The sequence below is a fragment of the Amaranthus tricolor genome, chromosome 17 (assembly GCF_026212465.1).
Source record: "Amaranthus tricolor cultivar Red isolate AtriRed21 chromosome 17, ASM2621246v1, whole genome shotgun sequence".
NCBI lineage: Eukaryota > Viridiplantae > Streptophyta > Magnoliopsida > Caryophyllales > Amaranthaceae > Amaranthus > Amaranthus tricolor.
In genome coordinates, this window is record NC_080063.1 from 16,808,076 (window position 1) to 16,870,154 (window position 62,079).

The 62,079-nt window shown below is 30.5% G+C and overlaps 6 protein-coding genes across 8 annotated transcripts; 4 read left to right on the plus strand and 2 right to left on the minus strand.

The window, feature by feature from the left end:
* Window positions 1-400: 400 nt before the first annotated feature.
* Window positions 401-3,651, plus strand: LOC130804034 (probable leucine-rich repeat receptor-like protein kinase IMK3). Its single transcript, XM_057668328.1, has 2 exons — window positions 401-2,274; window positions 2,899-3,651. Exons 1-2 carry the CDS (start codon window positions 531-533, stop codon window positions 3,513-3,515), a joined length of 2,361 nt encoding a protein of 786 aa, XP_057524311.1. The 5' UTR covers window positions 401-530; the 3' UTR covers window positions 3,516-3,651.
* A 372-nt stretch (window positions 3,652-4,023) lies between these two features.
* LOC130804035 (sorting nexin 2B-like) lies at window positions 4,024-11,206 on the minus strand. The gene is made up of 5 exons (XM_057668329.1): window positions 10,092-11,206; window positions 9,406-9,615; window positions 6,356-6,616; window positions 5,623-5,709; window positions 4,024-4,303 (listed from the first exon to the last, which is right to left on the minus strand). The coding sequence occupies exons 1-5, from the start codon at window positions 11,085-11,087 to the stop codon at window positions 4,223-4,225; spliced, it is 1,635 nt and encodes a 544-aa protein (XP_057524312.1). The 5' UTR covers window positions 11,088-11,206; the 3' UTR covers window positions 4,024-4,222.
* Window positions 11,207-24,962: 13,756 nt separating this feature from the next.
* LOC130804541 (laccase-12-like) lies at window positions 24,963-28,582 on the plus strand. The gene is made up of 6 exons (XM_057669009.1): window positions 24,963-25,260; window positions 25,737-25,888; window positions 25,989-26,233; window positions 26,332-26,460; window positions 26,660-27,628; window positions 28,073-28,582. Exons 1-6 carry the CDS (start codon window positions 25,150-25,152, stop codon window positions 28,201-28,203), a joined length of 1,737 nt encoding a protein of 578 aa, XP_057524992.1. The 5' UTR covers window positions 24,963-25,149; the 3' UTR covers window positions 28,204-28,582.
* A 3,585-nt stretch (window positions 28,583-32,167) lies between these two features.
* LOC130803505 (dehydration-responsive element-binding protein 2C-like) lies at window positions 32,168-34,243 on the plus strand. Of its 3 annotated transcripts, none has more exons than XM_057667624.1 (2): window positions 32,168-32,359; window positions 32,906-34,243. In XM_057667624.1, exon 2 carries the CDS (start codon window positions 32,927-32,929, stop codon window positions 34,034-34,036), a length of 1,110 nt encoding a protein of 369 aa, XP_057523607.1. In that variant the 5' UTR covers window positions 32,168-32,359; window positions 32,906-32,926; the 3' UTR covers window positions 34,037-34,243. The 3 variants fall into 3 exon arrangements, with proteins under 3 accessions (XP_057523607.1, XP_057523606.1, XP_057523608.1); XM_057667623.1 differs by having other exon boundaries at window positions 32,926-34,243; XM_057667625.1 differs by having other exon boundaries at window positions 33,001-34,243.
* A 1,017-nt stretch (window positions 34,244-35,260) lies between these two features.
* LOC130803506 (26S proteasome non-ATPase regulatory subunit 1 homolog A-like) lies at window positions 35,261-42,928 on the minus strand. Its single transcript, XM_057667626.1, has 13 exons — window positions 42,667-42,928; window positions 41,714-41,765; window positions 41,416-41,521; window positions 41,181-41,292; window positions 40,930-41,098; window positions 39,600-40,018; window positions 39,357-39,492; window positions 39,015-39,263; window positions 38,696-38,916; window positions 38,359-38,617; window positions 36,616-36,848; window positions 36,041-36,548; window positions 35,261-35,934 (listed from the first exon to the last, which is right to left on the minus strand). Exons 1-13 carry the CDS (start codon window positions 42,807-42,809, stop codon window positions 35,605-35,607), a joined length of 2,937 nt encoding a protein of 978 aa, XP_057523609.1. The 5' UTR covers window positions 42,810-42,928; the 3' UTR covers window positions 35,261-35,604.
* Window positions 42,929-52,612: 9,684 nt separating this feature from the next.
* LOC130804660 (abscisic acid receptor PYL4-like) lies at window positions 52,613-53,787 on the plus strand. Its single transcript, XM_057669185.1, has one exon. It carries the CDS (start codon window positions 52,887-52,889, stop codon window positions 53,637-53,639), a length of 753 nt encoding a protein of 250 aa, XP_057525168.1. The 5' UTR covers window positions 52,613-52,886; the 3' UTR covers window positions 53,640-53,787.
* The last annotated feature ends 8,292 nt before the right edge of the window (window positions 53,788-62,079 follow it).

Genomic DNA, 62,079 nt, shown 5'->3' on the forward strand with positions numbered 1-62,079 from the left:
CCACTTATACTAGCAGCTATTTTAGTTCGTCTTACTCATTTTGCGTCATTATTATTTTTGGAGAATACCCAACTATTTTCTTTTAATCACGTCCTTACATTTTAACCCGTTTTAATTTCATCCGCAAAATTTACTCTCTCCATCTATTTTTAAATATTCATATTTTTTCTTAAAAAACACTTAATTTCTTTTTGCTGTAATTTAAAGAATCAAATGGTATGTTTTGTAAAGGAGAGCAAGAAAAAACTAGCCGTTAAGAGGCGCCTCTGAACCATTTACAACCTGACAGTTTGTCCCGGGTTTTTTAAACTTTCACGAGATTTTCTCTCTCCCTCTCATCACGTGCTTTGCCACAGAAATTCATAGCCTCTTACTACAAAACCCTCTCAAGTCTCATCTCTGTTTTATCCTCTGTTTTATCTTCATTTTGTTCAAACCCCACCTTCAAAAATCCATAAACCCACTAAAAAATTAAAATATAATAAAACCCATTTCCTAACTTCATTTTATCAAATAACCCATTTGTTCAAATGTTGAAAGAATCACAAAAAAAGAAGGAAAAATGGAAGAATCAATTAAAAAACAAAAAACCATTTGGTGGTTTTGGGTTTAAGTACAAAAAGTGTCTATTTTTAGTTATATTGTTGATGATTCTTTGTCATCAAGGTTTAGGTCAAGAAGGTTGGGATGGTGTATTTATAACTGAAGCTGATTATCAAGGTTTACAAGCCTTTAAAAATGAACTAATTGATCCAAAAGGGTACTTAAAAAGTTGGAATGATAGTGGTTTTGGTGCTTGTTCTGGTGGTTGGGTAGGAATTAAATGTGCCCAAGGTCAAGTTATTGTAATCCAACTTCCTTGGAAAACTTTAGGAGGAAGAATTACTGAAAAAATTAACCAATTTCAAGCACTTAGAAAACTTAGTCTTCATGATAATCTTATTGAAGGTTCAATCCCATCTTCTTTAGGTTTTCTTCCAAATCTTAGAGGTCTTCAACTTTTTAATAACCGATTTTCGGGTTTGATTCCACCTTCTTTAGGCCTATGTCATTTACTTCAAACCCTTGATCTTAGCCATAATTTTCTTATTGGAACAATCCCTCCTAGCCTTGCTAACTCTACCAAGCTTTATTGGGTTAATTTGAGCTATAACTCTTTGGAAGGTCCTATACCAAACGAGCTAACTAGGTCTATTGGACTTAATGTTCTTGCACTTCAATACAATAATCTATCTGGGGTTTTGCCTATAAATTTGGGAAAACTTTCTAGTCTTAAGATATTGGATCTATCACATAATGTCATCAAGGGTAGTTTTCCTAGTAGTATTTCAAGTTTTTCTTCTTTAAGCACATTGAACTTAGAAAATAACAATCTTGTAGGAGTTTTGCCTGAAAATATAGGTAATCTTCAAAATTTGTCTATGCTTAACCTTAGGAAGAATCGAATCGAAGGCCGAATTCCTCCATCAATTGGAAATCTTTCTACCCTTAAAGAGCTTGATTTGTCCTTCAATCACTTCAATGGAGAAATCCCACATACAATTTCTGATTTGCCTAGCCTTAGTTTCTTGAATGTGTCATATAACCATCTTTCCGGTTCTGTTCCAATTGAGCTTACCCACAAGTTCAATTCAAGCTCTTTTATAGGAAATCTCCAATTGTGTGGATTTAGTTCTTCAAATCCATGCCCTACACAAGCACCATCTGCTTCTAGTGGCATTCAAGAACAAGCCAAAAAAGGAAGGAAATTGAGTATAAAAGATGCAATTCTTATAGCAGCTGGTATACTCATTTTGGTAATGCTTATACTTTGTTGCATACTAATGTTCTGCTTGATCAGGAAAAGAGGTAGATCAAGACGTGATAGGGAAGGTGTAGCAGCCACAGGGCGGGCCCCACAAGTCGAAAAAGGGAGCCCGTCAGGTGCACCGGAGGTCAAAGCGGGCGAAACGGGTGGGAAATTAGTCCATTTTGATGGCCCAATGGTGTTTACTGCAGATGATCTTTTGTGTGCAACAGCTGAAATTATGGGGAAAAGCACTTATGGAACTGCTTATAAGGTTACTTTGGAGGATGGAAGTCAAGTAGTTGTAAAGAGACTTAGAGAAAAGATTACAAAAGGGCAAAAGGAATTTGAAGCTGAAGTTAATGTGCTTGGCAAAATTAGACACCCAAATCTTTTGGCATTGAGGGCTTATTATATGGGACCTAAAGGAGAGAAGCTTCTTGTCTTAGATTATATTCCTAAAGGAAGCCTTGCAACTTTCTTACATGGTAAGCAAAATCAAAAAAAAAAAATTATTAATTCTAGAAATTGTTTTTAGTTTTTTACATTAGAATTTGAATATTAGAATCAAGGGTTAATCGGAAATATTTTTTTACGATGGGAAGGTTGCGTTCATCGACCTTGACCTTAACAACTTTATATCATAACTTTTGAGATTAAGGGTTAGCCGAAAAACAATATTTTTAACAATGGTAAGGTTGCGTTCATTTGAGCCTGAAAACCCGTTTAGGTTAATGACATGATGTGTCATCTCTTGTGGAAAGTTGAATTCTTTTGCAGTTGTTCATTTAATAAGTGAATTCAAGGAGGTTTTGGATTGAGTTTTTAGAGATCTAATCCACTCAAAATTTAGTTTATCATGAAACTAAGAACATACTTAACCAATCTATTATAAAACTAAACTAAATCTTCTTTTATATTGGTTGGAATTTGTTGAGATAAATTTTGTTGCTCCCGTCAGACATGAATGATCTACATTAATATGATATTATTTGCTTTGGACTAAACTCACCAGGGTTTATTTTTGGATACCTTTCTAGCCTCTTATATTTTATCTATTTTTTCTTATTTTTTGAGTAATATTAACATGAAAGTTAATTCTATTATTACAGCTCGAGCACCAGACACACATGTAGGCTGGCCAACAAGAATGAGAATAATACAAGGAATGGCAAGAGGACTCTTCCAACTTCACAACAATGAGAATATAATCCATGGCAACCTTACATCAAGCAATGTTCTGATCGACCAGAACAACGCCGCCAAGATCGCAGATTACGGCCTGTCGAGACTAATGACAGCATCAGCTGCAGCAAATGTGATTGCTACTGCAGGTGCACTAGGGTATCGAGCTCCCGAGCTGTCGAAGCTCAAGAAAGCGAACACGAAAACTGATGTGTATAGTTTAGGGGTGATCATCTTAGAGTTACTCACCGGGAAATCACCCGGGGAGGCGATGAACGGTGTGGATTTGCCACAATGGGTGGCCTCAATTGTGAAAGAAGAGTGGACTAATGAGGTTTTTGACTTAGAGTTGATGAAGGATGCTTCAACTATTGGTGATGAGTTGCTCAACACTTTGAAGTTGGGCTTGCATTGTGTTGACCCGACACCCGCTTCAAGGCCCGAGGTTCAGCAGGTATTACAACAGTTAGAGGATATTAGAACGGGCGATTCAGCTCCAACTTCGGGTGATGATGGAGGTGGCTATCCATTGGCGAGTGATTGAGAAAGATTTTGTAGGAAGTTGGAAGATCTAGAAAAGATTAGTTGTCTTAGATAATCCAAAGCTAATTATCTTTTTTGTAAATAGAATTGGATTTTGTAATTGTTCTTAAATAATCTTTGATAAAGATTTGTTATCATCTCTTGTTCCCATTCACTTGGAACCAGATAATTTTTTTTTGTTCGAAACAAATAATAAAAAGATTTCACAATTTCAACAATCTTTTTCATAAAAATGGAGAAAATACTAAATGGACTAAAAAAGTAATGGTACAATTACAAAATGGAGAAAGTGTAATAATACTTCTTTCGCTCATTGTCATTAACATTTGTTTCTTTTTAATTGCATCATTTTCCACAAAAAACATTCGTATCTTTTTTATTACATTGTTTCTCTCCAAGCTCTAATGGTTTCAGGAGAACAATGCAACTAAAAAGAGTGAAATATATATGTTAATCATCGGAAAAATTTGAAGTACACAACAGCTACAGATCACAAAGAAAGTAACAGATTTTGGTCTAAACTCTCGACACATTCATATCTCAGAAACCTTCGTATTATCGTATATGTACAACTTAAGCTAATTGAAGAGGAATATTTATTGTACTTGTGCCCAAAAATTGTACATAAAATCAAACAACGAGAACAGACCGAAAATAGTTACAGTAAATAAAAAGAAAATGAAGGAAAAACTTGTACAATTATATACATCAACTAACACAATTTTCGTAGCCTTTAGTTTCATCTGCAACCTTTTCCCAAACACTAGCCACCTTTTCTGCATATCCTGCCTGCGTAAGTAAGAAATATTCAGTCAATCCTGGGTTAATCATAAAACTTCTGCTAAGTGCTAACATACGATAATCACAATCTGCGGGAATTAGGACACGAGAGTTCTCGTGTCTAGTAATAACAGAACGTAGGATGTTTGTATCTTAAAAACAAATATAATAGCACATTATATTAAAATCCCATGTATCATTAAAACTTATAAGTACTAGAATTATAACTATAATTAGGAAGTAGAAACGTTACACAACTTGTCCCCTTGAGTTTGTCCCAAAGATGTTTAAGGGGCTCTCACATGGGGAAGCTAAATGGAGCAACCTCAATAAAACGGAGGGAGTCTACCTCGTGATTGCAATTTACAGTACATAGGTAAGAAAAGTTCAATGTTTGTAGGTTCATATTTCACATCATATTGAAAAATTTCTGCAATTCATCCCATAGACGAGCCGTCCTAGACTATAAATATGTGGGCGAGCAATCTATGTATTTAAAGAAAGCAACTTCAACATAACAAATTCGGGTTACAACAAAAACGATAATACCAAGTACCAAGAAACAAAAATCCTAGTAACCTCAAGCTAGTTCATACAGTGGTGGATTTTGGGGTTGTAAGTTAAAGGGGCCAATGTTATTATTCAAACAAAAAAGTTAGGGGGGCCAAGATTCGAACTTTCAACTTCTTGTTTAAAAAGCACACTCCTAACCACTAAATTACATATTTTAATGTACAAATTATATAATATTTTTCTTTTATAAATGACCAGAACTTTTCAGGGGATCAAGCCCCTTTCAGCCCTAATGAAGATCCGTCATCAAGAAAATATATGGGTAGCAATTTTATCCTAACAAGTTGGACTTGAGGCACAACAAAATTTCAAAAATATAGGGGCCGCCCAAATCGCTATCATGAACCAAATAAAGTTTCCCCAGACTCCTTATTCCATATACCGACACAGAAGCATCTAACATCCTTTAAAAATCCCCTTGGTGATTTTAGTTGTTTCAAAAGCTTCTAGTGAAATCAAGAGTGTCCAAAGTATTTTATATGCATGCAAATTGGCAAAATTAAGTATCGACACTAAAAAATTCGTATATGCCAAAAGAGCAATAATATGAGACACTATCTTTTAAACAGAATGCATCATATAAATGCCAGTAACCTACTAGACAGAGAAATCTATCATTTGTATCAAATTATAGCAGAAGCAAGATATACTACACCCATGGGGAAGATAGGCAAGCTAAATAATTACTTGAAGATTTATATATTTCAAGATTAACTACTACCAATAACTCCATCTTTGAGGGGCTAGACATTTACCTGATTCACAACAAACCCCTTCAGCATGCTCAAAAAGTCTGCACGTCTTTCTCTGTCTAATCTAGCAAGCTCACTTCGATTATTTTCCTGCGAGAATTTAGAAAAGTAACACATGAACTATATTTAAGAAGTGCAGCTTAAAAATACTCCAGTTCTAGTGAAAGATCACAAAGTATACGAATCAAAAAAGACAAAGTATCTTCATTCTTCACTTAAATCCAAGACAATCAACGCATAATGTCCTGTCAACGATAAAGATCACCTCATGTATAGTTTACAGCAGAACACAAATCACAAATGAGATGACAAAGAACAGAGTAAAAAGAATCCTTGATCAAAGAGAGATATGATATCATCACTTCAATAAATACTACGGCTCTAATGGTATTGGCTTTGAAAATAATTTAAGGTTAATAAATGCAGCACTTACTTTGTATCCCAACAGTTCAAATGTAGATGCACATGAACACAAAAAGGAAAGTAGCGAGAACAATAGTTCACACAAATCAGGTTTATGCCGTGACAGCCACACACGGATATGAGCATTACAAAATATATTGGCATCAAAATGCATTCGCAACATCAGAACTTGTATCTTATGTCATTAGCGGGGTATGCTAACATTGTTCGTTTAGACTTGAAAAGGAAAAAATATCGACAAACTTGCATGAGACAGAAACATTGTCCTTACATCAGATTTGTTTACTTGAAAGCTTCAAAGCACCAAACATACCTTGATTCTTTCGTACTCCTTAGTTGCGCAACATTTAGCATCCTCAGTTGCTTTTATTGTTTCTTTTAATTCTTCAATTTTGCGCATTCTTGACCTGTCACCACCAAAAATTTTGGACGAAGCAACCTCCAATTTTTCAACTCTTGACTCTAAAGAAGAAAGCTCCGATACAAGAGTTTGGACAGTTAACAATGCATTTGAGCGGTCAGTAAAAGCATTGTCAACAGCCAGCATCATTCCTAGATAGTCATGAAGTTTATCCTGAAATAAGCAAAACACCAATCATAACTGGATTCCTGCTGAAATCACCACAAAAGATCGCTAGTAGACTCCGTTTTATAGTGAAAAGTTATAATAACAAATGAAAATCCATTCAAAGTGTAGCGCTACATTATTCAAGCAAAATCCATAAAAAACATGGGAAAATGATGTGAATCCAAAGGTCTTAATTATACACATCAATGTAATAAATGGTAGAAAATGAAACATGACGAACCTCACACCATTGCAAGTATGCCATTCATAAAAATTAGACATTCTAATGCGAAAGTTGAGCAAATTTATACTACAATCAACACATTTGCAGCTACTGTCAAGAAGCCACTATATTACTAAAAATCCGCACCACCCACATTGGTTTATCTTATGCATATAACTGCAACTTAAAACACTAGAAGTGTTTCCAATTACATATAATGAGTAATGACAATGACCTATATGTGCCCTGTTCATTGTAGATAAAAAGACCCACATTATTCACAGTTCCTCATAGAATAAGAAACCTCACTCATTAAAGCAGCACTTGTTACATGAACAAAACTCAAAGCACAAACTTAAAGATATCCATCATACACAGAAACATAGATATATTTCCAACTGAGTTCCTATCTTGATAGATACTTACCAAACTTCTAAGGGAAGTTGCAAATTCCTAGAAGTCCAACCAAATGTATGTAAGCAAAATCCTAAAACTTCACACCTAAGTGGAAAGTTGTTGATATTTAACATAAGCGACGATTTCAATTTATGTCCTCAAGTACCCTAGGAAAGTTTTAGAACTCGACTCATACTCCATAAAGTTCACTTCACCTCAAAAATCAAAACGCGCAAATAAAGTTGCTAAAGCCAAATAAATATTTAAAACATATGAAGACTTTAATACGGTTCTAATGAACCATAAGCGCAGGTAAAATTTACAAAAAAATGGAAGTAGAAAAATTAGACATCTTTTGCAAGTTGTCAAGCACAAGAAAACATAACATCATAAGCAACACAAATAAGTCAGCAACTCAAACTTCATGAAAAGACTTGGAAGCATGACTTTTGATAGTCAACTGAAAACATATGATCAAGTCAGTATACCAAAATGAATTTCTAAACAATCCTGGTAACTGATTTCAGCAACCCCCTTCAGACAGAGAAAAAAACTTTATATTCATGATGAAAAATTCTTGTTAGAGCACCAATGCCAAAGCCTCATAATTGTACGAAGAATTTTCTGACGAGATGAAAGCTTTTTCATCATCTAGGGGAAGGGGATTCACTAACTATGGATCAAAATATTAGTTGGCGCTTAAGATATTTACCAAACAAATAGTTAATGAATTACTAATATGTTGGCCAAAACAATCAATACCAAGCCAATACTACAAGGCTTATAATGTTGAAATGCCGAATTCAAGTACTATAAAAGATAAAAAAATCACGTCTCGGTCATTACAACTCTTTATATGGCACCTCAATGAAGTAGGCATTGAACTGTGTGACTTCCACCTCAAATGGAATCATTTGCACTGTTTAAATCTAGCTTTAAGCTCACAATTTCATTTGTCATTTACACTATGTTTAGATTAAAGAATTGAAGTGAAATAAAAGGGGAGGGATGTAATTTCCCTTGTTTGGATAACAATTTTCGAGGAGAAGGATTTAAAAGAAAGGAATTGAAAGGAATTTTGGTTCCTTAATTGCATTGATGGTCTAATCTCTCCAAAAGTGCAAAAATTTAGAAGGAAAATGGTTTTTTTCTTCCTCGTAAACAAACAAGGGAAGCTTTCCTATTCTCCCCCCTTCCTTTCCCTCCTAAAAAGCATAATTTCTTATGAGCCTATTAACTAATGAAGATGTCTACAACTCAACTTCTAAAGCCATGAAACTAGTATACAAATATAAATTAGATCATAAAGGCATGTGCATTAAGCAACATGGATTGCTTCATTCCAAAATTAAAGCTAACTTGCTCAGACTCTTCGTTTTACTAGAAGTACCCGTGTCCGATTCTTGATACATGGGCAGAATATTTGGAAAATTCAATTCGGTCCAAAAACTTGAAATGTTTTCATAAAATAACAAAGTCAGACATTTAGACAAGTATTCAAGTCCAAAATGGATATATGAGTTGTATAGGAATATGTAATAAATAAGTTAGATTTCCGATGAGTTCATAGAAATAGGGTGATAAAAAAATCAGTTACGGCACCTATTATAATAGACAACCAAATTTGCTAATAAAATGCAAAACAACCTGAAAATTTTAGGATGAAAAGTGGAATTTAATGTCAGTATAGTTGGAAGCAGATACCAAATCTATTATTCGGAATAAGAAGTCCATTAAGTTGCTCACCTATTTTTTTATAATAAACTAATAACATCCTGTAAATCAATGAAAATTTTTACAAAAAACCATCTCCTTTTGCCAGACATGTGACAAGTAAGCAGCAATCCTATAACAAATCAGGTAACACTAACGCACTATATCTTCGTGTGACCTAGCAATCCATATGTAATCCCACGAAAGACCATCAACAAAGCTATAAGTTTTACGTAGCCTGCTAAACTACCATAGCTTGAACAAAAAGGATTAATGGCATGAGGTTTCAACCATACAATAGCTAAGTTAGCTGCATAAATGATATCATATAATTATCCACTTATGTCTACGATTACAATGTAGCTTAACAAAAAATTCCTCTGATTTTTTCAGTAATCCTGGTAAATCAACAAGAAGATTCCATCACAATTAAAAAATGTCATAATAATAAGGAAATCTTTACCAAATGCTTAACAGTCTGCGAATTCAATTCTCGATATAGTCTACTTGCTTTAACAGCAGCCGTCGCCATACTCTTCATATCAACTGCTCGCGTTCTTTGGCACTCGTACTTTGCATCCTCAAACTCAAACTTTGTCAACTTAACAAATGCCAAACCCAACGCCCCCATTGTCTCACCGATATCTTGCTGTGCTTTCACTAATGTTTCAGCCTAACACAACCATCACAAATCAATAGTCAAAATACACCTACATAACACGCTAAACAACTAAGATATTATTCAGTTATAACAGGCACACTCACATTTTTGTATATAATTAAAGTTCCTTCATTTTGTAATTAAAAGCTACAACCTCTATCCTTGTGATTTTGCTACAATATTTACCTTAAATATCTTTTATTTTGATACATTTTGTTTTTGGCAGTGGTCTTATATCATCTATTGTCAATCTAAGGACATTCACAAAATCTCAAGTTCACCTCATCCATATATTTCATCAATCTAATTTTGTTCTCATCCTCCACTAATCTATACCAATAGTTTAAACATAGCAAATACGTTACAACATCAAAGGGAAAAAGGGAGCAATGCTTTATATTAGATGTTTCCTCAACCGAATAAATTCATTGATTGACAAATAAAAACACTAATGACTTCCATAACCAGAAAGCTAAACAAATTACTACCTCTTGAGACACACTGCTAAGTTGCATTTCAAGATCATTAAGTTTCTGCTTCTTCTCCAAAAACTCCTTATCTTCCTCAACAACAGCTGGTTTCGTACCGGCCCAATCATTCGCCACTGCCTGTCTCAACTCCTTAAACAGCCTAAACAAATCCCTCCCACTTTTCGCCGGCTGAACAACTTCCTCCGGCGTAATGGCTGACTCCCCAATCAGCTGGCCTGGCAACTTAACTATACCATCAAGCATCCTCGATGCAACATCCGTTGTCTTAACAAGCGGAAGCTTCCCTTCCACCTGCAAAAACACCTTAAACTCGTCGCTTTTTCGAATCACAGGATGATTAGCCAATTTTTTTAAATATTTTTCTATAGCAACTCTCCTTTGCTCAACAAATTCATTCTTTTGCATCATTTGACTATCCATTATACTCTTATCCGGCCTTAAGGGAATGAAATAACCTCGAAAAGCATCAGATAATCGCTCGGCAAGTGTAACCACCTCTCGAAATCTTCTTCTAACACTGAATTCAGTAACTTCGAATTCCGGCAAATTCGTTCTAGTTGTAATCAGGTAAGTATAGTAAGAACCGCTACCTGGAACAAGTGAATTCGAAGGTTCTGGAACTTTCTGGGGATCCGAAACCGAAATGTAGATATACTCCGACTCCAAACCCGACGAATCACTCCGATCAAAACCATTAATTTCTCCAGAAAATTCCACATCTGCGTCGAAAGATCGAAACATTGCGTCGGCATAAGATGGAGGATCAAGAAATGAATTTATTGAAGAACTAGGGCTTTGGTGATTGTGGTTCAACTGAGCTAGGGTTTCGACAGATGCTTCATCAATAGCTGTGGTTGAGATTTCCGGCGGTGATTGAAAAGCGCCATTTAAGGTAGAGGATTGAGTAGGAGAAGGAATATGATCGTGTAGATTTAAGTTCTCCATTTGTGAATGAGATTCTTCGTCAGTTGAATATTGATCGTGTCCCATCATTTTGAAACCCTAATGTTTTCGATAAATTTGGGGATTTTTTTTTTTGACAAAGATGAAGATAAATTGAATTTTGAAGATTTTATGGCCTGGTTCTATGATAGTAAAAGGACAGTGAGAAACACGAGGACCTTGAGACGAGTACACGACTGTGTACTTATATTGTCGACGTGGGAACTGAATTTTGATTGGTACACGTTGGCATATTTTTTCCACGTGGAAAATTAATATTTACCTTTATTTTAATAGAAGATCAATCCAATAAAAATAGTTATGACTATGGTTCTGTCTCATTTAAGAATGTTTGAAAAAAATTATAGTCATGGAACCTTCAAACTATTTTAACGATTATTTTATGGTCTAAACCAGTATGCATTAATCTTTAAATTTAATAATATGAATTATTGAAGTGGAAGGTGAAATATTAGGCTAGTGAAGAAACAATTGAAAAGTAGTGTACAATAAATATGGTGCACTAAGTTTATGAAGTATATACCAATTCATTTATTCTCGTTTGGAGAGAGAAAAGAAAAAATATAGTTGTTTCTTTTTTTTTAACTATATACTTCTACTAATTTAGTTAGAGCAACTAATTAATTTATATATTTTATGAAGTTAACAACTTATTATATGCAATAATAAATCTAATTTATATATATTTCATGAAGTTAACTATATACTCCTTACAAATCTAATTTTTATATAAAAAATCTAACAACTTATTATATGCTATAACAATATACATGTTTTGAGAATATACATGTTTTGAGAAGATAATGTTGATGTGTATATGTATTAGTTGTATGAACTTTTTATGTACATATATTAATCATAAAAGCTATTTATTTGGAAGCATAGAGTCAGAGTTTTTAACTAAGTGTTCCACACAAGTTAGGGTTCGGTGGAGAAGGAGGGTAACAGAAAGATAATAGATGTGTCCCCTCCAAGGAGAAGACAAGTAGAAATACGCGTCAATATTGGTTAAGACCGTTATTTTTATCATCATGTGTTGGTGCTATTGATATTTGCTGGATCCTGGATATGTTCCGTATGCAACCATGTTGAAGCTACTTAGCACCAATTAAGGCTCTTAAAATAGATGATTAATCAAATTTAAAGTGGTGGAATCTGATCCAACAAACTAAAAGTTTATTGTTATATTATTCTTATCACTAGAAAAATATATAAAAACACAACAACGACAATAATAGGGATAAGAGTTTTTTTAATTAGATTTATTAATTATATATCAAAATTTTAAAAATTTACAGAAATATAATTTATACACATGAAAATATTAAAGTTGAACCAAAAAAATTATTGAATTTTAAACAAATCTAAAACATCAATTTTAATTATTGGATCAAAAATCAGTGAAGTATTTACTAATTTTCTATTGTGGTCGTCTCACTTGAGAAGACTCCAACTTGGTCCGCCCAAACTATTAAAAAAAATTGCTTCCCGTATAAGTGGGGACTCAATTTTTATTGTTTCTTATTATATTTTTTATTAATAGACCTTTTCTATGACCCGTCTCATGATGAGACGGTCTCATACAAGATGGTCGGTAAAGTATTTCATACAAGATGGAGAGCGATTTTGGACCATCGACGTATCTTAATTTTTCAATCATTCAGCCCAAGACAGTACAAATGGGCTCAAAGTGGCCATAAATCATGCCTCCAACTAACCAAACAAAGCCCAAAATTCTTATAGCAGCATCCAAGATCATCAAGTGTGTCAAAATTCAAAAGTACGTAAATAATAAATCAGTTATTTTTTTGAGAGGTCGTTATCGGTGAAACGATTTTATAACAAAGAGTCCATATTATATGGGCTATACAATCTACATAAAAGGCTTATTTCATGAAGAGACCGTCTAATACAAGAATTTGTATAGATAATACACACTCATTGTTTAAATTAGGAAAAAAAGTTAATTTTAGATTCAATATAAAAAAATATTATATGTCCCAATAAATTTGTATCATCATGTAAAAGAGGATATGTTTAGAGAAAAGTAGGAATTTAGTTTCAAATAGAGAGAGATAAAAGTGTATTAATATTAATAATATTAAAAAATAATTAATATATATAAATGAGATTAAAGAGATAATATAATTTAATTTTAAATAAAAACTTAATACAACAAATTAAAATCCAAAGTAATACAAATAAAGACAGATCCACATATTAATTATAAAATCTCTTAAAAGTTAAAACGATGGGAAAGAGTCGTTAACCGCTATGGCACTATCAAACAAAATCAAATGGAAAAAGTGTAGACAAGTGATTGAGTTGAGAGCACTTTGACGGGCAACTTAATTTTTGACAAATTTTCAAACATTATGATTTCAATGTTCTTAAACTATTCAACAACCAAATTGATTACAACAATATACTTCGTCCCAAAGAAATAAGCTCAAGTATAATTCGATGAAAATACGAAAAATGAGTAAAAATAAATATTTTTTCTTATGGTAATTAAAATTTTCTTTTTTGATATATTTACATCAAATATATTATTTTTTTAATTTGATAACTTTTTTTCGTTATTTATATCTTTATATACGATATTCAACCGTTTAGATAATTGCTATATAATTACTATTTTTCCTTTTTTTCTGAAATCACTCATTCCATATGGTCCCATTTAATCCTTTTAATTTTTCTTAAATTTGAATTCAAATTAACTCAAATTTTTTATTAGAATATGATGTACTCCTATTATATTATATATTTCATAGAAAAGTGGAAGAAATCTATAAATAATGATAATATAAATTAAATATATAGATGATAATTTAAGAAAGAGTGTGAAGTATGATCAAATAAAAATTAAATAAAAAAAAAGATAAATAAAAAGAAAAATAAGAAAAATGAGATTACTTCTTCTATGTCATATGTGATGTTTATTTCCATCAAAAAAGATTCTTAAAAGTCAGTAACGAACTCACCAACTTTTGGGTTGATTAATTAGATTTTGCTAACTAGTTTTTGGTTCACCTATCTTAATCTTTTCCCTTCTTTTTTTTCTTCAACCAACCATAGTCTATAAGAATGGGTAACTAATTACATATAGGTTAGTTTCAACGAGCTCAATAGTAATTAATCATTGCACTTTAAACATGTTTAATAAGCATTAATCATTATTTTATTTCTTCTACATGAAGCTTTTGATGATAATAATGCTATATTGCTATGTTATTTGTTTCTTCACTTCACATCATAACTAATCCTCCATTACACTCGGTCTGTTCTATTTTTCATTTTAATCTGTTTCAATAAATTTATTATTGTTTAACATAAGTTTACTAATTTTACTTTCTGTATTCTCCTTTTTTTCAAAATATCTCACCACTTTAACTCATTATATCTAATTTTTTTCGAATTAACTCAAGGAGTACTAGTCAATTTTTGCCTCACTTTGGGAGATGAGATGTTAATGACGTATGGTACTCTATATGACTATGTGAGATGCCGGAATTAAGGGTTGGCTATAGAGGTGTTTATTTGAGTCATCAAGTGAATTTCGAATTAGATGCTTTGTGGGTCGGTTTAAAATTGAATTTTGTGTTCATGCTGTTTTTTATATAATTATTAATCTATTTTCAATGTCATGTCAAATTAAATTCAATTATAAAAGATTGGATCTGTTTTGTAATCCTCCAAATGTAAGGATGGGTAAATCTCATTAAAAAAATGCAACAAATACTCATCAACTTACATTTATTGCAACGTTATTAAATACGTTTTCATTCATCTAAATTTAAAAAAAACGTTTTCATTAGTTTTTACCTAAGCATATAAGAATTTTGATTTTTACCGTAACATTGCACCATTTACAAGTTACTACTATATAATATGAATAATTTTACTATGCCATTATACATGGCTCATTCCAGCAGGTAATGAGGTAATTTCTAAGAACTTGCACATGTTTCTTAATTACATTATTCCAGCTAGCTAATGCGTAGTTGTGTACTAAAGACTAGGTTTTGTCCACCATTATTATTGTAGGGAATTTTTTTTTTCTTTATTTTCAGAAAACTAAGCTTTGTAGGGTGAGGGTATGCATATTTTTCTCACCTACTTATATATAATGGCAAAAGTTGTCTATATTATAGGTATAGGTGTTCAAAATAGATTTCCGATAATTATCGACTTTGTATAACTACCCTGACTTTGACCTAACTTAAAAATAAATTTTCAATATGAAAAAATCAATATGCACACAAGACTTGATTTTGAAATGATCCGAAATCGCTCTGATGAACCGAATGAAAATTACCGCTGATTATTCGGTAATTATTTTATATCTCATGCAAGTATGCGAATTTGAGATACTACTTAAATTAGTGAAAGATAAGTCATAACCCATTTTAATGAAATTTGGTGAACATTCAAGTTTAATATAAAATTTTTGGCTTATAACCTATTATTTTTCCTTCCATTTATATTATTTGAGTCGATTTTTTACAATCCACAACTAGGTTTTGAAAACTTGTTTTTCGCCCAAGTAGAATACGAAAACTAAATTCAAAATTCCAGAGAAAAAATTACATGGTTTTTTTAGGTATTCTATAGCAATAAGAATAAATACTAATAAATCTATAATTATTGGATTAAATCTATTCGACCAACTAATTTGACAAGTTTTCGGGTTGTTAAATAAAAAACAAACAACAATCCAATGAACTAAGCACTTACTATTTAATTGCGTGAGCTAAGCATTTCGGATGATCCACCATGCTACACAAACAAAAACAATTAACCCAAAAAATCAAAGGACGTAAAACTAAAACGTGTGACATATAATTGGTCATTGGAAACAATGTAATGCCAAAACCTATTCAAGGTTGTTAAGTAGATCAAGTAAATATGTACTTAGTTTATTGGATTTACTCATTTTATCCTATTTATAAATATCACGAAGATTAAAGAATTGTGTATAATTTATTAAATAAGTATGAAATATTATAAAATAAAAGAAAGTTTATTTAAAGTAAAATTGTTTGGACCATTAAAAGAAACTAAAATACTAAATGTTATTACAATTATTATTATTATTATTATTGTTTGTTCATTATAATCGCACTGACTGTAAACTGAATATCAGATACAAAAATTTGTTGTAGTTCATTGATTTCAAGTTAACATAATAACTTAGTTATTTACATTTTATTTCTACATGTTTTCAAAACAGATCAGATGGTTTGTCATTCACTTAACCTATCGAATCTGACTTGGTCTACACTTCAAATTAAATTTCAAAACATATAAAAACCAATGTGGATACAACACCCAATTTCAAATCGGCCGAAACCAAAAGTCAATCAATAAGTTACTCATAGTAGCCTTATGATTTCGACCTTAAGTCATTTATCAAAACAATTTTTTGATTGTTTGACTAACTAAAAACACAAAAATCAAAAGTCAACTAAAAATTCATTTGCCAAACATACTGTTGTTTAATTTGCGATGTTTGATTTGCATTAGTGTCATATTGTTGTATTGCACCTATACAAAAATTCTATATTTCTAGAAGATTAAGATACCTGCAATAATATATGATCAAAAAATTACAAGGCTAAATTTATTTAAAAAAAAAAAAAAAGAAAAAAAAAGAAAAAAAAAGGGTAGCAAAATATATAGACTTAAAAGTTGACTGTAGGGTCGAGCTGATGCCAGCCATAATATGACTTCACTCTGTTTCTATTTCTTTGAATTTATAACAACGAATTACATTTTGTACAACAATTGCAAATTTTAATAGATAGATCATAGATGGAGTTTTGAGCACACAACATAGCTTACAAGGAGTATGCATATCTTACAAGATGATCAATTTTTTTAGCAAGATGTGGTCCAAATATAGGGTTCTTACTTCTCAAGCATTATGTTGACTCTTATTGAAATCTATGAACACACGCATACATCAACTACATTATCTCGAATCCAATTGCATGTACGGAATTCACTCTAGTTATTTTAGTCTGTTTCATTAAATTTACACAATTTTTATTTTTGACAATATCTTATATTTTATCTTTAATTCTTATCCGTATATTAAAATTACCTTTTCATCTTATCCATGCAATTTTCAAAATATTTTTTTTATGATTTTCCCAACAATACCTATAATGCAAATTTAACAGGAGAATTACATTCAACAATATCCATTTTTTCTATAATCAACTCCTTAGCAAAGTTTTGATGATAGTTCCATGTGAAATGTACTTATAATACATAATTGGGGATGAGGTACTACTTGCACGCAAATGTTGGTAACCGATTTTGTGAATTTCAATTACTAAAATAATTATTCTTTGCAAAATGGTTCCATTCATCAATAATGCATTATACATGATAGGGACTTCGAGATAATGTTAGTATAAAGTTAATATTTGGATTATATATATATATATATATATATATATATATATATATATATATATATATATATATATATATATATATATATAGGGAAGAGATCCATTGAAAAGGAGTTGAAAATGAGAAGGGTAAGAAGGACTTTACACCCTTGATTTCACTAAAATAAAAAAAAATTATAGTCACGATTGAGCTAAAAACTTATAATTGTAAAAGTAACTATGTTACACAGAAAGATAACTATGAAATAATTTTTAAAATGTTCTTAATTTATAACATAGTATCCTTTTTTATATATATAGTAACCAAATAAAATCGAACAAAAATCCTTCTCACCCTTCTCATTTTAAAATCCTTCTTATTTGATCCTATATATATATATATATATATATATATATATATATATATATATATATATATATATATATATATATATATATATATATATATATATATATATATATATATATATATATATATATATATATATATATGAGAATTAGAAGTCAAATTAAGTCACTAGTGGAAAAAATTGTATTTGCTGCTCATTATTTGCTGCGGTTTTAGCCCATGACCGCAGCAAATAACACCCTTATTTGCTGCGGTTTTGAACCGCAGCATTTAAAGTAGGACATTTGCTGCTATCACTATTGCTGGGGGCCAAAACCGCAGCAAATAATGGCAAAAAAAACCGCAGCAAACAAGGTTTTTTCCACTAGTAAGTGTTGCTTTGAAATATTATATTTGATTTTTTTAAGAGAACAAAAGTAATATTTTTTAACAACATAATAAAAAAGAAGGATATTTGAGTCATCTGATGATCATTTTAAATTATTGAGTATACTAATTGATTTTATATTTACATAGAATCTATATTATATACTAATAAATAAGCACTTGAAACAATTGTCATTCTACAATTTAAATAATTTCAGCCCATTTTGATGTTGATGTGGTTGTTGTTGTGCTTTCGCATACGTATTGGTTGCAGTTTATATACTCAATATAATTTATTGATTGATGATTGGTTAGTTGGTAAAAATATTAATATAAATTATATAAATATTTATCTAAATTTATTTAATATATAAAATCTTCCTAAATATTAATAAAGAAATTATAAAATATTATCATTTTGCTAAGTGATGATAATCATAATATACTATATTAATACATTTAATCATATTAATGTCATTTTTATTGTTCATGTTAGAATAGCCAAATAAAAAAATTGCGTCTAGAAAAGATACTACACGTAATATATCAAAGTAATAATTAATCATCTTCATACGACGAAGTCATATATTTGTTCACATATATAGCTTTATGTGATCATTTTATAATAAATTTATTCATTTTTACTATAATTATTTTTATTTTTTAGAAAAAAATTTGTTTGTAGTTTACATAATGATCAATTAAAATGATTAATCAACTTTCACTAAAATGATAAATTTAAAATAAAATTTTAATAAAAATAATTTGTTCATTACAAAAGCCCTATCATTTGGTTTAAGTATTTAACCTAATTATCTACATCTTTTAAAATATCATGTATTTTTAATTTCAAACATAGAATTGCTTAGACCAATTATATTCAAAATATGTAAAAATAGAAGATAAATCTATGAACTACTCCACCATAGTATTGAAAGACTTTAGTATTGTTCAACAATCTAGAAACTTTGTGATTTGGTGATTACTTATCCTTGCCTTTCCTTTCTCTTTCGCACCCCAAAATCTACGCCAACGAATTTTAATGGTCATAGTCATTAGCTATTCCGTGTATTAGGTTTACATGCTTGACAATTGACATACTTAAGTCGTACATCAATATACAATGGTAATTATATTATGGTCAATATTCATTAATAACCGTGAAAAATCTAGATCTTAGCCTGATCAGAACTGTTAAGGTCATGGTTTGAGTCATTTAATTAAAAACATATTAATATTAATTTGCAAAACATATAATATTGAAAATGATAATAAAAATGATTCAGTATATATACAAATATGAGTGTTTGACTCACCTTATATTAGTAATCTGGATTCATTCATAATAATTAAGATTAATTAAGGTGCTATTATGTTGAATAATCCACTTTGTGGTAATATTAAATTTTTATGTTTATTTTATTATTTATTTTTAAGTCTAAAATATTTTAAAATAATATAAAATAAGGCACACCAATTATAATTTTATATGGTGTAATTGTCAAGGTCGCAAAGTTACTCGTACAACTTTAATTTAACTTTGATGTCATCATGTGTTAGTCGTAGTTTGTTGCCTTGAAAAATATTCGTTTTATATGGAAATCATAAGTTAAATCTTATAGTTAAATATACAATAAGCTTTAAATTACTTAATATATGGTCTTACGTTTTATGAATTTTTACTAATATCTTAAAATATGGAGTACTATAAATTGTGTTTTTGGCTATTGTAATGATTAAAATTCTGAGAGTTATTAACCTAAATAATTAAAAACAAATGGATTATAATATATGTGTTAATAAAATTGGACTAACAACATAAATATTAAAAGTCTATAATTTTTATGGAAAAGATAGTTTTGTGTATATCCTTGAGTGAGGAAAAGATAGAATTGTGTGCCCGAATGTTTAAAATCTATTTATATTAAATTACATATTCTCTTTATTTTCTAATGTTCTTCTCATTTTGATTATTTTATTTCGGAGAGAGAAATTTAATTAAGATTTTTAAGACATGTATAGATGATTAAATTTATTCATGTGAGATCTTGTTAGATTCGTCTTAAAATATCCTTTTTTATAATTTTTATAATGCGTATTTAGAATGTAAGACTTAAAGTTTATCTTGAAAACTGTGCAAAAAGTAAATGAAAAGAATATTTAGAAAATAGAGAGTATTATGAAGAAAATCACAATTTAATTAATTTAGTGCATACGCACATATTATTGTTCGGATTATACTATTATGTTGGATTCACAAACACACTGCAATTTCCAACAAATATAAAAATGAATTAAATACTCCTATCATTTTTACTAATATAAGTTGACAATGTGTTAGTGGATGAAGCTAAGGTTCAACCAATAATTTGTGCTTTAAAAGTATCGTATTCCTTATCTCTCAATGCGATTTGTTGGGGGTAAGTACTCACAAAATAAATAAAATTAGGTTATAGGAATTAATATTAATTATAAGGACCACAATTTAATTCTCTTTAATTCTACTTCATATGATTATTGTACGCATTTTCACTAAAATGTTTGCAAATGTGGAAATATAATATATATATATATATATATATATATATATATATATATATATATATATATATATATATATATATATATATATATATATATATATATATATATATATATATATATATATATATATATATATATATGAGAGAATATATTTAGGCAAAAAATGATTGTTGTCCTAAATATAATGATCACTTGTTCTTAGTGGCGGACTCAGGATTCAACCTTAGTGAGAGTACAATCGATAAATTAATAATTTACTAAAAATAATCCTTGATACAAAAAAAAATATTTTCAATTTAATTCTGTAAAAAAATATTTTATATTCTATTTTGACGAGTTTTCATATCTTGAAACCGACGAATAATAAGATTACTAATCAACAGTTATTAATTTAAATTTCTATTAAAAATAATTCACTTTTAAAATTTGATATTTAAATAAACATTTACAAGAATCAATTTTAATCAAGAACATACTTAAATAAATAACCAAACAATTAATCGAGATTATATATACAAGTTACAACTTATTTTAAAAAAATTGATAATAATTGAAATTAATCAAGAACAATAGTCAATCAATCAAGAATATATATACAATTTAATTTATTCAAATAATTGATAGTAATTGCAATTAATCAAGATTATATTATAATAGTTTACTATGGTTTAAAAATTAAATAGATTTGCAAAATTGGTTTAAAATAAATAAATCACGCATTTGATTGAATTGACGTCAATAATTTGCGAATTGGATGCAATAATAATAGGTTGGACAATTAGACTGGATTTAACGATGGTAGACTGTTGGTAGCAAGCCCACAGCTGACGGCACATTGGTGGTTGACGATTGGATTATGCTCTAATATTTAATTGGTGATGGTGCAATTCGTTAATAGTGCAGTAATATGGTGAATGATGCTGAAGTGTTAATATTTATAGTTTTGGTATTAAAGAGACATATATATAGCTGCGTTTATAATATATATCACTAAGGGATTGTTTCTAAGTTGGCAGTGAATGCAATAGTGCATGGAGGCGCACAGTTTGCCTTTTTTTTTTTTTTTTTTAATGTCAGGGAGGTCACTTACAAGCGCGAAAACCTACTAAGTTCGCCCTTGCTTATTATTTTATTTCTATGTTTTGTATGGTTCGTTACGGAAATGGTGCTGTATTTGTCCAAGACAACGAGACTTTAAATATCATTTTAAAAGACAGTATATTAGCTTTTTATTTGCAACAATTGCCTTATCAATTAAATGCACTGCAGACGTAATTTATAGTAGTAAAGCAAAAATATATTTGAAAAAAGTAAAAGATATATATAGATAAATTCTAAAGAATGAGTTCCAATAAATTTAAGTAAAAGGTCAATAAAGAGAATGCTTTTATGCATTTCACTTATTTAAAAAAACCACTAATTATCATTGTCGTATTTAGTGTATTCCGCTCATAAACGACTATGGTCAGGGTCTGGGGAGGGAAGATAGACGGCAGCTCATACGCATATAGGAGAGTGCGGTCAAAAAGTCCCTCGACTCAAAAAGATTCTTTAAAGAGAGAGGAACCTGCAACTATCCGAAAGCCTGCAACTTACACCCACGTTAACCATGAATAGTAATCAACTAACTAAATATACACAACAAATAGAATACGTACAAATAACTAAAAAAACGATAATGGTAAGAGAGGTGGTAAAGAGCGATAAGTAGAGGCAAAGAACAGTAACAAACAGTGGTCAAGAGGGACATGTCTAGTAATCTAAGACGTGGATAAGGCGCCGCCAACTGGCCCTATCCCTGTTCAGATCCTTAGAGAGAGGTGAAGTTCGTGCAGGTCACTTTTAAGTTGCTCCTCCCACGTCCTCCTAGGTCTTCCTTGGCTCCTCCACTATGATGCATTCAATCTTTCTTACTGGGGCGTCATGGGTCTTTCTCTGCACATGCCCAAACCATCTCAATCTGTTCTCCCACATCTTTGCAGAGAGAAGTGCAACCCCTAACTTCTCCCTGAACTCACGGTTTCTTATCCTGTCCATCATAGTTTTACCATGCATTCACCTCAGCATACGCATTTTTGTTACATCCATCGTCTATTCGAAAACCTTCTTTACGGGCCAACATTCTGTCCCATACAACAAAGTTGGCCTAATTGCAACGCGATAAAATTTACCCTTTAGTCTACTAGGGAATTTTTTATCACAAAGCACCCCGGTCGCTGCTCTCCACTTAAGTCATCCCGCCTGTATACGATTAGAAATGTCTCCATCACTCTCCCCATTACTCTCAATCACCGATCCTAAATATTTGAACTTAGACGTACATGCTTCAACTTCTCCCCCTATAGTCATATTTGGCTCCCCTATCGATTCTGTCCCACTAAAATTGCATCGTAAGTATTCTTTCTTCGTACGACTTATGCGCAGTGCAACCCCTTATCCTCCAAGACTTTCCTCCACTCTTCTAATTTACTGTTAGCCTCCTTCTTAGTTTCTGCAGCCAAAACAATGTTGTCAGCAAAAAACATGCACCATTATGACAAACAATTTCCACTAAATTTAATTTTTTTAAAATAAAGTCAAATAAGAGTTAATAAAATTTAAAAAGGGAACCTAAAACATAATGTACCAAATTATTTGTCCTTTCATTTTCCTATATGAGAAAGTATACAAAGGAAAAAAATGAAAAGAATAATTGTAGAAAGACTTTGTTGCACATTTCTTGTACAATATAGTACTCTCATTGTCAAATATTAGGCCAATGCATTTAAATTATACTTAAATATGTCAAAACAGTCTCATTTTCACTAAACCATAAGTATATCATTGCGAGTAATACTAATACTAATATGTGATTTTAAATTTAAGACGTTTCAATGTAACAATGTAAGTAGTTGTTAGTAGTTTAATAAAATTATAAAATGTTATTTTTGAAAATTTATTGTTATTTGGTAAAATAGCAACATTTAATAGTGCATGTTAATTAAGCTAATTTTTTTCAACAATTTTTCTTAACACATTATTTTAAATAGCTTTCATATAACCACTCTTGCCGAACAATATTAATATACACACCTATATACATCTAAATATCTAACTACTACAATTGATAACTACGTCTATCCACAGCTATAATTGCGCGCTTTAAATAACTACCCACACAACTACTTTACAGCTTACGCTGAACAAGCCCTTAATAAAAATAGATTCAAAGGGTTAGAGAGAGTAAACATACTATTAATGTGTTTTGTAAGATTTAATTGAATTTATTTTTTATCAAATTAACATAAACTTTATTTTATAGAATTTAATATATACTGAAAAAAAAGAGAATATATATTTTTCTCAAAATAAAAACAAAAATAGAAACGTGGCCTATTATTAAGAGACTAGTGAATAAAACATTTTCTTTAATTATTCAAACATTCTTCCAGCTAACCTAAGTCATCTTTTTTACTAGTGAACATCAAAATTGAAGAAAAACAAAGAAGAAAGATGTAAGCCTAAAAGCAAAACCACTACCTAAATGAGGAAAATTCCTCAAACAACTAATTAATGTAGCTAAACCATATTATTCAATATTCAAATCCAAAACACAATGAATATGATTATTAAAAGAATTATAGCAAAGACAAAACATACAACAACAAACTAGTAGGAAACTTGTAAAGCTAAAATTGCTAAAAATCAACTTTATTTTCCACATCAATATTTATTTTCATTTGTAGTGTTTGTTAAAGCCGAAAATTTACTGGCCGCAACCTTCTTATCAACTTCAATAATGATATGATATGTTGTCTCCAAGCCACTCTATTTTTCAAAGTCGAGAATATCATTGACCGCAACCTTCATATCAATTTCAACAAAGGTATGATATATATGTTGTCTTCCAACTCTCCCTATTTGTCAAATCCGAGAATATTACTAACCGCAACCTTCTTATCAATTTTGATAAGAGTATGATATGTACGTTGTCTTTCAACTCTTTCCAGAATTTAGTCATAGTTATATTATGAATATGAAGATAATGATTTTCCACATCAATATTTATTTTATTTTAAAAAAAAAAATTACTTTTTTTGCACCCTCGATAAGCTAAGCTTAGTGGGTGCACCAAACTATATCTTTACATAGTTGAACATTTGAAATAGTAAAAAGTGATATCTTAATTAAGCTGACCTTCTAGTTTTGTAGCACATTTACACTCAACCTAATCTACCAACCTCTAAACAACCTTCTTCTCTATCGCGTCCTTCACTATAAATTCATCAACATTTCTTCCTTTCCTTCACGCTTCCATTATCTTCTCAACCTACGTACATTCTTATTGGTAAGAAGAAAAACCGAGTCGATTACGACGTACGAGTAATAAGCTTAATTAGCTAGTTGGAGTTCCCTGGCTAATACAAGTAGCATGAACAAGATGTGCCAAACAATGGTTTCTTGTTATGTGCTAGGAATTTTGTTGTTTTTGAGTTCAATAGTTTCCTTCGCCTCCGCGAAAGTTCAATACCATGATTTTGTTGTAAGTTCGATTTATAATTTTTGTATTTTTTAGGTAGATCAAGTAGAGTTATTTCAGTGTCGTTCTTAATTATTTATAGGTCTTAAAAGAGATTTTCATATTTAAAACTAAAATAAAATTTATTTATAATAATAACTTGGGCATCTATTATTCACATGCCCCTTTTTTCGTATTTCTAACTATGTTCATCAAAACCAGCCTAGAATCATATGGCCATTAGAATTTAGAATGTCAACTTGTTAGAGTGTTACAACACATGTTTTGTGTATTAATCATCAGTTTAAACTTTTAATTGAGTTAGTATCTTGATATGGTATTAAAGTCAACGTGACAAAAGGTCACATGTTCGAAACTTATCCATCTTTCATTATTTTAAGAAGAGATAAAAGTTGTTACGAGGAAAAAATATAAATAAATTTAATGGTTGAAAATGAAATTAACTTATATAATTTGTGTTTTAATGATATATATTATAGGTTCAAGCAGTACCAGTGAAGAGGCTGTGCAAAACAGTAAAAGCAATAACGGTAAACGGTCAATTTCCTGGACCTACATTGGAAGTTTATGAGGGTGACACTCTTGTTGTCAATGTTGTTAATAGAGCAAAATACAATGTCACAATTCATTGGTAAACCAAAACATACATGCAAAAACTTAAATACATCCTCCTTTTCTTGTTAAATATTTTTAGAAAATCTCATATTTTTATTTTTGTTTATTTGTCCTAGGCATGGTGTTCGACAAATGAGAACAGGATGGGCAGACGGACCAGAGTTTGTAACTCAATGTCCTATTAGACCCGGAGGTAGTTACACATACAAATTTACAATCACTGGTCAAGAAGGGACTCTGTGGTGGCATGCTCATAGCTCATGGCTAAGAGCCACTGTCTATGGAGCTTTAGTTATTCATCCTAGAAAAGGAACGCCCTACCCTTTTCCTAAGCCTAATCGTGAAACACCTATTATTCTTGGTAAATTATTGTAAATTCTTAAATAAATTTCGTGATTAATTTTTACAAAAATGTATCAATATAGTTACTTTTGTTATTAATACGCCATTGGAAAATAGGTGAATGGTGGAATCGTGATCCAGTTAAAGTCATTAGACAAGCCACTAGAACTGGAGCTGCACCAAATGTATCCAATGCATATACCATTAATGGCCAACCGGGAGATCTTTACAATTGCTCCAAACAAGGTTAGTGATAAGTCTAGGCTCAGACTGGCTCAAATCATTTAAAATACTGAATTTTGTAATATATATAACAGAAAATAACAATTAATCAGTTGGTTAAGTACACATGTAAAGATGATTGTTTGGCTCACAGAAGTCTACGTTTGTCTAATTTCATATGCCTGAATGCAATATAGCTAATAAACTTTTTAACTCTATGCAGATACAACTATTGTCCCCATCGACATAGGCGAGACACGCCTCCTACGAGTGATCAATGCCGCCCTCAACCAAGAACTCTTCTTCTCGATCGCCAACCATCCTTTTACGGTGGTTGGTGCAGACGCGGGATATCTAAAACCTTTTACGACCAACATACTAATGCTCGGTCCCGGTCAAACCACCGATGTCTTAATCTCTGGCAACCAAGCCCCAGGGAGGTACTATATCGCAGCCAAGCCTTACCAAAGCGCGCAAGGTGTTGCGTTTGACAACACCACCACCACCGCCATCCTCGAGTACAAGTCCGTTGCATGTCCCGCTAAGGGAATTCCTAAGGCCACCCCTATATTTCCACCTCTACCCGCCTTTAACGACACTGCAACTGTTACCACATTCACAACAAAACTCCGGAGCCCAAAAAAAGTCCCAGAGCTTCCGGTCCCACTAGAAATTGATGAAAATCTTTTCTTTACAGTGGGCCTTGGGCTTAACCAATGCCCACCAAACTTTAGTAAGAGCCAATGTCAAGGTCCAAATGGGACTAGATTTACTGCTAGTATGAATAATGTTTCTTTTGTTCTTCCTTCAAATTGGTCACTTCTTCAAGCCCATAAATTCGGTATTCCGGGAGTATTTTCAGTTGACTTTCCGAGCCAACCTCCGGTCCAATTTGATTACACAGGGAATGTTAGTCGGGCACTTTGGCAACCCCAAACAGGTACTAGGTTGTACAAGCTAAAGTATGGTTCTAGAGTACAAATTGTTATCCAAGGTACAAGTATTGTTACAGGGGAAAATCATCCTATGCATCTACATGGTTATGACTTTTATATTATTGCTCAAGGATTTGGAAACTTTAACCCTAGCACTGATACAAAGAAATTTAATCTTGTGAACCCTCCTATGAGAAATACTGTTCCTGTGCCTGTCAATGGGTGGGCTGTCATTCGATTCGTCGCAGACAATCCAGGTACATTTTACAATAAACGAGTCCCAGAGTCTAATCGGTAAATGACTATTGGCTGATTTGAGAGCCGAAAGTTTTTGTTGATATGTTAGTTGTTTAAGCAACTGTTATAAAAAATGTTCTGTAAAAGTTAGTTATTGGTCGGTAAAAATCCAAAAGCTAACAGGAAAACTATGTGTCCTAGGTTTTTTATTTTGGGTTAAAATCAGTTTTTCTGCTGGCGTAAAAGTCAACTTTTTAGTTAGTCTAACAATTATTTACCAAACACTTCTTAGTATAGTTGTTTCACCAATTAAAAAGTCATTTGTCAAATATACATCAAATCTTATGTCCAATTATTTTGATCACGTTCACTTTTAAAGTAGCGTCCGGTTTCTCTAAGTATGCTACATATCATGTCCGCGACGAATTGATCAAAGAAATTGGTTGTTTGATTGTTGATTGCAGGAGTATGGTTGATGCATTGTCACTTGGATGTGCATATCACTTGGGGACTAGCTATGGCCTTCCTAGTCGAAGACGGAGTCGGAGAGTTGGAGAGTCTACAACCACCGCCAGCAGATCTACCAATATGCTAATCAAGAATCAACCACAAGTATACAAAGGAATATAATGACCCAAGTACATAGAAGATAAAAGAATTTATTCAATTGATTGATTGAAAAAATAATTTACTATTCTTCATTATTTGGGAAAACTTATTCATAATTGTATTTTTTTAAAAAAAAACAGTTATATTTTGTTGTATTTTGTTACTTTTTTAGGAAAGTCAGGAGTGAAAGATGAGAAAGATTTGGATAGATTTAGTGTATGTTGTTTGTAAAAACAAACAGACACTTACCATATCCAAGAATAGTATAGAAGTTAGCCTGACATATATATTTTGGTGATTTATTATTTGATCAGTTGTACTACATATTTGTATTGATTCTGGTATAAAAATTCAATTTTTGGACATTTATATTCTTGCTATCTATGTGCTATCTTCATCACTGGTGGTGTTGTGTTTTGAACAAGATAGTACAACATGTAATAAGTAGTGTATATTTGGTATCATGGGCCTATGGCTATCAGGCTATGTAACTTGGATAGAGTATAAGAAATGCAAGTTAAATAAGATGGATAATTAATTCCCTCCGTTTAGGCACATCAATTTGATTAGAATTTAAAGTAATTTCACCTATATTCTTAGTCCCTTTTAATTTGTATTATGTCACTTTTAAAGTTTTTTAAGATATGGGAGAAATAAATAAAAAACAAATTACAATATCTATATCTTTTTGAGGACCTGATCAGGGTAGCTGTAGGCGTTATATCTATGTCTTAGACTACTGAGACTCTTTTGCTAATCAGTTGGTATTCTTGTTTTTACCTTTGCATTTTTACATAATATTCTTTTATTCGTTTTTACCTAGTTATTTTTATTAATTTATATGTATTTAGACTATTGAGGTTTTATCAAAGAATTCATTTGTGGATCTCAAGCTACAGGTTTTTTGGCCGCACTTTCCTTTTTGGGTATGAGTTCCCGCCTTTCTTTCCTTCCCAGATCCTAATTATAGTTTTTTATGAGCAGAATACACCAGGTATGATAATAATGACTCTAAAAATAATGTCAAATAATGCAATTTTAATAGGTCAGAGAAGGTATGAATAAAGAAAGAATGAGTTGTACACGTGATTGATGAGGTAATGGGCAAGTTTAATTGAGGGGTTAGAAATGAAGCACGACATATAGTGTGATGACACTTGGTAAACATGCACCAAACTTGGACTAGTTGACCGTCCATTACCAACGGTGTCAGTTGGGCCAACGAGCTGCATTGGGTGTCCACTTGCAAATATTTACATTAATTTTTGTATTGACAGTCTTATTATGAGATATGTGTTCTGTATTTGATTTAATAGTCCAACTAATATAACTAATTAATATATAAACTTGTTTCAGTAACTCTTGAAAGACGGCTCAGCCCACAAAAATTAATTAATTAAAAAAGCGCTAATCAGTTATCTTTTAAACATCACTATGATTGGGATTTAGTTATACCAAATAGAGATTTAAAATATATCAAGTAGGGATCTGATGTATACTAAGTAGATATTTAGGGTGTATCAAATAGGAATTTGAGGTATACCAAGTACAGGTTTGAGATGTACCAATTTGATACCAGGGGTATACCAAGTAGGTATTTGGGACACATCAATTAGATAATTAGGGTATGCTCAGTAGGTGTTTGAGGTATATAAGGTAGGGATTTAAGATACACCAATTAGATATGAGGTATATCAAGCAAATATTTAGAGTTGTTAAGTAGGTGTTTGGGGTATATTGTATGGGTTTGGATATGTAAAGTAGGTATTTGAGGTATGTAAAGTAGTTATTTGAGGTACGTCAAATAGGTGTTTTGTGGTTTACCAACCAGGTGTTTGAGATTTACAAGAATCAGGCGATTAAAAATATTTACTTGACATACTGTGAACCTTATTTGACGTATACTAAGTGCCTACTTGAAGTGTACTGAAACCCTATTAAATAAACATATAGTTATACTATATTTTTAAATTTTTATATGGACCCATCCAATTAAAGAAGAAATTATCTTTCACAATAATTTACGAACTTTTTATAAGAAGTCTAAAGACGAACTCTTGCGAATTAAACTTGATACTATAGGGTCAAATAGAAGCGGCCCAACGCATGCTACACTTTATGATCAATCTATAGTGGGCATGCCGCATGTGTGTCACAAATAGTATGGATGTTGTCCATTGGTTTTTTTTTTTTTTTTATCAATCAAAAGTATTGATTAGATAAGTTAGTATTTTAAAGCGATAGTACTTGGTAATATATAGTGAATTGTTTGTTGAGCAATTATAGTAAATTAGCTTTTTCATTTTAGTTTTAAATTCATGTTTTTAGTTAGGCTTAAAGACTGAAACGTCATTTATTATACTTTTTATTTTTTATTTATTTACCAATTAACAAACTAAAAAGTCAAAAGTCGACAAAATGAAACCATGTGAATGAAAATATATAAGAAACCTTTGGATCATTTTTTTACTATTATTTTTGAAAAAAAAAACATTGTAACAAAAATTATCTAAAAAGATGTAGCAAATTATAAGAAAATAAAATAACATTTGAACAACATTCTAAAATAAAACTTCCTTATCCTAATAAATTGCAAAAATGAGAATTTAAATTAAAAAAATGTGAGAAAATATAAATTATGTGGATGATATTAAAAAATAATAAAAATATGTGGATGAAAACAAAATAAGTAGTAGAAATTAGAAAGAAGGCATAAAAAAGAAAAAGTGTAGCAGTCTCTCAAAGATCAGAGAATATATTTATACAAAGAAAATAAAAATGTAAACTATCAAGTTTAAATTAATTAATGATAATATTCGTAACATCACTAAACCATAATTTCTCACAAAAATTGCAACTTTCTTTTTTTTTTTTTTGAATTGCAACTTAATACTTACACTCTTATGTTTTTGTGATTTATTTTGAAATATAAGATAAAATATTTAAAATAATTAACCATAATGAAAAAAATCAAATAGTATATGAAAATTGATGAAAAAAGTGGAGAAGCATTGTTGCAAATTGAGTAATAATATTTTGAAAGTTTTATTTTTATTAATATCAACAATTTTTCATGATGCGTGAACCAATAAAGAATTCACAAATTTTCATATGAGACGGTCTCATGATGAGACCATTTTAATTGGGTTGGTCCAATATACATTTATTTTTAAAGTGATGACTTTTTAGTCTTAAGATTATCACTTATATCTTAAAGTGATCACTTATAATTTCAAAGTGAACACTTAGAGAAATAGGCTTACTTGCATGGACTTGTCTCATGGTGAGACAGTCTTATAAAAAACGGGCCGAAAAGAATTAGTGTAACAAAAATCTCATCTATTATTAATTTGTATTTTTTTTAGATGTAAAAGGTGGTCTCTTAAATTAATTACAAAATTAATCTGTATCAATAAAACTATTTAATTATATGTTAAACGGGTGGCACGACAAGTGTTGAGACTATTTAATATTTCCTCCATTTCAAAATACTTACACCAAACACATTTCTACGTAATTCAATGTTTTGTCAGATCGTTTATATCTAATTATATAACTAAAAATTACAAAAAATTGATATTATAAAAATATGTGACGGAATGAAAGAAACAAAGTTCCACATAATTATGTTTTTTCTTATATAATAATTAAAATATATAAATTAAAATAATATAATTAATATAATAAAAATTAGTTTGACGTAAGTATTATCTAACGAGAAAAATTATTACAATGTACGAATACACAGGACTAGATAAAGCGGAAGCCGCAGAAAAATCTAGTGGGTCGGGAACATTCGAGGCCCACGTGTCAAATCCTTAACCGTTAAGAACTTTGATAAACGCTTCAAACACGCCACGTAATCACATTAATAATTACATCAATTACAAAAAAATCCGGTTTTTAGGCGAAAATATCTAGTCGAAAAGGCTATAAATATGTTGGCATACGTTATTCTCGAAGCTTTCTGAAAACTCGATTTTCTGTGTGCTCTTAAATTTTCAAAGTTCTTCAACACTCTTTCAGAAAAAGCGAATTTACATTAGGAAATTGAAGAAATCTTATTGACCAAGATTTACTGCCAATTGAAGAAGGATATTTTTGGAATTCTGTAGTCGTATGGTATCGGAAATCTTCGAAAGGTTAGTTGATTTTTGTTGATTTACTTGTATTAATCAGGGTTTTGCAAGAGTTGAAATTTTTGAGGATTTCTTTGGTTGAGAATTGTTGTTTAATTAGGGTTTTTGAGTTGATCGAAAACTTAAAATTTATGGTTCATTGTGTTTGAATCCAGATTATGTGCGTATTTAAGTGCAGTTTGAAGATTTTGGGTGAATTGGGATTTGTGTTTTGCTTTGAATTTTCACAATCACTTTATAATTCATGTTAATTAGACTATTTAGTTGCCCTTTCAACTTCTTTTTCGACCACTGGAATGTTCAACGATGCTTTTTGGGTGAAACTGTGGCGTGAAATTGGCAGTTTAAAGAAAATTTGTCAACTTTTTTTATCAGCTGGTTTTGAAATTGCTGAAGTAAGGCCAAGTTTGACGCAGAAATTTGTGATTCAAAGTAATTTGTGTTGGTTTCTACGGAAACGATTTCTGAATTTATGTTGCATCACCCTTTTTTTGAATAGTTCTTCTCAGAGGTTTTGATTTGCTGTGATAAAACATTGTTTTATAACAGGCTTTTGTTAAATTTCCCAGGATGGGCACTTTCGATTACAACAAAGCATCTAACCCACCTTCTCCTTCTTCTTCTCTATCATTTGATTACACCAGGAAGAGGAAAACTCGAAGAAGACGAGACGAATCCCTTGTAGAAACTCTTGCCAAGTGGAAAGAAATCAATAGTAAACTCAATGATGGAGTTAAGCCTGTTAGAAAAGCTCCAGCAAAGGGGTCAAAGAAAGGATGTATGCGAGGTAAAGGAGGTCCCGAAAATTGGTTATGCAAATTCCGGGGAGTTAGACAGAGGACTTGGGGGAAATGGGTTGCAGAGATTCGTGAGCCTAATAGGGGTAAAAGGCTTTGGCTAGGTACTTTCCCTACTGCTGTTGAAGCTGCATTGGCTTATGATGAGGCTGCTCGTATCATGTATGGTTCAAATGCTCGGTTGAACCTCCCGGATTCATTCATTGTATCAATGGAGGACTATAGAGAGAATTCGACCACCACTACTACTGCATCATGTACAACAGGCTCTACATCGTCTTCTGATACGCGTTCTAATGATGATCGGTTTGGTAAAATTGGTGGTGTTGCTGTGAAGAAGGAAGATGGCGAAGGCGACTCGCATACTGATGGGAAGAATGAGCCCTTCTTAAGTCCTGTCAAGAAAGAAATGAAGCAGGAACTTGAGATTGGTGAAGGTGGGATTGATATAAATGACTACTTACTGAACTTAACAGTGGATGAAATGTTTGATGTTGATGAATTGCATGGTGCTATAAATGCCGGTCCTGTTTCGCCTGCAGACGGCTTAATGAATTTAGGGTATGATACTTTCAAAACCCAAGTTGAAAACAACTCTATTCAGCTAGAGAAACCAGAAGAATGGTCATATCTGAATCACAATTCAGATTTCTTGCAACAACTCCATAATCAGGATTATGCCAATCTTTTTGAAAGCTTGCATTACAATGATCAAGACCATAAAAGACTCGATTATGGACTCGATTTGATGTCTGATCATCAAGAGAACGATCATGGCAGGAAGTTAAAACTCATTAAGTCGGGTCGACAAGAATCTGGTCCAGCTGCTGATGAACTTCACTTTGTGAATCTTGCAGATCTGGGGATGTCTATAGATTTTTGATTCTTCATTAATGTCATGAAAGCTTAATCTCTGTTTTTAATACTGGAGAATTAAGCTGATTTTCTTGATTTTGAGTAACTTTGGGCCTGGGGGTAGAGTTGTTAAGGTTGAATAACTTGATCTGTTAATTCTTTATTGTATATATAGCTTTTAAGCTTGATAATCACTGAAGATTGTATAAAGTATTTACTAATTTTGGTTCGTCTCCATTGTTGTCTGCATTCTTTCTTTGTTCTAGTTGAAGTGCGTATAACTGATTTTTTGCAACAATCAGCATTTTCTTTTAAACCGGGTAAGAGTTTTGATTTGGGGCATGGGATGGATCGTGGTTAAAGAGTGTAGAACACACATTTCAACTTTGAAGTCCTTGGACTTTGAATTTGGCAAATAATAATATTAGCTAAAAATAGTTCATTAGAATTATTGACAAGATTTAATCGACTAATTTGATATTTATTTAAACAAATTTTTAATTTAGTAGTTATAGAAATGTTTAATGGTATGTTAAAAGTTAGAAGTCAAAAAAAAAAATATAGACATAAAATAAATATTAAGCATATTTTATTTTTGTTAGCTACTGCACTAATAAAACACTAAAATTTCAAGGTTAATAATTTGTTTGTTATTGATTTTATCGGTTAACAAATTTAACTCTACTTTGATTCTAGAGAACATATATCATATGATTTCAAAAAATTAATAAATCGACAAGCCATTTAAAAATCAAACTAGAAAGACAATTTTTAAGCACATCAATAAAGCAAGAAGGCCACAATCTATTCCCACAACTTTAAAGCTAGGCAATTGGCTATTGGTGATCACTCATCATCCAGCACCACAGTCCACAATCTCCATGAAAGTGATACAACTTTTGGATTCTAGACTTTTGGCCACTTGAATGACTTCTGTAATAACTCTTGGCTCTAGTCTTGACATAAGATGATCACCAAATTGTATGGGATATAACTATATTTTTCGGTTTTCCCCATAAATAATTTAAAAAATAAGCTTCTTTTTAATCAAAAAAATTCAGCATTTGAATATTTCCCAAAATACGCTTTTTACCCTGAGCCTAAAGAATGTCCTTTTTCGTTGTTGATAAAAGCATCGTTATTAAACTAAGTCAAAAAATCAGACCAATAATAATCCGTGCCGATTATTAGACCAACTTTTTAACACAAGTTAAAGATCATCCATTATTACTAACAGCGAACAATTGCCGGCTACAGTTAATAATGTCCATAAAATAATAAATCATCGGCTCAAAGGGGTGGAGAGACTATTCACTTCCACACTAGACGTATCGTGCTCATAACAGATTAATTAACAAATGCACTAATGTAAACCGTTAAATACTAGGGACTCTAAGAGTGCTATATTTTCGACACAGCAAAAAAAGAAAGTATACAGGAGAATATTTTTCTCATAGGCTTGATCACATCATGCTGAAAAAAGCTTAGCAAATGAATTCACGAATCTCAGAACATGTAGTACAGTTAATCCCCGAGAACCAAGGTACAGCCATGCACTAAGAACCACAAAGATGGTCCTTCAACTGAACAAAATCATCAGGATGTGAATTCAAAAGGCTGAGGGGGTTCAGGTTCCTCATCAACGGCCATGGCATCAGTATTCCCCTGTTGTGCGGGTGCTGCAGTTCCAGCAGCAGAATTTGTCGCGGCAGAAGCGGGTGTGTCAGAAAGAGACAATACTTCTGCTTCCTCAGGGCGTAAGTCCTTCAGAAGAATAAAACCAGAGGAGGCCGACTTCACTGGCATGTATCTGCTTCCGTCAAAAAAATGGATGAATTTTTCTTGAGCGGGAACTACCCTAGCAGGATTTGTTAAGATTTCAAATGAAGGTTCCGGTTCCACCTTGTTTTCGGGTACATTCTCGACCTGCAAAATGCAAAGAACCAAAAGAAATAAGATAAACCTCATCTCCGTTCCAAAAAAAAAAGCAATTAGGAAATCAAAACAAGTGGAGTATTAAATGGTAATGTACCAGCATGTCGTCTTTCTCTTTCTCGGTAGAAGATTTTGCCTTCCCGGAGGCAGAAACAGAAGGTGAAGTCTCAGACCCAACAGACTTCTCCTTCTGCTCGTCCTTTTTTGCCCTAGATTTGGCCTTTGCCGTAGTTGATAATACAGCAGTAGGGAGTTTTACAGCCGATGTAGTGGTGGCCACAGTGGTTGGCTTTGGATACTCGAACAAGGAAGGTTTTGCATGAGACAAAAACTCAAACTTTGGAACTTTCAAGTCATAGTTCAGCCCAATAAAAGCAGTGGGTGAGAATGACAAGCTTATGAAGTATGTAAGAGGATACCAATACCAAAACTGGCTAAAAACAGCCAGACCCACAATAGCTGTCATTCTATCATGCTTCGACTTGGAAAGCAGTCTAATTGTCACATTCCTACCACCAGCATCAAGAATTCCAGATGCTAATATGGCTCCCATCTTGCTCACGGTTTCTTCATGTTTGTCGAGAATTATCTTCTCCAATTGCCGCCTATAAATGTTTTTTACAATGAGACACGGAACTACCAAGGAAAAAAGGGGCTAATAGTAACAATTACCTGAATGCTCCAACTCGAGGATCCATCGCTTCAGTAATTTGAACCATAACCATGGCCATTGCAATCAGTGCTCCTTGTCGAACAAAATCAACCACATCTGATGTCAAGGGCTCCAACAAAGATATAGCTTCGCTCAGACCAGTGCCAGCACATGAAATGCCAACTGCTAAGGCCGCACCATATCGAACGTGTGGGTTGTAGGACTTAGATAGCAGGGACACAATACGGGGCATCTGTTAAGAAAAGCTCTCAAAGAGAATCAGATCATTGAAGAAACAAAACAGTTCCCAGTACTGTACAGAACAACAGTTTAATCATTCAGAATGTCCAGACTGAATTTCCCTTGAATTCCCAAGAAAATTACACAGGAGTACTATAGGCATTTAACGGGGCAGGTAAGTGGCACAGGGCCAATTGAACTTCATGATAATTAATTTTCATGGTATATGCCTTTATCTTCAATTTTCATATAATTTTGGAAAATTTGTATGAATCTCAATCTACTGATTGATCTTAATATATTTTCAAAATTAGATTCAATAATTAGTACCTGAATCTTGACATAATAATTAAAAAAATTTTGTTTAAAGCAGCAGTTTTGCAATCTGTTCCGTGATATTTATGTAACAAGGAAACAATTTCCTTGTGATATTCATCAATATTCCTACACTTCATCCACTTTTTATATAGCTTATATGAACATGATATACTTGGTATGATGATGGTGGTGGTGATGACGAATTAACTTCATCCACTATTGAATTATTGTTCGTATTACATCAATTACAGAGGTTTACAACAAAAATAAATGAAAAGGAGAATTATGAGACACGTATTTCAGTCTATGACAGCACGGATGCTTTGTTCTCACATCAATGGCTTGGAAGCCATAAATTCATGTGATGTAAATTCTATATTTCTATGTCCATGTCACAGGCCTTAAACGAGCCCCACCTCGTTGCACACTTTTACTTAGGAGCACCTCAACTTAGTGAGGAAGAGGTAGATATATAGTGGTAAACCTTTTTTCTAGGTTTCCATGATTATACTGGACCATGCAATTTAAACCTTGACATAAAAATCCAAGGTACCAATAGAGTCTTCGCATTTTTTGATTTACAGAAGTTAACAAATAGAAGCTTACAAATATAACTTATAAGCATATCTTCAAGCAATAAGTAGCTATTCTAAATCATATATTGCATTAAGCACCCAGTCTTGCCACTTCTGTAAGTTGTTTATGTTAGTTTAAGGATTGGTATTAAGATGGCCCTCTTAATACTACTCTGTCCATATAAACTTGCTACTTCAACATTATTCTCATTCAAATTTTTGGTTTAGTTTAAAAAAGAATAAACTAAAATTTAGAAATATGGATGGCATGAAAGAGAGATTAAATGTGCAGATAATAAGTGATCGTAAGAAGTTGGGTAATCTCCAAAAAAAGTAGCAAATTTAGTGGTACAAACTAATAACAAATTCGAACCGCAAATGGAATATTCACAGAAGGGCTGGTACTTCTTAGATTACTCATAAATAAGAGTTAGCGTAGAGAAAAAGAGTTAATAGAATAGAAGTCTATGCACTTCCCTTTGGTGCTACCCCATTTGGATAAATTCCTGGTTGTCTTTTAACCAATGATAAACATATGAATCGTTATTTGTCTTTATTAATTTTTTCCTAGTTTAGCTTGTAATCACTTTATTCACTGAAAACAAAAATCTAAAGGAAAGATGAACCAACCTGTTCTGGATCAGAATACATGACGAACCCAAGAGCCAAAACTGCAGTTCGCCTAACGTCGTCACTGACATCTGAGACTGCAAAGTGAAGCAGCTGCCGGATGGCTTTGTTATTTGATGTTCCTCGGTAAGCCAAACCCAATGCATACATACCACCATAACGCAAGATAGGATCTTGATCCCCAGTCATTTGCAGTATAAGTGTGTCAGCTTCCTCCTCTCTTCCATAAACCGTAAGAGCTACACCTAAAGCTAATCCCCTGGACAAGTTCAATAGCCACATTAGCAAGACATGATAAACAATATTATTTTACATCAGATCAGATAGCTAGCTTTACCTGATGATCTTCTCATGTTGGGTTTCATGTGCATAAGCAAGCATCTCTCCAGCCTTCTCAGTTGCCGTACCGACCATTAGCAATCCCATACCAATGCCAGCAGCTTCACCGGCAACAGCATTATCTGTGTACAGGACATTTTTCAAATCCTCAAATATATCCTCATCAGCAGTTCCCAAAGCTGCTAACCCAAGCCCTAAACATGCACCATGTTGAATGACCTGCAAAAGGCAAATCACACACATGTCGAAAAATTAAATGAAATATCTCAAACTTAAAGAATAAAGACAGGAACATTTATTCAGAACAATAACCATACCTCTACATTAGTATTGCGTAGGCTATCAGAAAGAAACTGTTTAATACCCCCGCCATGGTTAGCATGGATCAAACCAAGTGCATAAAGAGCTCCACCTTCGGAATATGGACCACCACCACCACCAGCCCCACCCTGTGGCAAGTAAGGTGTCAACAGTGATCGGCCCTGATGCAAATGGCCTCTATGAATTACTCCCAATCCAGCTGTTGCACTAAACTTGGCCCAGTTGGTGGCTCTGCTTAACCAGTCCTAGCAGATGAATTCAAAAACAATCGGTTAACAACATCATTCCCTTTTAATTGTCTCCCAAAAGCTATCTTAATGCAGAGATAAATATAGTACCAAATTCTCCCTTAGAAATGTATCCACTGTGGTACCAGCATGCATAATTGCATTCGCATAAATTGTTGCACTATGACAAACACTATTTTTTGTTTCAACAGCTTGCTTTATATTCTTCAGGATAAGAAGGTCCGACCTAAGTCCAAAACAAGTAAAGTTTAAGCAGAAAATTTCAAGCAGGATAACTCAAAAACTCCACATTCAACGAATAGATACTAAAACAAAAAAAATCAAAATAATTACCTGTTGTGACTGTATAGAAACTGCAATATCAGCTGTATTGAAGTCTCTCCGGACAATATTCCTTTAAGTTTAGTCAATCTCTCAGCATACACAGGTAAGGTAGATCCATGAGTTCCATCAATCATTTCCACATTCTCCGAAGCAGCAGTATTTTCAGACTGTGAGGACTCTCGAGATTCAGGAATGGGTTTTGAAAGGCTGTCAATCACTTTTAATAGAAAAGCCTGATGTTCATTTTCCACTAGATCGAAAGATGTTTGAAATGCAAGCAAAGCATCGTCTTTGTTCTCTGAAGAAATAAGCTTCTCTAGAATGTTAGCAACACCATCAGGTTGATCCAAAAACATGAGACACTGGCATATGCTCAAATAATCTGGAGATGGCAACTTTTGGAACAGTCTGGCAAGCAGCTGAAGCACCTAGATATATAAAAGAAAGGTTCATAAACAATCTGACATTTTCAATCTTCTCCCTGTTCTTACTTTTTATTTCAGCGTGAGAAAGTAGATATGTGAATATTGCTAAAGGCCGGAAACAAATCATCAAATTCAGAGAAGAAATAAAGATGAGAATATAAGACTGAAAATCAATAAAAGATTCAAGATAAAGCCTCAAGAGTCAAGTAGAAAACATTTGGCACATCAATAATACCATCATAACTCAATTACTCGTGAGATTCACATTCATATGACAAGGAAAACATGAGTAACAATACGTAACGTAGCAATAAGCACAGGAAGACCCTGTACGGCTTCCACTTAGCGGTTGTTTGGTAAATGGCATTTGGGTTGGCTTTATGTTTGGCTTTTGGCTTTTTTGTTGGTCAAAAATCCCAAAAAGTGCTTGGTAAATGGCTTTTCATCCATATAAAAAGCTACCTTTTAAGCCAAAATGAAAAGGCTAATATAGTTAGCTTTCTCAATGACTCTTGATTTGTTGGCCTATTTTATCACAACTAAACAACCATTAGCCCGTACCTTATTCACCAAACATCTTCCTCGCTAGCTTAAAAGCCAACACTTTCTGCTAGACAAACAAGTCTAACTGAAAAAGCCAACAATTTGCCAAACAACACCTTAAATAGAAATTCAATCAACAGCAGAAAAAAGTGAACACAACAAAATGTAAGAGCTAAATTTCAATGTTCAATGAAAGAAACCTTAACAAAGGTAGAAGATGAATAAACATCCTTCAAGAACAGGGTCCTCATTATGAGGATCCTAAAGCTTACTATTAAATGCACGTGATGAAAACAATAGTAGGATCATACGTCGTTATCCTATTTGCTGACATTCTACTTCTTCAATGATTATCATGAAAAAATTCTCACCTCTAGGCGATATTGTCTCTGGTTAACATAGGAGTGTGAAACATTTATACAGTAAGACAGACTTCCAGGAGCGTTATCACTCCTCATAATAGCCTCCTCAAGTTTGTCTAATCTTCGGCACTCAATCGCCATGCCCATTGCTTGCTGATATCTCCCTTCCACAATGCACCTAAAATGCAACAGCATAGACATTTAACTAGGAACAGTAGTCAAAAGAGGTACTGGTAATGGAAAAGAAGATGAAAACATACTTCTCCAGCATTTTCTCCACAATTGCCTCGAGCCTGGGGTCAATGTTTGCAGCATCTTCATTAGACTCTGTCACTTTGTTCCTGAGACTAGCGTACTCATCAAGGGCTTTATCTGAGATAGGGAAAAGGTAAGTCATATGATCAGAATTGACGAAATCTCAAAAATCAAAAGAAGCAATTTACGATTATCTCAAAGAACTTTTTCCATGTAAAAGGCAAGACCAAAAAAAATTACCAAGAAGTGATCTAACATAATCTGAATCCTCTGACACATCAAATAACGTCCCGGCTCCCAATGCATATGATAACGAATCATTGAGTTCACCTAAGAAATAAAAAACCTGCATATAGAACATACATTAAATACATGATCATAACTTCATGAAGCAAAGGGCAAGTAACCCCTAGAAAGATTGACAGCAGCAGCAACAATGATGTCATTACCAAAGTGGCCACACTTAGTCATCTGTCCATTTTCTTACAATCCAATGAAAAATAAATAAATTCATGAAATGTTATATATCAAAGATTACCTTAGAAACAACTAATGCAGCAGGGAGCTCTCCCTCTTCGTACAAGCTTTCTCTAAAAAAAAAGGAGATAGAAGGATTAGTGTCGTTTCAATTCGGAAATAATGTCACAGAAGCAATAACATCCAGAAGCCATTTGTTCCTTTGCAATACACAATAACATTAAGAAAAGAAAGTTCTCCAAGTCACACATTTTCATCAAATAAGTCAGACGCATCTCACCATACATCTACCTTGCTCAACAGATACTCACATTGAGTACACAATTATGTGGTTAGGAAAGTCTAGTTATCTTCAATTTGACAAGGGGGAATACGGACTATACAGTAATACTTCACAAGAATTAAGTTCCAAGTAGACAAACATAATATCAAATGTATGTACAACGCCACCTATCGTTCAATCCACAAGGGCATGACAAAATTGAACAATTTAAAACATAAGCAGGAAGCAGTAATCCAACAGTCTCTTTGGCCAAGGTTCTACGCAAAACCCTACTGCTGAAAAACTTTAGATTCACCAATCCTCAGCTCCTAACTTAACTAATCTAATCAGCAATGACAAATTCCAAAAAAGTCTCAAATCAGAAGAACCTACAACGGATAATATAATACGACGGTAAGAACAAGAAAATAAAATTAACATTTCCATGTTCAATTAATCCATTCCAACCCGAATTTCAGCCTTTTAGTTGAAGTTGAACAAAACCCTAGTTCAAAAGATTGCAAAAAGAATACAAATCAACAAAACTAACCAAGGTCACGAATAACAACAATTGCAACCCTAAATTCAACCATTTAGTCAAACTAAACAAAACCCTAATTCAAAAAAAGAAAATCAAAAAACATTTTCGAAAGATCGAACTAAGATTAAAATTCAAACACCACCAAAAAAATTCAAACCACAATAACTTAAAATACAAAATTATAATAAAACAAAAGGAGAAATCGACTAACAATAGAGGAATACTGGTGGAGATCTCAGGCCATAAAAACTCAGCATGCGTATTGAGATTAGAAAGAGCGTGAAGCTTCAAAGAAGGGTCATTCTCCGTAAGCATAGCAAGCATGGCTTTCCCAGAACTCACTACTGTCGCCATTTTTGAATATCTGAAGGTTTTGGATCTATTCTGTGCAACTCTTGTAGATTTGGGCGAAGCAGTTTCCCCTACCGCAAGCCAACTTTGGTTCTTGTTTACTGTAAAAATCTACCCTTTATAGTCTAAAAAATTAATTGAGAATTATAGTCTTAAGTATAGGTAATTTGCGATTAGACTGTTAATGTTTTTTTTGTTTAATTTTTTTTGCAAAAAGTCATTAAAATATGGATGTTTTTAGTGTTCGGGTCAATTTTTGGTTAAATAGTTAAAATACTGTGATTTGGCATAAATATTATAAATATTAATACGTGTTATTCACAAAATAAAAAGATTAAAGGTATAACACACAATAGACCTAAACTTTAAGATTGTTAATGCAAATTATTTTAAACTTGTTAATAACTTCAAATATAGAAAATTAAAAATAATTTGTATATAAACTATATGAAATACTGATTATCTTTTAGATTTATGAAACTGTTTTACAGTGAGACCTTCTTATAAAAGTGGTTGATTATTTTTTATATAGTCATTTTTTTAAATATTTATCTATATGTATTCATTTGTTTCACTTGTTTTGTTTATCTTATCTTATTTACAAACTACAACTTAGTAACATCATCGATTTCTAATGGATTAGGGTATTAACCGCTTGACTCGTTCTAGTCTGACCCATTACATCATTATCATCATACCCAATGTATCCCACTCGTAGAATACTATGATTAAAGTATAAGAAGGAAAGGAAGACGTTAATTTACACCCATAAAAAATAAAACGGCCAAAAAGTCTCTCGGTTCGATAAAGATAAATCTTCATATAAAGAGTTTCATGCAACCAAATGGACCGAGCAAAGCTGAGTCCGCCAACTCAGATCTAACCCCACAACTTGGCCCTTATAAATATGATTAAAAATAAATAAAAACTTATAAATATAATAAAATAGCTGGTACACGAGAAAATATTAGTAGTCTAGGACATGAACAAGACGTTTCCAACTATCTATATCCCTTATTAGGTCATCAGAGAGATGTAACTCATGCAAATCATTTAAAACTTAGTAAAAACTTATTTTATATTTTTTTGATTCTTAAGACTAATAAAACCAATAGACACATTATAGACCGAATTATATTTTTAACATGTAAAAAATTAAGTATAAACAATTAAATTAAATTAAGAATCATTTAGGATTTATTATGAACATATTTAAGACTCTAATTGCCTGGATCCATGTATATATCCACCAAAATTAATGGAAATGGGTCTAAGTTTAGGACCCAAACCTATATAAAAAATTTAAAGTAAATAAGTAAATTTTGATTAAAAAAAGTCAAAAAATTAGCATGGTAGAGTAAACTTATATTCCAAAATAAGCGTTTTCAGCCCAATACTAAGGGTTGGTATTTGTTCGTTGTAACTATTAATAGGCAATTACTAAAGCTGAATCAAAAAGGAAGTCAGCTCATCAACTGTCTAATAACCTATTTAATTTATATTTTTATTTTGAATTATCTCATTTACTTTGTATTTTTCTCTTTTATTAATGTTCTCCACCACTCACTATTAATCAAATCACAAATTTATTTATTCTTTCTTTCTCATTCAATTATTTCATGATCCCACGTGATAATCCAATACAAATCAATAATGGCACCCTTTAAAATACGTGCGAATCAAAGCCAACAGAATAGAGTAATTCTTGTAGAAACATGATGATGTGAAGCTTGAATAAATTAGGATCGTTATAGAATTGAGTCTAATTTAATTGCAGAAATATTGTCTTTTTAAAACAAAATTTTATGATCGGATCTCACATAACTCTTTTTTTTCGTAGTTTATCTTAAATTCCTAGATTCAACATAGTAATAATAATACACAAATTGTTGTGAGAGATAGTATATTCGAGAGACGCATTAGATATATGGGCTAAATAGCTTAATTAATACAAATTAAAGAGAAAACTATAATGTGAGATTCTTGTTTTGAGATCGTCTCTTTGAAAGACGGTCTTTCACAAAAGTAACTGATAATAATAAAATAAATCACTTAATCACCTAACACAAATTCTCATGAGAGACAGTTTCTTTGAAAGACTATCTCTAATTAGGTCGGCCTATAATATATTTTTTTAAAAATATTGTAAGTAGGTATAAAGAATGCAGCTGGTCTTGGACGAGACGGCTTCATAATGAGACTGTGAATGTGGACCGGCCTAATTCGCGCGTGTCTCAAACTCACATGCTTTCTCTCGTTTTTTCCATTTTCTGGACATTTTTCAATTTTAATCTTAAAGGTATCCATTTTGACCTTGAAGTTATCAATTTCAACTTAAAGTAAACTTTAAACAAATCAATTAACATAAAAAATTTCAATTTTGACCTATTTGTGATAAATTTTCACGTTAAACTGATCAATTTTTACCTAAATATGGTTCTATGTCACAATTTGAGAACGAAGTTAATAAAACGGTATTATTTTATCATTCTATAGATGAATTTTAAACAACAAATGAATGGTTAATAACACTATCAATAATAGTGTTATAACATTGTACAATACAAGTACTTTTATTCAATGCAACATGATGGTTCTAATGGAACATAAGAGTACTTGTACTCTCTAATCATCGATCAATAGTAGCGATATTACTCTTTCCTCAACACGTTTATATATATTTGTAAATTGTTCAAATTGAATATGTTAATAGTTAAATTATGTCACATAAATTGACAATTGATGTTTTATGATCTAACTCAATTTTGAACGTATAAGCTTCAATTATCGTTTTCAAAATAAGTATTTAAAAGTCTATAAAGATATTGTATAGGTTTTAATTCAAATTGAATATGTTAATAGTTAAATTATGACATAATTTGACAATATGTTTTATAATCTAACTAAATTTTGAACTTCTAATCTTCAATTATAGTTTTAAAAATAAGTATTCAAATTGTATAGATATATTGTATAACATTAAGTTCAAATTTAATAGGTTAATAGTTTTAATACTATTATTGATAGTTTTATTGACCATTCATTTGTTGTTTGAAATTCATCCATAAAATGATAGAATAATTTCATTTTATATAACTTCGTTCTAAAATTGTGAAACAGAATCATATTTAGGTAGAAATTAATCAGTTTGACGTCAAAACTAATCACTTATAGGTTCAAATTGAAATTTTTACTTTAATTAATATGTTTAATTATTACTTTACATTGAAATTAATACCTTTAATGTTAAAATTGATACCTTAAAGGTCAAAATTGATAAATGCCCAAAAAATGAAAAAAAAACAAGGAAAAACGTGTGATGTTGCTACACGCGCAAATTGGGCAGGCCCACTCTTGATCTCAATTTGAGACGGTCTCGACCAAGTTTTGGTGTTAAGAATGATGTAAATAGACATTTAAAATATTGAAAGTAGGCATTAAGGATACAGTAAGTAAGCATTAAGCATAAAGTGAGTAAGCATTAAAAATAGGACAAATTAGTAGTATTAATCTTTAATAGCTTGGATTTTAAATACGTCTCTCAAAGAGACGGTCTATTAAAAGACTAGCCGATCACTTAACATTTCTGAGACAAGAGTCGCTCTTCCGTTTATCGGAACAATTTTATAGTTATGAAATTGGGCTTTGAATTTCCTTTTTTGTTGACAGCTAAGGTCAATTTCAATTCAGCATTAGGCCCATAACATTGGATACCTACCTGGGCTCTCCATTCACAAATCAATTGGAAATCCAAAATTTCAATAGCATAAGGCTCACAATAAAAATGTCATTTTAAAACTATAAATGTTCACAAATTCTTAAATAAGATTATATTTGATCACTTTAAAGTAATAAATTATAGTGAGAGATAGTCTATTCAAGAGACACATTAGATATATAGGCTAAATAGCCCAATTAATACAAATTAAAGCGAAAATAAGGATGTGGACTTCTTGTTTGAGACGACCTCTCACAAGAGTAGCTGAGTAAGTTATAAGCGATCAATTTAAGATTATATGTTATTAGCTTAAGACTATAAAATATAATCTATCAATTTAAAATTGTAAATAATCACCTTAAGGTTATAATTGTTAACTTTAAGAAGATAAATGATCACGTAAGACAATAAGAGTATATAAGACCAACAAAATAAAAATAATTTTGTCGTAAAATTTTTTTATTTATGAATTAAATTTGTTCCACAAATTCTCAATTGGTCCAATCTTTCTTAAAAAAAAAAAAAACTTATAATTGGTCAAAACAAATTGGTTTTGTTTTTCTGTTTTGGCAGCTAGCCACTAAATTAGGAATGTGTCATTGCAAATGGATTTGAGATTTTTCAAGGTAATCGACCGTAGCAACTAGCCCATATTGAGATTTAAAAATTACAAATAACATTTACTAGATGTAGAAATCGGAACTTGAAATTGCTTGTTTTTTTAGGAAGACAAATAGAAAATTAGTACTCCCTCCTATTCAGCTTATGTGTCTCATTTTCTTTTATGATCAAGTCATCTTAATTGTTTAATTTTTATTTTTGGTATGGGTTTTTGACTTTTATGCCCTTAGTAGTTTTATCCTATTTTCAATTATACCCTCCATTACCCATACTAATTTTCCTCCCTTACATTAAAAACCCATAATACCACTCTCTTTCCTACCCTTAGGGTCCCACTTTTAACTCTCCTTAAAATCCGTAAAAAGTCAAATGGGACTTCTAAGGTGAATAGGAGGGAGTATTATATACTATTATCATTTAGCACATATAATGATAAAATTTGAGTGAAAATTTAAGGCGACAAAGACATAAATCTCAAAACTTAAACTAAAAAAAAAAATCAAAATTCGATATAAACTCTAGATTCTTAGTTGTAAAAACATTATCTCTACCTCTAACTATAATTTTTAAAGTTATTTTTATATTATATTAGAAAAACAATTTCGTGGGTGACTTCTCCTTCCGCCTCACTTAAGTTTCGCCACTGAGTACACAAACTAATAAACAATGCTTTTAGACAAGAATAAGTAAAAAAAAATGCTCTCAACGGATCTACATCTATTAATAGATGAAAAAAAAAATCCACAATCACTCTTTATTAAGACAAAAACAAAGCAATTTTTTCTAAGGCCTTATTTTTCCTATGTGAGAATTAGAATGTACGCTTAATATACTATATTTATTTCAATTCATAATTGAGAGAATATGCTCTTAATTGTTTTTTAAAACCTTTTTTTTTCCTTCAAAAAAAAAACAAAAAAGCTTTAAAAACGTTGTCAAATAGTTCTAAATCTTAATATATAAAACAAATAAAATTCATATTTGAAATTGGTAACTTTCTTTCTAATTTTTTAAAAATGATAAGTGGGCTTTTAAAGTGCCTACTTGTTACTTACATAGTAGTTACATATGAGTTATCCCATATGGAAGAAAAAGAGTATAGATCACTTTATAAACTTGAATAGTAACTACTACTAATTAGTTTTGGACTATTAATTCACTACAATAAATTTAACTTTTTGCGACATTGGATTTAGTGACATTAAAAAAAGTCACTGATTTATATTTTTAGTGTAATAATTGTTGGTTTTTATTTTAAGTTTCACTATAAAGTGATTTAGTGACATTTTATTTGGTCTTTGTCTGCAATTGTTACTATATTCTATAATGACATTTATGAGAAATGTCATATAATACTATGTTGCGAAATATTTTAGTATGATTTTTTATTATGTTGTTAAAGTGTCTAATAATGTCACTAAATCTACTATGTAAACTATTAGAAATTTAAAGTAGTCACATTTAAATTATATGTTATTAAATATATCTCTATAAAAGCAAATTATATTATAATCATTGATAATATTTAACATCCTTTAAGCTTATAAGCGGGTTATCTCTACATCTTTTTCTTTCAATTGACTCATTTTTTAAATTCTATCATAAACTTAAATATCCAAACGATAAATCAACAGTTACAAGGTCTGTAATCCATCGTGGATCATTGTCAAATAGCCCTAATCTTGCAAAAATGCAAAAAGTGTTTACTAATCAACGCCAAATTTCATAAGTGCATACGTACATAAATATTCCATTCAATCTTTAAGAATTGCAGTAGGTACATAATCTTCACAACTTGCATATGTAATCTCTTCCCAACAACAAAATCTGACTGAATAATGCCTCACCTTCACTTCAAATATATTGAGTTTCGCTTGGATTGAGTGTAAATATTTAAAGGATAAATAAAAATTAAAGTAGGAAAATAAAGTTAATTAGATAAGAGTTTAAAAGAATTTGATTGTTAAAAAAGTGGAAGAATTGGTTAGAAGGTAATAAAAATGGATAAAAAACAATTATTTACCTCATATTGGGGGTATAAATTTATCCTAGAAGAGGATGGGAGAATACTTTACTCAAAATGAGAAAAATCATCATCCTTGTTTATTCATCTTTTTTACTTTATTTTTATTTTACATCTTTTACAAGTATTTTAATTACTTTATTTGCACCTTTATTTACCTTTATTTTACTAATTTGACTTTTTTTACCCCCTTAAATATTTATACTCAATCAAAGCCACCCTCAAACATTATTTTTTACCCCATGCAATTTGCATTGAACTTTCCCTTAAAATATACTCTTAGCTACACTTCTAGATAAGAAGGTTCTTCCAAATTTTGAGCTAGTAGCATCAATAACTAGTTATCTAATACTTCTATTATTATTATTATAAAATGACAAACTAAAAGTTTTTTTTTTTCAAGGGATATGTAGGGCGAGGAAAGGGGAGGTATAAGAGAGGGGGCGAGGCGATTTGAGTCCACCCATGTTCCACATGGAAAAGTGATACATGCTTTTAGATATCGAAATAAGGATCAGTATCCGATTTTTCCGGTTATCAATTATTAATATAAAAGGGCAAACCAAGATGTGTTTTTTTTTTCTTGGTAAAGGGCCGGGTGCGAGAAATGGATGTGTCTAGGAGAGGGCAACGAAATTCGAATCCACCTATGTTTCACCTGAAAAAAGTTATATATGCTCTAATTAAGATATGGATCTGATTTTTCAAATTATTTATCCCAAATTGTTGTATAAAAATATGGACTCCTTATTTGAGGTCATCTCACTGAGAGACAACATCTCACAAAAGCACCTCATGATTATCTATTATTATCATAAAAATGACAAATCAAAAAGTTACTTTTATTTTGGGAATTGAATAGGGTGAGGGAAGGGGATCAGAGATCTAGGAGAGTGAGGCGATGCAACTCAAATTTATCCATATTTCGCCAGAAAAAAGTGATACATGCTTCAATCGTGACAAGACTTATACTTCCAAGAAGAAAATTACAGCCAAAAGTATATATTATTGCATATAACAATAAAAAAAATGGTTGAAATTAATATTCTTATACAAATTGTCAAATTGAAACTTAATTATTAATAAGCAATTGGTAAAAAGAATTCAAAGTTGTACTATATCAAAATGAAATGAATCAAAGCTAAAAAAAATGCAAGTTGCCACGGACTTGCTTCCTTTTTATAAGGGAAGGGTCCTATATTCGATTAGCATTGATCATTTCAAGGGCAACTATCAAGCTTTTTGTTTAAGCCTTAATTATTCTCGTGTATTTCATAATTTTGTTGAAAAATGTTGCTAAGTTAAAAGAACAATATTACAAGTTGTCATGACTAAGAATTGTACGACAATTTTGAAGATGTTATAAGTAGGTTACCATCACACTCATATTATTACATTTTAATATTTTAATATTTTAATAAAATAAAATTTAGCAAAAAGAGCAGACGAAATAAAAGAAATATATAAGGCTGATAACAACGAGCCAACGAATAATTAAGTATTTGTCCAGTCATAAACTCGGTCCTTTCATAAGTTTACTAACTCGAATAAGAGTCTTATTACGGTTTAAATCTCGTTGAAACAAATTAAAAGTGTATAATATATTAGAATTACATGACAAAACGTAACTTATTGATTAAGTGTAGAAAAGTTAATAGTCGTACGTAATTTAAAAAAAATTTACCTCCTAACATTCAAAAATTAGCTATATATATATATATTTCATTTATTCTCATTTTACCAAAATGGTTATTATATTTATAGAACTATTCCATTTTAAGAAAAGACTTTGTATTTTATATGTAGTTGGAGCTTTTCCAACTCTATTCTAAATTTCTAATAGTTCAATTATGTTATTACATATATAAAGGGCTAATTAATCAGTATCATTTCGCTACATTTCAAATATAGCAAATTAGCAATAAAATGTGGATGCATCATGCATTACATCATATAACTAGATTTTTAAAACATAAATTGAAAATAAAATTTTTTTATGTGGAATCTTGTTAAATTTGTCTTGATACAAAGATATATAATTTTTATAATTTTTTATGATATGTACTTAGAGATAATAAAACTCAAATTTACTTTAAAATACGTGCAAAAATTAAAGTGGACAAATAAAAAAATCTAGACAGCTTAATTTAATTTAATTGGCACGTACTATTTTCAGCTATCTGTGTAGTAAAGTTTAATCTCCTTCGCTATTGGATGAAATTTTCAAATGTATTCGGACTTTTTGCTAGGTTTTGGTCTTACTCCTCTGATGGAAGCTATAGGAATTAGGTCACCTATTCATTCCAATTTATTTTCAGTTTTAATAAATTTGGTTTATCTTATTTGAGTTGTTAATTAATTTAGTAAAAAACTAAATGAGTTCGAAAAAAATAGATCCATGATAAAATTTAGTTAGTTATGCTTAATAATTGTATAAAAATTAAATGACTATTTGGAAAATATTGTTCAATTAATTTATACGATTATTATTCAAAAAAATATATTTTCCATTTTAATAACTGTATAAAAATTAAATGAGTTCAAAAAAAAAATAGATCTATGATAGTTGTTGGTTGATTAACTTCTTAACTTTTTGGAAAAATATTGTTTAATTAATTAATTTTTTTATTTGAGTAAATCAATAAAATTTAATGGGTTTGAAAAAAATAGATCCATGATAGATATTGGTTGATTAACTCCTTAATTTTTTGGAAAACATTGTTTAATTTATATAGATATATTTTCAATTTTAATAAATCAATAAAAAAATAAGTTCAAAAAAATAGATTCATGATAGATGCTTTTGAATCATTTAGCTAATAAATTTCTACAGAAAACATCATGATTTTCAAAAAGTTTTGGAATCATTATATATATATATATATAATTAAAATATATATTATTTATATTAACTTAATTAATGGTTAAAAATATAATTTTGGACTTAATGTTTAAATTTTAAACTTTTTTGAAAAAAAAAAAAGTTCACTCCAGCACAAAAAAATAAGAAAAGGAAATTTAGCGATAATATATTAAAAATTTGTTGCCAATTGGCAACAACAAAGAAGGCTACAAAACGGTTTGTCGCCAAATGGCGATGAAAAATCTAATCACCTTTTTATCGTCAATATTAATGACACACACTTTTTTATAGCCTTTTTTATTGTCAATAATTCAAGGGGAAAAAATTCAAATTCAATTTTAGAATTGCGAGAATTTAAAATAATACAAAATGAGTTGAAACAGAAAATTATATTCATATATTTTATATTTTGAGATTTATGAATGTATTAAAAACTCAAATCTTAATAGAAATAGTTTTATTAAATAGAAATACTTCTATATTTATTAATAAAGATGTAATTAATCAATGACTTTCTATTTAATAGAGTATATAATATATTTTATGTTGGTTATATATAAAATGCGCGCCCGGTATATTAGATGGAATATAGTCCATCACTAGTAAAAGGAATGGGGCGATTTCTTATAACCTTGTCCATAGAAAATATTTTGATGCAACTTGTTCTTCCCACTTGCATTGTCTGCCATAATCCAGCCAGATAAGATCACCTTCTCCTCTCCTCATTTCATTGCAAGTTTCTTCTAATCACACCAACTCTCATTCATTTCTCTCTTGAATCTAAATTTTTTTGAAAAAGAGAAAAAATTTGTGATAGAGAAAAATCTTTTTCTAGGGAGTACTAAACAATAAAATATGTCCCCTACAATGGAGCTTCAAACATACACGCCGACAACTAAAACCACAACTACAACCAGCACTACAGCTAAAATCGTGACCGATAATGAAAATAGTACAGTATCGATTACGATTTTGGCTGCAGAGATGAAACCCTCGTTAGCTCAAGAGCTAGCGAGGGTGATATCTTTGTATTGTCCATCACCTGAAAAGGAGATGGACACGGTCGCTAAGTATCACAACCATAAAGTTGGACCTAACCAATGTTGCTCGGTCGTGGTGCAGCGGATCGCTGCACCCGTCGAGACGGTATGGAGTATGGTAAGACAGTTTGACAAACCACAAACATACAAGCATTTTTTGCGGAGTTGCCGCATGATAGCTGGGACGGGCAGCCAAGTCGGGTGTGTAAGGGAAGTTCACGTTGTGTCCGGCATCCCGGCCAATAGCAGTACGGAACGGTTAGAGGTTCTTGACGAGGAATCTCATGCTATAGGATTCCGGGTGGTTGCAGGTGAACACCGACTCCAGAACTATCGATCTATAACCACTTTGCACCCGACAGCAGGGGCCGACAGTAATACTGACGGCCGCTGCTGTGAGAGAACAGTGGTGGTGGAGTCGTATGTTGTGGACGTACCAAGTGGGAATACAAAAGAAGAGACTTGTGTTTTTGTGGATACAATTGTAAGCTGTAATTTGCTGTCTTTAGCAAAAATTGCTGAAAGAATTGCTAAATCATCTTCATCTTCATCATGTAAAGTATTATGAATAAAATTAATTAGATGAATTTTTTTTTTTTTTTTTTTTTAGTTTAATTATAAGATTGTTCATATATAAGGTTTTTTCTTTCTTTTACCTTAAGATGTAGGGTGAAAGAGACTGAATTTATCTGTGGGTTTAACACTAATTGTTTTAATTTGATCATATACTACATATATATTAGTCCCATCTTTGATTTGTGAGTTAATGAAGAGAGAACCTTTAATTAACTGCAATATAAATAGGCCGAACATTCATTTTTATATATAAATATATTAAATTATTTCTCCACTATTAATTATATATATTTTTTAGATCAATATCACATTAATAGATTTTTGATTAATATGATATGAGCCAAGTCTTAGGATGATTAGAACCGAGCTAAATTCTTTGGAGTTTTACAAAGAAGGTTTAAGTTCATATAATTTTACATATATTTTTAAAGAATAAAGGTTATATTAATGGTTAATAAACTTTTATAAAAAAAAACTAAATTTAATCTGTTTAATGGATCTCAATCAAGGCTCATGTATTCATATGATTTTATCATAAATTTTAATTTACATGAATTTAGATGATAAATTTAATGATTTATGTATAAACCCTAGAGAAAAATATATCACAATCTTTCTTTTTCTTGAAAACATTGGTTGCATAAATAGATAGGAAAATGATTACTAATATAGTGACCATGTAGAAGGAGGTAAAAAAATAAATATTAAATATTAAATGTATATTCATCGAATTATAATTTTTATCATACTATTTTAATGTAATACTAAATAAATATAACATGGAAAAAAAATTTATTTTATCAAATACGGCTTTGTATGATTAGCTGATCGGAAAAGTTGATACAAGCAACTAAAACATGTAAGTTTAAAATGAATGTAGTCTATAGTATCATTTGCATGTGTATATTTCTCACTCTTTATTCTACTTATTAATTAGCGTGTATTAAGTCTATATAAGACAACTTACTGAAACATTAAACAAAAACGAACCATTAATTAGTAAATAACATATATTTGTTCTATATTATTTCGCTGCTATACTATTCATTTGCATACAAGTACCTTATCAAAGTTCTAATATAGTAAAATCATACAGAAACAAAAATTATAAATTAAAATGCATGCATATTAATACAAATAAGTTTGAAGTTTGACATATAGCTGTTAGTAGGAGTTGTTGACTAATTTGATCAGCTAAAAGTAATGGTTGATAAGCCAGTTGATTAAACTAACTGTTTGAGCCGTTTAAAAGAGATATTTAATAATAATTATTTGCTTTCGCAATTATTAAAAAAGACAAAAGTCAAAAATCAATGAAAAAACTATATTAAATAGTATCTTTAATTTTAGCTAAAAAATAATTTTTTGGTTGCGTAAAAACCATATAAAACACTTATTTAACTGTAATCAACTAAAATATAAAAAATAAAAACAAAAATTTAAAACCTAACGTAAAAAAAAACAATTAAAAAACTTATTACCAAAATCCCTAATCAAAATTATTGGACCAAAAGATTCAGGTCGACGTAATACTTGACACTAGGTAGTATAGTTGAAACTTCATGGCCTTTTAACTTTTCGCACTTTATTAGCCGTACATTTCTGACACACTTTCTCTCCAAACACTAATTTTATTGTGCCTATTATTTGAACGAGACGTCCACATAATAAGATAGTCAATTTGGACCGGTTCAATTCGTGCGTGTATCAATCTCATAAGTTTTCTCTCGTTTTTTCTATTTTTTTGACATTTTTTTAATTTTAATCTTAAAGATATTCATTTTGACCTTAAAGGTATCAATTTCAACTTAAAGTAAACTTTAAACAGATCAATTAACATAAAAAATTTCAATTTTGACGTTAAACTGATCAATTTTTACCTAAATATGGTTCTGTTTTACAATTTGAGAACGAAATTAATAAAACGGTATTATTTTATCATTCTATAGATGAATTTTAAACAACAAATGAATGGTCAATAACACTATCAATAATAGTGTTAAAACATTGTACAATACAAATACTTTTATTCAATGCAACATGATGGTTCTAATGAAACATAAGAGTACTTGTACTCTTTAATCATCGATCAATAACAGTGATATTACTCTTTCCTCAACACGTTTATATATATTTGTAAATAGTTTAAATTTAATATATTAATAGTTAAATTATGACATATAAATTAACAATTGATGTTTTATGATCTAACTCAATTTTGAACGTATAAGCTTCAATTATCGTTTTCAAAATAAGTATTTCAAAGTCTATAAAGATATTGTATAGGTTTTAGTTCAAATTGAATATGTTAATAGTATTTCAAAGTCTATATACTAGTATACAAACTCGTAAATGCACAAAGTTTGTCAGTATGAAAATACCTATAAATATAAATTTTAAAGAAAAATGCAATTGCGTATTATAGTTATCAAATTATAATATCAATAAAATTATGTAATAATTGAGATTAGTATTTATAACAACATAATTTTTTTTTTGATTTAATAAATAGTTATTAATTATATATTCTGCTTAAAAGTAACTATTTTTATAAATACACAATTTTGTAAAAAAAGTTATGTCAAAATTGACATGCTTGCAAATTGCTATGTAATGTTTTCAAAAACGTCTTAATTTGTGTATTTTATCTCATAAAATTTATTTGAAAACTTACCTTATATAGTTAAAATCATCATTAATGTAATAAGATCTTTTAAATATCACACAATCATATTTTAACCTGTAAAAATGTTCAATTTAGCAAAACTATATAAAATTGCCATGTGGAATTTTACAATTCTTTTATGCCATGTTTGAGAACAATGATTTCATTTGTAAATTTGAAATTGGCTCAAACTTTTTGTTTGGCAAATCAAAAATTTTTAAATTTGGATTTGTATTTGGATCAAATTCCACCATTGTTTTTAAAATAGTTAAAGTTGAGAATTTAAGAATGACTGTCCAAACCTTATCATTCTAAAATTCTTCATTTATGATTTCATAATTGAAATCTATGTTTTGAAAAAAAATACTTGTTTCTAAACACCACATTATAGTATTGTATGATAATTGACAATGATGGTTTATAATCTAACTCAATTTTGAACTTCTAATCTTCAATTATCGTTTTAAAAATAAGTATTCAAATTGTATAGATATATTGTATAGTATTTAGTTCAAATTTGATATGTTAATAGTTTTAACACTATTGATAGTTTTATTAACCAATTATTTTTTGTTTGAAATTCATCCATAAAATAATAGAATAATACCACTTTATATAACTTCGTAAAAATTGTGAAACAGAACCATATTTAGTTAGAAATTGATTAGTTTAACGTCAAAATTGAACATTTATAGGTTCAAAGTTAAATTTTTTTATTTAATTGATATGTTTTAGTATTACTTTACGTTGAAATTGATATCTTTAAGGTCAAAATTGATACCTTTTAAAGCCAGAATTAATAAATACCCAGAAAATGGAAAAAAACAAGGAAAAACGTGTGATGTTGTTACACGCGTGAATTGGACCGACCCACTCTTGGTCTCAATTTGAGACGGTCTCGGTCAAGTTTTGGTGATTTTATTATTCTATTATTTTAAGAAAAATTATGGAAATGTATAAAAAATATAATTAACTGAATTTTTATTTAATTTGTTCTAATATAAAAGTGTATTTTTATTATATTAATATTTTTTAATTTATTATTATAGAAGTATACATTTAATATTAGTTAATATTTATATACTTCTTCCGTTTCTTAAAGAAGTTTCATTTGCCATTTAAGGTCTTCCATTTATTGTTTATGTAAATAATCTTTTTATCCATATTACAAATTTTGGACAAAAATAATTTTGTTAATCATCATTTTAATATTTTAATAAAGTTTTTTTTTTCCCACATATCTTCCACTAACTTTCTTTTAACATTTTTATATTTCTTATGGTCACTACATGTTTTCCACTAACTTTGTAAAAACTTTTTTTTTATTCGTTGTGATACCTATGTTTTTTCCATCAACTTTCTTTTATATTTTTTAATGTTTATACTCTTTGCTTTTTCTCAATATTATTTAATAAAATAATATATTTATTATTTAAAAGTTTTTATTTTTCTTAATTCTCATAAACATTGATAAACATTCTTTGTTGAAACTTAAAAAGATTTTTATTTTGAACAATGTGTAAACTGTAAACTAAGAGTATATTGATAACGGAAGTCCAATTCCTTTAACATGGAAATGCGACAGTACTATTATTCTAAATTTCTAGTTTCATTTTTAAATATACAGCTACTTCTTTGCTGGCGTTGGGAAGTAAAAAGCTCTTACTTAATAACGCTGCCTTTTCTCTCGACGATGACATCATAAAAGAAGTACCACTTCTTACTTAATTTTATAACTTTTATTAGAAGGTGGGCAAAATCTTAAAATTATACTATAATAATCTTACATTAGTTTTATATTTTTTAAAATTATTGAATAAAAATAAATACAAACTAAAGAATACATATATAAATTAAGACTTAATTTGATTATTTTTTTTAAAGAAAATCAATTCAATCGGACTTCATAAATTTATATTTTTCTCGTAATAACTTGAGTTTTTTTTTTTATTTTTTTTATCTTAAGTCCATATCAAAATCCTACATGTGTTTGTTTTGTTTTTAGTTTCGGGTAAAGATAATCTCCTATAAGCCAAAGAGGAGGGAAATTTAACATGGCTTCTTGTAATCTGTGAGAATCGAATTCTTTGGAAAAAAAATTCATATACTTCATTATTTATTATTAGACTTGTACATAACAAACCTACACAATAAGAGATCTAACTGCACGCAAATTAATCCAATAAAATTTTATCCTAAAATCAATTGATAATAACAGAAATATTCGATCAAACTTATATATTTCCTAATAAAAACTTCAACCACTATATGAATTTATGATTCATCGGCCATACTTGGTATCAGATCACGTCTACACCACAATGTACTTTTTGTGAATTTTCTTTTAGTGAATATTTTAATTATAATTAAATCCTTAAGAGGAATCAAAACCAGCTGCTTGCAACTTGTAATTTCAGTTTTCCAAAAAAACTCAACTTGCTTAAGAAAAGAAATAAAAGGCAAAAGTGAAAAAGAAAAAAATCCCTTCACATCTTCTCTAAAAATCTAAAAAAGTTCAATTTGGTTGTTATTCTAGTGCAAGTTGATATGCAAGTGGGCTTTCAATTATTTGAAAGAAGGAAAAATCATAATAATATTAATAAATTTAAGATCACATGAATAAACCATTTTTATAATTACTATATTATTCATTACATTTCTGACTTCAAATTAAAATTAATTCTACTTGTATATATAATGTATGAGAGCTTACAAGAACTTTCATAGAAAGTGTAAAGAAAAGTATAATTAAGAATAATATTATTGAGAATTGAGTTCGTTGAAAATTCAGTATTACTTATTAGATAATTTAGCCCTCTTCTTTCTTCAAGCTACCCTATAATTAAAAAAATTTATATTTTGATTGGATATCTTTCTATAAAGAATAAAATTTAAGATAATACTCTCTCCGAAGCAATTTAGATGTCCCATTTGCTTGGGCACGGTTATTAAGGATGGTATGGGGTCCATTAAAAAGGGTAAGTAGTAAAGGGTAAGTAGTGAAGGGTAGTTGGGTAAGTAAAGTATATGAGGGTATATTCGTAATTACTTGTGTGAACTAAGGATATTTAGGTAAAAAAAGATTGACAAAATTAGAAATAGGACAACTAAAAAGACTTTGTCAAATAAGAAAATGGGACAACTAAATTGGTTCGGAGGGAATATTATTTATAAATAGGAAAAATATAGTCACTATTTAAAACAAGGAAAAGTTCCTTGTGCATGCCTTGAAGTTGATATATGTAATTTAGGTAGACCGATAAATGAGATTTCAGTGGTTTAAGAGTGAACTTTAAATCAAACTTAAATATTGTTTGTATATGTAGGATTTTTAAATGTTAAGATATGCAGATTAAATTTAACAATGAAAATAAAATATATTAAATTTCATTGAGTAGTATATATTATATTTTGTTAAATGTTTTAATGAAGTTATTAACTTTTTAGATGGAAGATCTATCATAGTGTATGCATATATCTACTAAACCTTATTCTTTGTATATTCTCCATTCTTTAAGTTGGAAATTATTGATACACTTCGTATTTTCAGACTCTCCGGTGCTTATTTTAATACATTTGACATCTTAAATTGTGATAACTAAAATATATAAAAAGTTGATAATATATGAAAATATGTGATAAGACGAATTAAATAAGATTTAATTTATACTCCTTCCTATTCACCTTAGGTGTCCTATTTATTTTTGAGACACTATTCATCTATCACTCTTAAATTGCATTTTTTTATTAATCTATAAGTTAAAACATAATCATGTGAGATCTTATTTGATTCGTTTTGATGTAAAGATTATTAATATCAACTTTTTATAATTTTTAATTGTACATAACTCGATATATTAAAGATTGAATAAGTGCATTGGATAGAGTGTATAAAGTAAATGGGACACTTAAGATGAATAAGAGGGAGTATTTTTTATAGTATTACTAATAAATAAAAAAAGTAAACGTTTTCGATTATTATTAGTAATTCTATGTAATGTAGCAATTAATTCCAACTAAATAAAATAAAATATAGTAAAATTGAATTTATAATTTTGTGTTGAAGTTTAGGATAGACACCCCTCTTGTCAATTCAGGTATGGCCTGAGTTTGGAGTGTTCAACAGTTCATTCATGATTCAAGGGGAGGTGCAAAGTAGGCATCCCACTTGTGAGACAAGGTATTACAAGTCGTATATTGTAGTGTTACGAGCCGATAAACGTCAAGGGGATCATCTCATTTTCTTGTGATTGGTCAAATATAGGATGGGGATTTTAGAGATATTCAAATACGTTTGATGATTTAATATATATTCGATTTTATAATTAAATTCAATTTAATTAATTTGACTTAAAAATCAAATTCATATTTTTATGTATAATAAAAAGGTTTTAGTAAATAATTGTAATTTGTGAAGTTAACAAATCACTCTTATAGGGTAAAATTTGATAGTTTGGGAGTTTTGTGATTTTTATTTACCTTTTTAGATTTTATTTATTTAGCTATTATTCTTTTTGTCTTTTTGTGGTGATTTAAAAATCACGGTGATTGATTAGAAATTTTTGGCAAAAATTGATATGAATTTATAATTTAATTTTAAACCGATTTAAAATTTACCCAATAACCTGAACAACCGGTCTCCTAAGAGACCGTCTCTTTGTGAGATGTCTCTCAGGCCCAATCTATTAAACTTTAATGTTTACTTACTGTATCTTTAATGCCTACATACATTATCCTTAACGTCTACTTATAATATACTTAATGCCCATCGAAAAGTACTTAAAATGCCTACTTACAATATTCTTAATGCTTACCGAGAAACTTAGCCTACTAGCCTACTTATTATGTCTTTAATGCTCACCGAGCAAGTATTTAAATACTTACAATATTCTAAATGACTACCTACCAAAAAACTTATTTTATATTATTTCTTTCTAGGTTACCCCAATTAGAAATAATCTATAAAAAAAAACGTCTCTCATCCGAATGTATGTTAGGGATAGTGGGATACTATGAGAAAGTAAGGCCCAGTTAGAGGTGGATCATATTCATGGCAGTGCTTCAGTGAAGTGTCGTCATATTATTCTGTCCAAGTTGAACTGTACGTACCCCACGTCGAAAATTTTAAATGTATTTGACAATTTATCAAAAATGTGAATAAAATAGTATAAGTTTCAAATTTATTTCAAAAAAAGCGTAAAATTTCCAAATCTGAAATTTATGGCTGTTCGCAGTTAGGTCAAAAAAGACAAAATAGTTGTTCGCAGTTAGTAACTGCGAACAACTATTTGACCTGTTTTTGTGGAGCATGCTGTTCGCAGTTAACAAGTCAAAACAGGTTAAATAGTTGTTAGCAGTTAGTAACTGCTAACAACTATTTTTGTCTTTTTTGACCTGTTCGCAATTACTAACTGCGAACAGCTCCAAATCTCAGGTTTGGGAATTTCATGCTTACTTTTGGAATAAAGTTAAAACTTATACTATTTTGTTTATTTTTTTGATAAATTGTCTTATACATTTCAAATTTTCCCCCACTTCACCTAGCTATTTGGACCTACCTTTGAGATAAGTTAACACTACAATTTTTCCTTCACATGCTTCTCCGTTTGTGAGATACTTCACCCACTCAATTTGTCTCATTTTTATTTTTATCTATTTTAATAAATTTATCATATTTTATTTTAGATATAATTTCATAACTTTTAATTTTTATATTTTTATATTTAAAATATCTAATTATTTTAATTTATTATATTCAATTTTTAAT

What these genes read in the sequence shown, in the direction of transcription:
- LOC130804034 (XM_057668328.1), top strand. Translation starts at nt 531, where the DNA reads ATGTTGAAAGAATCACAAAAAAAGAAGGAAAAATGGAAGAATCAATTA. An exon ending in CCTTGCAACTTTCTTACATG is followed by an intron (nt 2,275 to 2,898) that starts GTAAGCAAAATC and finishes CTATTATTACAG; the next exon opens with CTCGAGCACCAGACACACAT.
- LOC130804035 (XM_057668329.1), bottom strand. Translation starts at nt 11,087, where the DNA reads ATGATGGGACACGATCAATATTCAACTGACGAAGAATCTCATTCACAA. An exon ending in CGCAGACTGTTAAGCATTTG is followed by an intron (nt 6,617 to 9,405) that starts GTAAAGATTTCC and finishes TGCTTATTTCAG; the next exon opens with GATAAACTTCATGACTATCT. An exon ending in AGGAGTACGAAAGAATCAAG is followed by an intron (nt 5,710 to 6,355) that starts GTATGTTTGGTG and finishes AAATTCTCGCAG; the next exon opens with GAAAATAATCGAAGTGAGCT.
- LOC130804541 (XM_057669009.1), top strand. Translation starts at nt 25,150, where the DNA reads ATGAACAAGATGTGCCAAACAATGGTTTCTTGTTATGTGCTAGGAATT. An exon ending in TTACAATTGCTCCAAACAAG is followed by an intron (nt 26,461 to 26,659) that starts GTTAGTGATAAG and finishes AACTCTATGCAG; the next exon opens with ATACAACTATTGTCCCCATC. An exon ending in ATTCGTCGCAGACAATCCAG is followed by an intron (nt 27,629 to 28,072) that starts GTACATTTTACA and finishes TGTTGATTGCAG; the next exon opens with GAGTATGGTTGATGCATTGT.
- LOC130803505 (XM_057667623.1), top strand. Translation starts at nt 32,337, where the DNA reads ATGGTATCGGAAATCTTCGAAAG. An exon ending in GTATCGGAAATCTTCGAAAG is followed by an intron (nt 32,360 to 32,925) that starts GTTAGTTGATTT and finishes TAAATTTCCCAG; the next exon opens with GATGGGCACTTTCGATTACA.
- LOC130803506 (XM_057667626.1), bottom strand. Translation starts at nt 42,809, where the DNA reads ATGGCGACAGTAGTGAGTTCTGGGAAAGCCATGCTTGCTATGCTTACG. An exon ending in CATTTCTAAGGGAGAATTTG is followed by an intron (nt 39,264 to 39,356) that starts GTACTATATTTA and finishes TTCATCTGCTAG; the next exon opens with GACTGGTTAAGCAGAGCCAC. An exon ending in TGTATTCTGATCCAGAACAG is followed by an intron (nt 36,849 to 38,358) that starts GTTGGTTCATCT and finishes TTTTCTTAACAG; the next exon opens with ATGCCCCGTATTGTGTCCCT.
- LOC130804660 (XM_057669185.1), top strand. Translation starts at nt 52,887, where the DNA reads ATGTCCCCTACAATGGAGCTTCAAACATACACGCCGACAACTAAAACC.